Source organism: Coregonus clupeaformis, unplaced genomic scaffold, assembly GCF_020615455.1.
Source record: "Coregonus clupeaformis isolate EN_2021a unplaced genomic scaffold, ASM2061545v1 scaf1018, whole genome shotgun sequence".
Classification (NCBI taxonomy): Eukaryota; Metazoa; Chordata; class Actinopteri; order Salmoniformes; family Salmonidae; genus Coregonus; species Coregonus clupeaformis.
This window is the reverse complement of record NW_025534472.1, coordinates 76,950-149,038: the sequence shown is the minus strand read 5'-3', so window position 1 is coordinate 149,038 and position 72,089 is coordinate 76,950. Positions and strand designations below refer to the sequence as shown.

The 72,089-nt window shown below is 44.7% G+C and overlaps 1 protein-coding gene across 1 annotated transcript; it reads left to right on the top strand.

Annotated features, from left to right (window-relative positions):
* Nucleotides 1–12,924: 12,924 nt before the first annotated feature.
* LOC121564125 (WD repeat-containing protein 93-like) lies at nt 12,925–69,770 on the top strand (the record flags this gene model as incomplete). The annotated part of the gene is made up of 13 exons (XM_045217339.1): nt 12,925–13,066; nt 13,403–13,664; nt 13,816–14,050; nt 24,214–24,278; nt 26,093–26,171; nt 26,586–26,735; nt 28,254–28,440; nt 39,187–39,257; nt 56,414–56,503; nt 56,799–56,924; nt 61,854–62,079; nt 63,244–63,304; nt 69,614–69,770. Coding segments are annotated over exons 2-13 (1,708 nt in total), but the record flags the coding sequence as incomplete, so codon positions are not given.
* Between the last annotated feature and the right edge of the window lie 2,319 nt (nt 69,771–72,089).

Genomic DNA, 72,089 nt, shown 5'->3' with positions numbered 1-72,089 from the left:
GAGTAATTCAAAGTCCAGGTACAGGGGGTGACTTGGGTCTAAAATGATTTTGTGAGCCTTACGGAGGGCCCTGACCTTAAAGATCTCATCCAGGCCTGTCTGTTTGACTCCAAGTACCTTACTTGCTGTGGTAATAATCCTTCTCAGCATGTTTCTCTGACTGACAGTGGCATTGCCAAACCAACAAACAATACAAAAAGTTAAAATACTCTCAATAAAGGATTTGTAAAACAGAGTCAATATAGTACAGTCTATATTAAAAGAACCCAACTTTTTTTAGAAAGTACAGTCTCTGTTGGCTCTTTTTGTAGATCTGGTCTGTACCTGTACTGTATCTGGTCTTTATAACCATCTGCAGGTACTGCCATGTGGTGGTGAACTCTGGTGTTGTGAAGCAGAGTTGCAGGTCTTTGGAAGTAGGCCTTGACAATGTTTGTGATGGACTCTGGAACCTTGAAGAAATCGAATGCTGCCCAGAGGAGGTTGTGTGGAACTGAGCCATATGCATTGGCGCCAGTGGCGATTTTAGCATGTAAATCTTGGTGAGGCAAACAAAACAAAAAGTGGGATGCCAGCAAAGCCACAACACAACACTAGACAATACATTAATTGCACTGTAACGGTGACAAACTGAGCCCACAAACTGTTAGGGCCTCCATAAAGCTGTCTCAACAGCAGATTCCCAACACCTTACCACTGCTCCACCTGGCTATCAGCGGAGCCTTGTCTGGCAGCGAAACAGTTCATTCATCCTCATTTACTGCCTTAAAAAAAACATAGCTGATATGGCTGACTTGCCTAAACAAATGTGGTTTCTACTGACAATTGAGATGTACAAACTATGGAAAAAGGGGACGACAAGCGGATAAGAGGCAATCCGTAATTTCGATTAATCTCTACTGGATAGGTGTCCCGAAATCGGGACAGTTGTTGCTCAATACGGATAATGTGACTACAATGACTTTGTAAACAAAAGCAAATTTTCACGGACATATACATATCTTATATGGGCTGAAAGCTTAAACTATTGTTCATCTAACTGCAGTGTCCAATTTCCAGTCGGTCTTCCAGCGATAAAACACCATGCTATTGTTAGAGGATAGTGCACAACAACAACACACTTTTATTTATTTTTACATTTTAGTCATTTAGCAGACGTTCTTATCCAGAGACACTTACAGTTAGTGAGTCATTTAGCAGACGCTCTTATCCAGAGACACTTACAGTTAGTGAGTCATTTAGCAGACGCTCTTATCCAGAGCCACTTACAGTTAGTGAGTCATTTAGCAGACGCTCTTATCCAGAGCCACTTACAGTTAGTGAGTCATTTAGCAGACTCTCTTATCCAGAGCCACTTACAGTTAGTGAGTCATTTAGCAGACGCTCTTATCCAGAGCCACTTACAGTTAGTGAGTCATTTAGCAGACGCTCTTATCCAGAGCCACTTACAGTTAGTGAGTCATTTAGCAGACGCTCTTATCCAGAGCCACTTACAGTTAGTGAGTCATTTAGCAGACTCTCTTATCCAGAGCCACTTACAGTTAGTGAGTCATTTAGCAGACGCTCTTATCCAGAGCCACTTACAGTTAGTGAGTCATTTAGCAGACGCTCTTATCCAGAGCCACTTACAGTTAGTGAGTCATTTAGCAGACGCTCTTATCCAGAGACACTTACAGTTAGTGAGTCATTTAGAAGACGCTCTTATCCAGAGCCACTTACAGTTAGTGAGTCATTTAGCAGACGCTCTTATCCAGAGCCACTTACAGTTAGTGAGTCATTTAGCAGACGCTCTTATCCAGAGCCACTTACAGTTAGTGAGTCATTTAGCAGACGCTCTTATCCAGAGCCACTTACAGTTAGTGAGTCATTTAGCAGACGCTCTTATCCAGAGCCACTTACAGTTAGTGAGTCATTTAGCAGACGCTCTTATCCAGAGCCACTTACAGTTAGTGAGTCATTTAGCAGACGCTCTTATCAAGAGCCACTTACAGTTAGTGAGTCATTTAGCAGCCGCTCTTATCCAGAGCCACTTACAGTTAGTGAGTGCATACATTATTTTTTTAATTTTCATACCCCCCGTGGGAATCGAACCCACAACCATGGCGTTGCAGACGCCATGCTCTACATCCCTGCCGGCCATTCCCTCCCCTACCCTGGACGACGCTGAGCCAATTGTGCGCCGCCCCATGGGTCTCCCTGTCGCGGCCGGCTACGACAGAGCCTGGATTCGAACCAGGATCTCTAGTGGCACAGCTAGCACTGCAATGCAGTGCCCTACACCACTGCGCCCCGGGCCCCACCCCTGTCCCAAAGCACTCACAGGCGGCCCAGTCCTCACGCAGCAGTCCCTCCCAGCTGCAGTCAGAGCAGGAGATGTTCACCCCTCCGCGTCCAGACTGCAAATGAATCGCGCATGCGGGAAGCCGCCGCTGGCTGATCCCGTCCTGGCTTACATTCAGGGCGGGATGTAAATGTAGGGTGTTTCTTACCCACTTTTTGTCTCTCCCACAACGTTATTCCTCTCTCCTACAGCGTTATTCCTCTCTCCTACAGCGTCCATCACTATTACATGCACATGGCCAATGAAAGGTTCAATAGAATAAGTAATAGTAAACTGGAGTTCTTACTGAATGTGTTTAATCTTCTATAGTGCTGGAGACTCTGACTCAGATGACCTCTGATGACCTCTGGGAGCCAACACCAAAGAGTCCACATTCAAGTCCTCCAGTAGAACCTGGTTCATTCAGTGGGACCCCTGCTACTGTCTCTGGCTCCACACCCACCCCGCCCGGCCATCTAGAGGTGTGAAGGTTAGTGTCTGATGTCTCCGGCTCCACACCCACCCCGCCCCGGCCATCTAGAGGTGTGAAGGTTAGTGTCTTATGTCTCTGGCTCCACACCCACCCCACCCGGCCATCTAGAGGTGTGAAGGTTAGTGTCTTATGTCTCTGGCTCCACACCCACCCTGCCCGGCCATCTAGATGTGTGAAGGTTAGTGTTTTATGTAGGGAGGCTAATGATCCATCATGTATGACATTCCTGGGAGTGTGTAAACTTGTATTCTTTATTACCATAGCAGTTTTGGACGTGAAAATGTATCAATTTACCAATTCGGCCACTTGGAGGCCACTTGGGCAAACTCGTGAGGGACACCTGGGTGACTTCATACTAAATGTTATGTAGCTCGCTTGTTCTTGCAGGTATCAGTCTGAAACTTTGCACATACACTGTTGACCTCTTGTGGACACCATCTAAATTACCTCCAGATTCCCATCTGAATCTATGGCTTTTATTTTTCATGTCAAATATGATGCAACAAAAATAAAAATAGAAAACATATGTTTTTTTGTTTGTTTTATCTTTTACCAGATTGTGTTATGTTCTCCTACATTCATTTCACATTTCCACAAACTTCAAAGTGTTTCCTTTCAAATAGTACAAAGAATATGCATGTCCTTGCTTCAGGTCCTGACCCTAAGGCAGTTAGATTTGGGGATGTCATTTTAGGAGGAAATTGAAAAGAAGAGTCTGATCCTTAAGAGGTTTAAGACATTAATGAGCGAGCTAGGACGGATGTAGTCGATATAACTATTTGTTCAGCACTTTTGAAATGTACAGCGACAGAATTCAGAACATGGGCCGTTCTTACAGTGTTCTCCCTGTACACCAAGTCAGAACCGTAGGATAAATAAAGGGGCCATATAAGCAGACAATGAAAGCTCTTACAATATCCGATGATGACATTTCTCTAAAACAGGCTATAGGCTACATGTGCACCACCAAGTCAGAACAGTAGGTGAAATTAAGAGGGGAAAATAGACCAAATTATTAGGGTGAGGCACATGGGCTACTAACAGCTTACTACACAACATACACTTAGTATTACTTCCTTAGCTACAGTATACATATCTCCCTGGCATATTACATCATTTATGCAGCAGAATACAATACATTTTTGGACTCACCTTGTTGTGCTGTGCTCACTTGAACAGGAAGGTGGCGCGGCGGTCCTTCGTGGGCAAATTTTGTCATCAAAGTCTGGCATTCCCTGGATTTATGTTGCTTTCAAGACAACTGGGAACTCTGATAAAAACAAGGTCTAATCATGATGACGTCATTGATCTTCAGGTCGTAGCTCTAGAAAGAGGCTTGAGTTCCGGATTTACAATTCCGAGTTGGATGACCGTTCAAAACGTATTTTCCCAGTCGGAGCTCGTTTTTTTCCTGAGTTCCCAGTTGTCTTGAACTCACTGAAGTCAAGTTTTCGCAGTTCCAAGTTAACAGTTGTTTTGAGCACGGGACAAATCATGCTTCATTGACAGCATGGCCAATGTTGAATGTTTATCATTTTAAACTTGGAAAAGAGACCCTTAATCCCAGATTTGGGACCACACAGCCACTCCACTGAATAGCAGGCTAGTGATTGTGTTGCAATGCTTGCAGTTAGCCACTGTCACTGACTCCTTCCAAACCACTCATTGTTGAATTTGCGATTTCCAACTTGTTGTGTAATGTTTATGTCCAATGGCCGATGAGCACCGATACATTTTATCTATAATTTCTCTTCATTATTTCTCTTCATATGACAAGGATTAAAAAGGATTTGCCAGTAGATTGTCGACTTGATTTAGCTAAGACTTTGAAAGTATGACGTTGACATGATCAGTCCAATCAAAGCTACTGTAGATATAATGTGATTTGAAGTCATTTTATCTGTGGCCACTGACCTTGAGCCTTCTTGGATGGGCGCTTCTAATGTAACTCTATGGCAGCACCCAAGGGGCTTGAATTTTCGAGTTCTACCATTAGACTTGGCGGTGACGTACTGTCCCCACGAGTGACAGAACACTAAGCTAATCATGGCGCAACTAGAGAACATTACCAACGCCTACGCTCCATATTTTCCGCTGGCTGCCCCTCCACCACTGAAAGAGCTGGGCTGAACCCCCTCCATGTTGGAGCTGCTTTACTGGCTGCCCGTCCACCACTGAAAGAGCTGGGCTGAACCCCCTCCATGTTGGAGCTGCCTTTTACTCCAGGAAGCAGAAAAGAGACCATGTTTGTATGTCACTTTATTAACTCAATGATTTATTTATTTTTTACATTGTTTGCAAACTGATATGTGACACGTATTCATGCTCTGCCCCACCTGCCCTGAATGACGGGTCGCCACTGATTGGCGAGGTCAAGGAATATGACGTGGAGATCTCTCCTCTCCCTTGGCAGACTGGATTTGGTGCCAGCTTCCCACTGGGCACAGACGTCAGTTCAACGTCTAGTTTTGATTTACATTGTTAAATAGCCATCAATAGCCGGCCTCCACCCAGTACCCTGCCCTGAACATTAGTCACTGTCACTAGCCAGCTAACACCTGGTTACTCAACCCTGCACCTTAGAGGCTGCTGCCCTTTGTACATAGACAAGGAATCACTGGTCACTTTAATAATGGAACACTGGTCACTTTAATAATGTTTACAAACTGCTTTACTCATTTCATATGTAAATACTGTATTCTATTCTACTGTATTGTAGTCAATGCCACTCCGACATTGCTCTTCCTAATATTTATATATTTCTTAAATCCATTCTTTTAGAATTCGTCATTTAGCAGACGCTCTTATCCAGAGCGACTTACAAATTGGTGCATTCACCTTATGATAGCCAGTGGGACAACCACTTTACCATTTTTTTTTTGGGGGGGTGGGGTAAGGGGGGGTAGAAGGATTACTTTATCCTATCCCAGGTATTCTTTAAAGAGGTGGGGTTTCAAGTGTCTCCGGAAGGTGGTGAGTGACTCCGCTGTCCTGGCGTCGTGAGGGAGCTTGTTCCACCATTGGGGTGCCAGAGCAGCGAACAGTTTTGACTGGGCTGAGTGCGAACTGTGCTTCTGCAGAGGTAGGGGGGCCAGCAGGCCAGAGGTGGATGAACGCAATACCCTCGTTTGGGTGTAGGGACTGATCAGAGCCTGAAGGTACGGAGGTGCCGTTCTCCTCACAGCTCCGTAGGCAAGCACCATGGTCTTGTAGCAGATGCAAGCTTCAACTGGAAGCCAGTGGAGTGTGCGGAGGAGCGGGGTGACGTGAGAGAACTTGGGAAGGTTGAACACCAGACGGGCTGCGGCATTCTGGATGAGTTGTAGGGGTTTAATGGCACAGGCATGGAGCCCAGCCAACAGCGAGTTGCAGTAATCCAGACGGGAGATGACAAGTGCCTGGATTAAGACCTGTGCCACTTCCTGTGTAAGGCAGGGACGTACTCTCCGAATGTTGTAGAGCATGAACCTACAGGATCGGGTCACCGCCTTGATGTTAGCGGAGAACGACAGGGTGTTGTCCAGGGTCACGCCAAGGCTCTTTGCACTCTGGGAGGAGGACACAATGGAGTTGTCAACCATGATGGCGAGATCATGGAACGGCAGTCCTTCCCCGGGAGGAAGAGCAGCTCCGTCTTGCCGAGGTTCAGCTTGAGGTGGTGATCCGTCATCCACACTGATATGTCTGCCAGACATGCAGAGATGCGATTCGCCACCTGGTTATCAGAAGGGGGAAAGGAGAAGATTAGTTGTGTGTCGTCTGCGTAGCAATGATAGGAGAGGCCATGTGAGGATATGACAGAGCCAAGTGACTTGGTGTATAGCGAGAATAGGAGAGGGCCTAGAACTGAGCCCTGGGGGACACCAGTGGTGAGAGCATGTGGTGCGGAGACAGATTCTCGCCACGCCATTTGGTAGGAGCGACCTGTCAGGTAGGACGCAATCCAGGAGTGAGCTGCGCCGGAGATGCCCAAATCGGAGAGGGTGGAGAGGAGGATCTGATGGTTCACAGTATCAAAGGCAGCAGACAGGTCTAGAAAGACAAGAGCGGAGGAGAGAGAGTTAGCTTTAGCAGTGCGGAGAGCCTCCGTGACACAGAGAAGAGCAGTCTCAGTTGAATGACCAGTCTTCAAACCTGACTGGTTTGGATCAAGAAGGTTATTCTGAGAGAGATAGCAAGAGAGTTGGCTCAAGAGTTTTGGAGAGAAAAGAAAGAAGGGAGACTGGTCTGTAGTTGTTGACATCGGAGGGATCGAGTGTAGGTTTTTTGAGAAGGGGTGCAACTCTCGCTGTCTTGAAGACGGAAGGGACATAGCCAGCGGTCAAGGATGAGTTGATGAGCGAGGTGAGGTAAGGGAGAAGGTCTCGGGAAATGGTCTGGAGAAGAGAGGAGGGGATAGGGTCAAGCGGGCAGGTTGTTGGGCGGCCGGCCGTCACAAGTCGCAAGATTTCATCTGGAGAGAGAGGGGAGAAAGAAGTCAAAGCATAGGGTAGGGCGGTGTGAGCAGGACCAGCAGTGTCATTTGACTTAACAAACGAGGATCGGATGTCGTCAACCTTCTTTTCAAAATGGTTGACGAAGTCATCCACAGAGAGGGAGGAGGGGGGAGGGGGAGGAGGATTCAGCAGGGAGGAGAAGGTGGCAAAGAGCTTCCTAGGGTTAGAGGCAGATGCTTGGAATTTAGAGTGGACTATCGAGTGCTCTGATGGGGCGTGGAATGGATAGGGGAACCAATGAAATGCCTTGACGGCGTGTGAATGCCCTGTTTATAAAGTTCCCAGCTGCGCCTGAATCGACTAGCGCCTTTCACTGGGGAACTACCATGTGATCGGGAAAGTAGATAGGTAGGGTACAGTGCGCAGCAGAGGGCTCTGAACAAGTGTGAGTGTTCGATACCTGGGGTGATGCATGAGTGCCCTGCCTGCCGCCTCCAGGCCCAAAAGAACGTTGACTACGACGTGTGGTGTACTGTCCCTTCGTGACACCAGAGTGGCACTGTCGCTGTCCTCCTCCACTCTCTCGGCTGGCAGCTCCACCCAGCTCCATCCGCTCGGGATCCGAGTCGTCCGGGGTGGAAACGGGCAGACCCCTACCAGGACGTCCTCTGGCTGCCAGCAGGTTGTCCAACCGAATGGCCATGTCCACCAGTTTATTGAAGGACAACATGGTGTCCCGGCAGGCTAGCTCCCGTCGGACGTCCTCCCGCAGATGGCACCAGAATTGGTCGATCAGGGCCCGCTCGTTCCACCCGGACCCCGCTGCCAGCGTCCGAAACTCCAAGGCGAAGTCCTGTGCGGTCCTCGTCCCCTGCCTCAGGTGGACCAGTCGCTCACCCGCCTCTCGACCCTCGGGCGGGTGATCGAAGACTCCCTGTAGTCCTCCAACGCTGCTCCTCCTTCGTTCCACACCGCGTTGGCCCACTCCAGGGCTTTCCCACAGAGGCAGGAAACGAGGACGGACACCTTCTCCCGCTCCGATGGTTCCGGCCTGATACTGGCGAAGTAAAGCTCCAATTGGAGGAGGAATCCCTGGCACAGCGCCGTCGTCCCATCAAACGCCCGTGGTCAAACGCTCCCTCCGGGTGCTGGGGTGTAGGTGGCTGGATCCGGTTGACCAGCTGGTCTCGACAGATTGGGTTCTCTCCTCTCCAGGTGTTGGACTACCTGAAGAACCAGATCCATCGCTTCCCCCAAGCTGGCCAGCATCGTGGAATGCTCCTGGACCCTTGCCACGACTCCAGGCATGCGCTCTTCTCCCGCTGACTCCATAGCGGGTGGGTGATTCTGTGATGAGGTGGTGTTGAAGGAGTCAGGTGCAGGAGGGTAAATCACAGAATAACAGGCTTTAATCCATAAAAATACAGGTTTACGCAGATATCATTTTACATTTTAGTAATTTAGCAGACGCTCTTATCCAGAGCAACTTACAGTTAGTGAGTGCATACATTTTTCATACTGGCCCCCCCGTGGGAAACAAACCCACAACCCTGGCGTTGCAAGCACCATGCTCTACCAACTGAGCTACAGGACAGATCTGCGTCAAACACACTCCAGGGCACAAAACAGGCGCACTGGAAAATACAAGGCACACGGGAAAACTCCCATCGATACAAAATACACGAGCTCCACCGAGCTTCACTAACCTCCACAAACAAACAATCACCCACAAGGACAAGGGGCCAGAGGGAACACTTATACACAGACTAATGAGGGGATTAGAACCAGGTGTGTGTGATTGACAAGACAATTGTGATGATGATTGGGGCGGCAGCAGTTAGTACTCCGGTGACGACGAACGCCGAAGCCTACCCGAACAAGGAGGGGAGGCAGCCTCGGCCGAAGTCGTGACACACTCACTCAACTTGGTATGGTAACTGCTTGGCATCCGACCGTAAGGTGCTACAGAGGGTAGTGTGTATGGCCCAGTACATCACTGGGGCTGATCTTCCTGCCATCCAGGACCTCTATACCAGGCGGTGTCAGAGGAAGGCCCTAAAAATTGTCAAAGACTCCAGCCACCCTAGTCATAGACTGTTCTCTCTGCTACCGCATGGCAAGCGGTACCGGAGCCCCAAGTCCCAAGTCTAGGTCCAAAAGGCTTCTCAACAGCTTCTACCCCCAAGCCATAAGACTCCTGAACAGCTAATCATGGCTACCTGGACTACCCACCCCCTCTTTTACGCTGCTGCTACTCTGTTTATTATCTATGCATAGTCACTTTAATAACTCTACCCGCATGTACGTATTACCTCAATTACCTCGACTAACCGGTGCCCCCGCACATTGACTCTGTACAGGTATCCCCTGGATATAGCCTCCCTACTGTTATTTTATTTTACTGCTGCTCTTTAATTATTTACTATTTTAATTTTTTTACTTATCAATTTTTTTACTTAACACTTTTTTTTATTTTCTTAAAACTACATTGTTGGTTAAGGGCTTGTAAGTAAGCATTTCACTGTAAGGTCTACACCTGTTGTATTCGGCGCATGTGGCAAATAAAATGTTATTTTATTTTATTTGAATGTGCGAAGTTTCAAATTACACATTTTTTGTTTCTACAATATCTACAGACATGCACCCTGAGAACTACAGACCTGCACCCTGAGAACTACAGACCTGCACCATGAGAACTACAGACCTGCACCATGATAACTACAGACCTGCACCATGAGAACTACAGACCTGCACCATGAGAACTACAGACCTGCACCCTGAGAACTACAGACCTGCACCATGATAACTACAGACCTGCACCCTGAGAACTACAGACCTGCACCCTGAGAACTACAGACCTGCACCCTGAGAACTACAGACCTGCACCATGAGAACTACAGACCTGCACCATGAGAACTACAGACCTGCACCCTGAGAACTACAGACCTGCACCATGATAACTACAGACCTGCACCCTGAGAACTACAGACCTGCACCATGAGAACTACAGACCTGCACCCTGAGAACTACAGACCTGCACCCTGAGAACTACAGACCTGCACCCTGAGAACTACAGACCTGCACCCTGAGAACTACAGACCTGCACCATGAGAACTACAGACCTGCACCCTGAGAACTACAGACCTGCACCATGATAACTACAGACCTGCACCATGATAACTACAGACCTGCACCCTGAGAACTACAGACCTGCACCATGAGAACTACAGACCTGCACCATGAGAACTACAGACCTGCACCCTGAGAACTACAGACCTGCACCCTGAGAACTACAGACCTGCACCCTGAGAACTACAGACCTGCACCCTGAGAACTACAGACCTGCACCATGAGAACTACAGACCTGCACCATGAGAACTACAGACCTGCACCATGAGAACTACAGACCTGCACCCTGAGAACTACAGACCTGCACCATGAGAACTACAGACCTGCACCATGATAACGAGATTGCAGCTTGTAAGATGACGTATGTGTGAGTTTTTTTTAACCTTGGTTCGTGTTGCCAACTTGCACCAAATTTCCAGAAGATGCTCAGGAAGACGAACGCTGCTTCAGATAAGTTACTCAACCAATAAAGACAGGGTTGGACTGTGATTTGTACATTTTCTTCACAAGCAAAAGATAATAAATTCAATGATAATACTACAATGATAATACTACAATGATAATACTACAATGATAATACTACAAAGATAATACTACAATGATAATACTACAATGATAATACTACAATGATAATACTACAATGATAATACTACAATGTGGCTCTTTAGCTAGAACCCAATATTTGGTTGGTCCGGACAGGACTAAGTAACAATCTGATTCACAAGTTGGGAAATCAAATTACAGCAGTTGAAGGACAATTTCAGTATTTAGGACACTAATCTGTATTTATCATATAAATGCCATGTTATAGAAGGGTAAAGACATGTTTATATATTATATATATATATATATATATATATATATAAATGTCCATATCATTTCCTGGTATCTAGGGTCCAGTGGAGGCTGCTGAGGGGAGGATGGCTCATAATAATGGCTGGAATGGAGTATAATGGATGGAATGAAGTGAATGTAATTGTATCAAACACATGAAAACCATGTTTTTGATACCATTCCATTTACTCCATTCCAGCAATTATTGACAACAGACTTTCAGCACGCTTATAGGGAAGGACATTCAACAAGCACAGCACTTACACAAATGACTGATGATTGGCTGAGAGAAATTGATACAACAGTAGCTAAGATGGGGAGAAGTATGTCCATAATTAAGCGCTGCTCTGCCTTCTCTTAACAACACTATCAACAAGGCAGGTCCTACAGGCCCTAGTTTTGTCGCACCTGGACTACTGTTCAGTAGTGTGGTCAGGTGCCACAAAGAGGGACTTGGGAAAATTGCAGTTGGCTCAGAACAGGGCAGCACGGCTGGCCCTTAAAAGTACACGGAGCGCTAACATTAATGACATGCATGTCAGTCTCTCCTGGCTCAGAGTGGAAGAGAGATTGACTTCATCACTGCTTGTTTTTGTAAGAGGTGTTGACAAGCTGAATGTGCGAGCTGTCTGTTTGGAATACTGGCACTCAGCTCGGACACCCATGCATACCCCACTAGACATGCCACCAGAGGTCTCTTCACAGTCCCCAAGTCCAGAACAGACTATGGGAGGCGCACAGTACTACATAGAGCCATGACTACATGGAACTCTATTCCACATCAGGTAACTGACGCAAGCAGTAGAATCAGATTTAAAAAACTGGTAAAAATACACCTTATGCAACAGCGGGGACTGTGAAGAGACACACACACAGGTACAGACACATGCATACACACACATTGTGATATTGTTGTATGGTGGTATTAAACATTTTGTATTGTAGATAGGTAGTGGTGTAATAATTTTTTATGATGTACTGTTTTATATTTTGTTTTATATGTAATGTAAGTGTTTTAATATGTTTGGACCCCAGGAAGAGTAGCTGCTGCCTTGGCAGGAACTAATGGGGATCCATAATAAACCCCCAGGAAGAGTAGCTGCTGCCTTGGCAGGAACTAATGGGGATCCATAATAAACCCCAGGAAGAGTAGCTGCTGCCTTGGCAGGAACTAATGGGGATCCATAATAAATACAAATACAGCAGTTGGAGAGCAGGAGATTCCAGCTCAATGCACTATACTTGTACGTCTCCGGTTAACTTGAATAAAGAGGGACTTGTGTTTTAAACAACAGAGACCCAGAGGAAACATCTGTGGTACTACAGTAGAATAAGTCAACATTCCTTTGATAAAAACTATTATTGCTTGTGAAATTGCCTTAACCACAGTAGTGTATTGCCTATTGGTGCAAACAAGATCATATTTTTGAATGAAATCGTTATACAATAGAACATTGCCATTATCGTCCATTAAATGTTGATTCGACCAGATCTTTCATGCACATTGTTAGATATTTGACTCAAAGGGTTGCAAGTAGCAGAGGGAAGGGGAGGAGCAGAGGGAAGGGGAGGAGCAGAGGGAAGGGGAGGAGCAGAGGAAGGGGAGGAGCAGAGGGAAGGGGAGGAGCAGAGGGAAGGGGAGGAGCAGAGGGAAGGGACCACTCGAGAGGCTTTGTTGTCATGACGACGCTACACAACTCACCGGAAGACAATGTGTGTGAAGGGTCAGTGCTATACGGGATCCTTGTCAATTTCAACTTCAAAGTGGTGGGGACGTCCCAAGGATCAAAGTTAGCAGGGATCATATGTCAACGACGGGATTTTGCTTTGGGTAGCCAACTTCTGACGTGAAAGGTAATAGTAACTTCAAAGTGAGCAATGAAGCCAAATGTCATTTTCTTTTGTGTCTACAGTATATTAACTAGCTAGTAGTTCTGTGTCTCTTGTCAGAAGAGTTTTGAGAGAAGTCTGTGTGCAAAGCTTCACAATGTTTGTTTCTAATGCCAGTGATGCTAACGCGTAACGTTAGCTAATAAGCAGACAAACGACACTAGCTAGCAACTCCAATCAGTGTTGTTCAGGCGGAAAACTCTTGATTGGTTGGTTGATTGAGCAAAAAGGGTATGATGACATCAGTATTTAACCTTCCCTGGTATTGATGACGTTACAACATATCAGATTTCTCAGCAGGATGCCAGTGTACATCAGAAAAGGGCCTGCTGATATCCCCGAGCCCTCCGACAGCAGCCAGGGTGATGATGAGGAGGAGTTGTTTCTGAGGGACCCGGATCAACTCCAGGACCAGCTCCCCCAGCCGTTCAGAATGATAGACAAGGTCCTAGACAGACTGGTAGACAGGGCATGGGACTTCATCTCACAGAGAGAAACGGTCAGGATCGCAGAGCAAGCTAAGAACACTATACCCATTATGGAGGTCTCAGGGGACGTAAAGGTACTAACCCATATATTTTCTCATCTATCTTCTTTTAGCCTTATAAAACTGTGCTGTTCTGTAGTTGAAATGATGAAAGTTGATGCATAAAACCCAGTCTAAATGTGTCCACTACATGATAGTCCAACACATGTCCTGTGTTTGTTCCCAGCTCCCTGTGAGGACCAACTGTGTGGCCTGCTCTGAGGACGGCAGGTACATCTTCCTGGGTCACCCCCACGGCCTGTCTGTTATGGCTCAGCCCCAGCCCCAGGATACCACCACCTCCTCCTCTTCCTCTCCCTACTGTGTGCCAGTATGGCAGGAGGATCGGGTAGAGATCACCTCTCTTCACATCACCTGTCTGGGGGAGATGGTCTACCTGCTGGCATCCCTGGATGATATGGGTAACACCACAGAGTTACACTATTATATCATAGATCTAACACCACAGAGTTACACTATTATATCATAGATCTAACACCACAGAGTTACACTATTATATCATAGATCTAACACCACAGAGTTACACTATTATATCATAGATCTAACACCACAGAGTTACACTATTATATCATAGATCTAACACCACAGAGTTACACTATTATATCATAGATCTAACACCACAGAGTTACACTATTATATCATAGATCTAACACCACAGAGTTACACTATTATATCATAGATCTAACACCACAGAGTTACACTATTATATCATAGATCTAACACCACAGAGTTACACTATTATATCATAGATTTCTCAAATGACTGCCTCGCCTGGTTCACCAACTACTTCTCAGATAGACTTCAGTGTGTCAAATCGGAGGGCCTGTTGTCTGGACCTATGGCAGTCTCTATGGGGGTGCCACAGGGTTCAATTCTTGGGCCGACACTTTTCTCCGTGTATATCAATGATGTCGCTCTTGCTGCTGGTGACTCTCAGATCCACCTCTACGCAGACGACACCATTTTGTATACATCTGGCCCTTCATTGGACACTGTTAACAAACCTCCAAACGAGCTTCAATGCCATACAACAATCCTTCAGTAGCCTTCAACTGCTCTTAAACACTAGTAAAACTAAATGCATGCTTTTCAATCGAACGCTGCTAGCACCCGCCCACCCGACTAGAATCACCACTCTCGACGGGTCTGACCTAGAGTATGTGGACAACTACAAATATCTAGGTGTCTGGTTAGACTGTAAACTCAACTTCCAGACTCACATAAAGAATCTCCAATCCAAAGTTAAATCTAGAATCGGCTTCCTATTTCGCAACAAAGCCTCCTTCACTCATGCTGCCAAACATGCCCTCGTAAAACTGACTATCCTACCGATCCTTGACTTCGGCGATGTCATTTATAAAATAGCCTCCAACACTCTACTCAGCAAATTGGATGTAGTCTATCACAGTGCCATCCGTTTTGTCTCCAAAGCCCCATACACTACCCACCACTGTGACCTGTACGCTCTTGTTGGCTGGTCCTCACTACATGTTCGCTGCCAAACCCACTGGCTCCAGGCCATCTATAAATCACTGCTAGGCAGATCCCCGCCTTATCTTAGCTCATTGGTCACCATAGCAGCACCCACCCGTAGTCTGCGCTCCAGCAGGTATATCTCACTGGTCATTCCCAAAGCCAACACCTCCTTTGGCCGCCATTCCTTCCAGTTCTCTGCTGCCAATGACTGGAACGAATTGCAAAAATCTCTGAAGCTGGAGACTCTTATCTCCCTCAATAACTTTAAGCATCAGTTGTCAGAGCAGCTTACCGATCACTGCACCTGTACACAGCCCATCTGAAATTAGCCCACCCAACTACCTCATCCCTATATTGCTATTTAATTTGCTCTTTTGCACCCCCAGTATCTCTATTTGCACATCATCTCTTGCACATCTAGCATTCCAGTGTTAATACTATTGTAATTATTCTGCACTATAGCCTATTTATTGCCTTACCTCCATAACTTGCTACATTTGCACACACTGTATATATATTTTCTGTTGTATTTCTGACTTTATGTTTTTTTTTTACCCCATATGTAACTCTGTGTTGTTTTTGTTGCACTACTTTGCTTTGTCTTGGCCAGGTCGCAGTTGTAAATGAGAACCTGTTCTCAACTGGCTTACCTGGTTAAATAAAGGTGAAAAAAAACAAAAACAAAAACAAAAAAAATTAGATCTAACACCACAGAGTTACACTATTATATCATAGATCTAACACCACAGAGTTACACTATTATATCATAGATCTAACACCACAGAGTTACACTATTATATCATAGATCTAACACCACAGAGTTACACTATTATATCATAGATCTAACACCACAGAGTTACACTATTATATCATAGATCTAACACCACAGAGTTACACTATTATATCATAGATCTAACACCACAGAGTTACACTATTATATCATAGATCTAACACTACAGAGTTACACTATTATATCATAGATCTAACACCACAGAGTTACACTATTATATCATAGATCTAACACCACAGAGTTACACTATTATATCATAGATCTAACACCACAGAGTTACACTATTATATCATAGATCTAACACCACAGAGTTGCACTATTATATCATAGATCTAACACCACAGAGTTACACTATTATATCATAGATCTAACACCACAGAATTACACTATTATATATGGGTAACACCACAGAGTTACACTATTATATCATAGATCTAACACCACAGAATTACACTATTATATCATAGATCTAACACCACAGAGTTACACTATTATATCATAGATCTAACACCACAGAGTTACACTATTATATCATAGATCTAACACCACAGAGTTACACTATTATATCATAGATCTAACACCACAGAGTTACACTATTATATCATAGATCTAACACCACAGAATTACACTATTATATATGGGTAACACCACAGAGTTACACTATTATATCATAGATCTAACACCACATAATTACACTATTATATCATAGATCTAACACCACAGAGTTACACTATTATATCATAGATCTAACACCACAGAATTACACTATTATATCATAGATCTAACACCACAGAATTACACTATTATATCATAGATCTAACACCACAGAGTTACACTATTATATCATAGATCTAACACCACAGAATTACACTATTATATCATAGATCTAACACCACAGAGTTACACTATTATATCATAGATCTAACACCACAGAGTTACACTATTATATCATAGATCTAACACCACAGAATTACACTATTATATAATATGTCTATGGGTAACACCACAGAATTACACTATTATATCATAGATCTAACACCACAGAGTTACACTATTATATCATAGATCTAACACCACAGAATTAAACAAACACTATTATATAATATGTCTATGGGTAACACCACAGAATTACACTATTATATCATAGATCTAACACCACAGAGTTACACTATTATATATGGGTAACACCACAGAATTACACTATTATATCATAGATCTAACACCACAGAATTAAACAAACACTATTATATATGGGTAACACCACAGAGTTACACTATTATATCATAGATCTAACACCACAGAGTTACACTATTATATCATAGATCTAACACCACAGAATTAAACAAACACTATTATATATGGGTAACACCACAGAATTACACTATTATATCATAGATCTAACACCACAGAATTAAACAAACGCTATTATATATGGGTAACACCACATAATTAAACAGAACACTATTATATATGGGTAACACCACATAATTACACTATTATATCATAGATCTAACACCACAGAATTAAACAAACACTATTATATATGGGTAACACCACATAATTACACTATTATATCATAGATCTAACACCACATAATTAAACAAACGCTATTATATAATATGTCTATGGGTAACATCACAGAATTAAACAGAACACTATTTTATCATAAGTCTATGGGTAACACCACATAATTACACTATTATATCATAGAGAATGTCTATGGGTAACACCACAGAATTAAACAGAACACTATTTGTGACCGACCGACTCGATTCGGTCTTATGTAGCAACATTTGAAATGGTGTTTTTTACATTGGATAAAAGTAGAGACTCAGAGCTACAAAATGGTATATCATACACTACAGTTGAGGAACAATGGGAAAGTAATTCTGCTTTGAAAGTTGATAAACTTTTGAGAAAATGGCCTTGAATGTTTTGGTACACCTACTGGAGAGCTCTTCTTTGTCTACATCCATTCAGTATCGTTCACACCCTCTAAAGCCTTAACCCCCTTAGCCCCCTCTGTCTAGAACAGGGGTGTCAAACTCATTTTAGCTCAGGGGCCACATGGAGGAAAATCTATTCCCATGTGGGCCGGACCGGAAAAATCATGGTATATATAACTTAAAAACAACAACTTCAGATTGTTTTCTTTGTTTTAATACGATCAACATACAACATAAAGCTGGAGCCTGAGGACAGTGTGTCCAAAATAGTACAAGCACAACATCACTATTAATCATAAAACACCTCAAGTTATTTGAAAGTTCTGAGGACAAAGAACACACAAACACACAATGCCTCAGTGATTCACAGAAGTATATCACAGATCACAGAACTATATCAGGGTGTCATTTCTCAGGCAGAAATGTAGATAAAAATTATGAAATCCTGTTCCCCAAACAAGTGCAAGAACCACAGAGTCAAGAATAGGTTAAATATACAAATAAAATAAAATAAATTAAAAACAATAGCACATCAACATAAAAACATATAAACATAAATCTGAAAGCGTTGCTCAAACTCCCGTAACAGTCCCGTTATTTTATCTTTGAACCGCTTCATGTCTGCCACATGTTGGGTCGCGCACACATTTTTCAGACAGGGGAAGTGAGCTGCATCACCACCGGCAAGTTGCGTCTCCCACAATGACAGCTTCAACTTGAAAGAACGTATGCTGTCATAATACTGCGTGACAACTTTGTTGCGCCCTTGCAGCTGTTTGTTCAAGTTATTCAGGTGCTCTGTAACATCCACCATAAATGCAAGGTCCTGCATCCATTCTGCGGAATGAAATTCTAACACTGGTTTGCCCTTTTCTTCCATGAACTGTTCAATTTCTTCTCGTAAATCAAAGAAACGCCTCAGCACAGCACCTCGGCTTAACCAGCTTACCTCAGTGTGGTATGGCAGGCCATAGATGTGGTCTTTCTCTCTGAGAAGGCTGTCAAACTGACGGTGATTCAGGCTTCTGGATCGGATGAAATTAACAGTTTGGATGACCACCTTCATGACGTTATCCATCTTTAATGACTTGCAACACAAAGCCTCCTGGTGCAAAATACAGTGAAAAGTCAAAAATCACGTCCTCCATTTGCAGATTGCACTTTCTCTCTGAACTTTGTCACAACGCCTGCTTTTTTCCCGATCATTGAGGGCGCACCATCTGTAGCCAGGCTGACAGCGCGGGACCAGTCCACTCCGACCCTGTCCAGCGCGCCCGACGAGTGCGGTAAAAATATCAGCTGCTGTCGTTGTATCTGTCATCGGCACCAACTCCACGAACTCCTCGGTGACGGTCAATGTGTCATCAACTCCGCGGATGAAAAAATGGCCAGTTGTGCAACATCTGTAATGTCCGTGCTTTCATCAATTGCAACCGAAAAGGCAATAAATGACTTTACTTTTTGCTTCAACTGGCTGTCCAAATCCACTGAAAGATCGGAAATCCTGTCTGCAACTGTGTTTCTTGTCAGGCTGATATTTGCAAAAGCCTGCCGCTTTTCAGGGCACACAATCTCTGCTGCCTTCATCATGCATGTTTTTACAAATTCACCCCTCACTAAATGGTTTTGAAGCCACTGCGATTTCATTAGCAATGAGGTAGCTAGCTTTCACTGCAGCGTCACTGATGTCTCGGCTGTGAGTAAACACAGACTGCTGTTTCTTCAGACCCGCCAACAGTTCATTCACCTTCTCTCATCTCCGCTGTCCTTGAAAGTTGTCATATTTGTCGGCATGAAGACTCACATAGTGGCGACGAAGGTTATATTCTTTCAGCACTGCAACATGCTCTGAACACACCAAACATACATCTTTCCCATTCAATTCCGTGATTAAATAGGATGACCATTTTTCTTGGATCACTCTGCACTCTGCGTCCACTTTTCTATTTTTTGACAGAGACATATTGGGGCAATGAGGGTGCCAAAGCACATAATGTTAAAAGTAGAAGCCGTAATAAATATCGCGGGCAAAACAAAGTAGCTCATTGGCTGCACGTGCTTGACCTACTTGCTCTGCCCCGGTATAAACAGTTTGCTTGCTTAACACAATTGCTATTGCGCCATCCAGTGGACGCAATTGTAACAGCAGTTTATTTTATTGAAAAATTGCAGCGCATTTTTATACTTAAAAAAAAAAAAAAAAAATTCTTATTTTTTTTTCTAAATCATCTCGCGGGCCGGATTAAACCCGTTTGCGGGCCTGATCCGGCCCGCGGGCCGTACGTTTGACACCCCTGGTCTAGAAAGACAGAGCGAATTTACCAGCTACGTCTATCGACAGTTGTCGCAATGACATCATGAACATTCTATTGAAATGGTTACTTGCATAGTGGAGTCTATTGTTTAGACATGTAGCTAGCTAGCTAAACAATGAACCAGAATCCCAACATAGTGGAGTCTATTGTTTAGACATGTAGCTAGCTAGCTAAACAATGAACCAGAATCCCAACATAGTGGAGTCTTTTGTTTAGACATGTAGCTAGCTAGCTAGCTAAACAATGAACCAGAATCCCAACATAGTGGAGTCTTTTGTTTAGACATGTAGCTAGCTAGCTAGCTAAACAATGAACCAGAATCCCAACATAGTGGAGTCTTTTGTTTAGACATGTAGCTAGCTAGCTAGCTAAACAATGAACCAGAATCCCAACATAGTGGAGTCTTTTGTTTAGACATGTAGCTAGCTAGCTAGCTAAACAATGAACCAGAATCCCAACATAGTGGAGTCTTTTGTTTAGACATGTAGCTAGCTAGCTAAACAATGAACCAGAATCCCAACATAGTGGAGTATTTTGTTTAGACATGTAGCTAGCTAGCTAGCTAAACAATGAACCAGAATCCCAACATAGTGGAGTCTTTTGTTTAGACATGTAGCTAGCTAGCTAGCTAAACAATGAACCAGAATCCCAACATAGTGGAGTCTTTTGTTTAGACATGTAGCTAGCTAGCTAGCTAAACAATGAACCAGAATCCCAACATAGTGGAGTCTTTTGTTTAGACATGTAGCTAGCTAGCTAGCTAAACAATGAACCAGAATCCCAACATAGTGGAGTCTTTTGTTTAGACATGAAGCTAGCTAGCTAAACAATGAACCAGAATCCCAACATAGTGGAGTCTTTTGTTTAGACATGTAGCTAGCTAGCTAAACAATGAACCAGAATCCCAACATAGTGGAGTCTTTTGTTTAGACATGTAGCTAGCTAGCTAGCTAAACAATGAACCAGAATCCCAACATAGTGGAGTCTATTGTTTAGACATGTAGCTAGCTAGCTAGCTAAACAATGAACCAGAATCCCAACATAGTGGAGTCTTTTGTTTAGACATGTAGCTAGCTAGCTAAACAATGAACCAGAATCCCAACATAGTGGAGTCTATTGTTTAGACATGTAGCTAGCTAGCTAAACAATGAACCAGAATCCCAACATAGTGGAGTCTTTTGTTTAGACATGTAGCTAGCTAGCTAAACAATGAACCAGAATCCCAACATAGTGGAGTCTATTGTTTAGACATGTAGCTAGCTAGCTAAACAATGAACCAGAATCCCAACATAGTGGAGTCTTTTGTTTAGACATGTAGCTAGCTAGCTAGACAATGAACCAGAATCCCAACATAGTGGAGTCTATTGTTTAGACATGTAGCTAGCTAGCTAAACAATGAACCAGAATCCCAACATAGTGGAGTCTTTTGTTTAGACATGTAGCTAGCTAGCTAAACAATGAACCAGAATACCAACTCAGTTGGTAGAGCATGGCGTTTGCAACACCAGGGTTGTGGGTTCGATTCCCACGGGGGGCCAGTATGAAAAAAATAAAAAATAATGTATGCACTCACTAACTGTAAGTCGCTCTGGATAAGAGCGTCTGCTAAATGACTAAAATGTAAATGTAATATGTCTAGGGGTAATACCACTGATTTAAACAGAACACTATTATATCATATGTCTATGGGTAACACCACATAATTATATCATATGTCTATGGGTAACACCACACTATTATATCATATATCTATGGGTAACACCACATAATTACACTATTATATCATGTCTATGGGTAACACCACACTATTATATCATATATCTATGGGTAACACCACATAATTACACTATTATATCATGTCTATGGGTAACACCACACTATTATATCATATATCTATGGGTAACACCACATAATTACACTATTATATCATGTCTATGGGTAACACCACACTATTATATCATATATCTATGGGTAACACCACATAATTACACTATTATATCATATATCTATGGGTAACACCACACTATTATATCATGTCTATGGGTAACACCACACTATTATATCATATATCTATGGGTAACACCACACTATTATATCATATATCTATGGGTAACACCACACTATTATATCATATATCTATGGGTAACACCACATAATTACACTATTATATCATGTCTATGGGTAACACCACATAATTACACTATTATATCATATATCTATGGGTAACACCACACTATTATATCATATATCTATGGGTAACACCACATAATTACACTATTATATCATGTCTATGGGTAACACCACACTATTATATCATATGTCTATGGGTAACACCACACTATTATATAATGTCTATGGGTAACACCACACTATTATATCATATGTCTATGGGTAACACCACATAATTACACTATTATATCATGTCTATGGGTAACACCACACTATTATATCATATATCTATGGGTAACACCACACTATTATATAATATATCTATGGGTAACACCACACTATTATATCATATATCTATGGGTAACACCACATAATTATATCATATATCTATGGGTAACACCACATAATTATATCATATGTCTATGGGTAACACCACACTATTATATAATGTCTATGGGTAACACCACACTATTATATAATGTCTATGGGTAACACCACACTATTATATCATATGTCTATGGGTAACACCACACTATTATATCATATATCTATGGGTAACACCACATAATTACACTATTATATCATGTCTATGGGTAACACCACATAATTACACTATTATATCATGTCTATGGGTAACACCACATAATTACACTATTATATCATGTCTATGGGTAACACCACATAATTACACTATTATATCATGTCTATGGGTAACACCACACTATTATATCATGTCTATGGGTAACACCACATAATTACACTATTATATCATGTCTATGGGTAACACCACATAATTACACTATTATATCATGTCTATGGGTAACACCACATAATTACACTATTATATCATGTCTATGGGTAACACCACATAATTACACTATTATATCATGTCTATGGGTAACACCCACATAATTACACTATTATATCATGTCTATGGGTAACACCACATAATTACACTATTATATCATGTCTATGGGTAACACCACATAATTACACTATTATATCATGTCTATGGGTAACACCACATAATTACACTATTATATCATGTCTATGGGTAACACCACATAATTACACTATTATATCATGTCTATGGGTAACACCAACTCATATAAGCTGACTGTCATGTTGTATGCTGTTAACGTTTGACGCCCAGTGATGGAAATGAACACTATTAAAACTGTGAACACTATGAACACTATTAACACTATTAACACTATTAACACTATTAACACTATTAACACTATTAAAACTATGTACACTATGAACACTATTCTAGTTCTTCTTTCTATCTCTCCCTCCTCCTTCTCTTCTCTTCTCCTCTCCCTCCTCCTCCTCCTCCTCCTCCTCCACCACCTCATCCTCCTCCACCTCCTCACCTCCCCCTCCACCACCTCATCCTCCTCCACCTCCTCACCTCCCCCTCCACCACCTCCTCCTCCACAACCTCCTCTCCCTCCCCCTGCGCTTCCTCACCCTCCCCTCCCTCCTCCTCCAACTCCTCACCTCCTCCTCCACTATCTCCTTCTCCTCACCCTCCCCTCCCTCCTCCAACTCCTCACCTCCTCCTCCACTATCTCCTTCTCCTCCTCCTCCTCTCCTCCTCCTCTACCTCTTCCTTTTACACATCCTCCTCCTCACCCCTCCCCTCCCTCCTCCTCCAACTCCTCACCTCCTCCTCCACTATCTCCTTCTCCTCCTCCTCCTCTCCTCCTCCTCCACCTCTTCCTTTTACACATCCTCCTCCTCACCGTCCTCTACCACCTCCTCACCCCCTTCTCCACCTCCTCCCTCCTCCTCCTTCTCCTCCCCCTCCACCTCCTCTCCCCATCCTCCTCCTCCTCCACCTCCTCCTCCTCATCTGACTGTAGGTGTTGCCAGACTCTTTGCTTATTACTCAGAAACCCTCCATCTGATAAAAGTCATGAATGAAACAGTAAGTATTGTTGCTTTGCATCTCTGAGGTCTATATTATTTCCATTGGCTCATTCATCCCTCCTCCTCCTCTGTCCTGGAACTATTCCCCAGGTCCTTGCTGGAAATCACAATGTGTTCTCAGTCAGCTTACCTTGTAAAATAATGGTTAAGTGAAAAAGATATATATATTTAATGACCATTTTGATTCAGTTTTGTTTTTATCCCAATATGTTATTGTTAGGAATTCCGTTAGTCAGTTTTCCAATATAACATCCCACCATTAGGGGGCAGCATTCAGAAGCCAGGTACTTTGAGCACCAGCAAGGCTAGTTAAGTGAGTGATTGCTCACAGGCGTGAGTGAGGTTTAGTGCTATCCGGAATCCTTGGACTAGCGCTGTGGAAGTCATTACATTTTGTCAGCCGGTAACTGTCATGCAAATAACTGCCGGTCTTACGGTAATTTACTGTTAATTAACATAAACACATTGAGGTGCACCTTTTCAGAAAAGCCTAATAAATCCATGTAATATACACCATCACAATAAATCCATAATTTATTTTAGACAGGTCTAAGGAAACATTATGATATGAAGAAAATGTATTTCAGAAGAACAGAATAGCATTTTAATGTTTTTCTGCCATACGTAATATGCGGTAGGCTATTGGACTATTGTAAACAGCTCATGAATAGGCATAGCCATGAGCTCTAATATGCATATTGGTGTTCTACATTTGACATCTTAAATCCTCTGAATGAATCATCACCTTAGAAAGCGCTGTCCATTTAGTTGTGTTTGCCTTTGGAACAACATTCAAAGACCATGTTCTCCTCTCAGTTTCAATCTGCTGTTGAACTTCTTTCTTCAAATTAATCGATCACAGTGAGGTCAAACAATGTAGCCTAATTGAATTTTTAAAGTATGATACTGTTTTGATGATAAGGGTTTGATGCGATTTTCGATTGCATTTGCATTGATGTCAGAGTGATTAGAGGGACAATAGAGTGCTGAGTACCAGGCCATTAGCGACCTGACTGTCATTAGCAAGTTGGGTTCTACCAAAGCATCAGCGCCATTCCAGTGTAGAGCTCATAGGAGGAGATTTCGGTGACTCAACGGTCATGTGGAATGTGACTGTGGTCATGACTCATGACTGCCGGTGTGGCCGTAATACAGTCACCACAACAGCCCTACTTGGGACGTCCCTACCCTAAATCTCAACCCTTACCCTTACCTAACCATTTGACATTTAAACGGGGGTGGCTGGTAGCCTAGAGGTGAAGAGCGTTGGGACAGTAACTACATTTAAACGGGGGTGGCTGGTAGCATAGAGGTGAAGAGCGTTGGGACAGTAACTACATTTAAACGGGGGTGGCTGGTAGCATAGAGGTGAAGAGCGTTGGGACAGTAACTACATTTAAACGGGGGTGGCTGGTAGCCTAGAGGTGAAGAGCGTTGGGACAGTAACTACATTTAAACGGGGGTGGCTGGTAGCCTAGAGGTGGGACAGTAACCGAAACATTGCTAGTTCGAACACCCAAGCTGAAAAAAATCTGTCGAAGTGCCATTGAGCAAGGCACTTAACCCTAATTGCTCCTGTAAGCCACTCTGGATAAGAGCGTCTGCTAAATTACGTAAATGTTAACTTCAATGGGGTAGGGAAGTCCCAAGGATTCCGGATAGCAAGGTTGGAGTGGTTGGAGGGTGATTGCAGAGTCCTTGGTGGAAGGCCATAGACATGCTTGTCCATAGTTTGGCTAGCTGGTTTCATCTCAGTTATCATTAGATTATATCATGTAACTATATCTTATCATTAACCTTTGATGTGACCAGGATGACCTCAACCAGAGAAGTGTCTGTGTGAAGTTTGAACTGTCCAGAGGAGGAGACTATGGAGCTGCTACCATCAGCTGTAAGGTTTATTACACAACACAGATCAAGGTCACATCTCATCACTGCATAATGCTGAACACGTCATCCTGAATATTAAACTGACCTAAATGTCAGTGGTTCACTTTAACAATGAATCAATGTGTTGTCTGTCTGTGGTATGAGCCTAAACAATATTGTTTCTAGTGGAGGTTAGCTACAAGTCAAGTGTCCTGGCACCTGGCTTCACATCAGTTCAAAAGATTGACGAGTGACGGAAGTGACCGCCTGGGATCTGTGTGGGAGAGCCGGGCGGATCAGCTCAATCAGATCGCCCAACTGAAATGAGAGGATTGCAAAACAAAAGGACCTTTTCATCTGTTTAGTCCAGTCCTAAGTCTGCATGCATGTAGAATATTTCATTCAATCCTCATATTATTTTCATTTCTCCCACCAGGTCATGGTTGTCAGTGTTTAGAGGTGTACAGCTTCCCTAAAGACTCCTGGCTGAAAGAGCTGTCCCAGCATGCACCTGGAGTAGGAGATACAGGGAAACTGTCTCCTGTCGCCATGCTGATGAAGATCAAACCACCTAAACCTCCCACAGGTACTTCTCATGACATTCTGTCGTACCAAACTTTAACAGGTCCTTCTCATGACATTCTGTCGTACCAAACTTTAACAGGTCCTTCTCATGACATTCTGTCGTACCAAACATTAACAGATCACGGTAGAGTCGTTCCAGGTCATTTCAGCAAGCCATGACACCCACCATCTCAGATTGTTCTGAAATCCTTTCTGTTGTTAGAAACAGATAAGATTAGCATTCCTGAAACATTATTTTGTTGAAAAATAATGATCTCTGAGAAATTAAGCTAATTGATTGCACCCAAATTGGCCATTTTAATTTATAGGATTCATGTAATATTCAATAAATATAGTACCTAACATCCAATTTGGACCAAACCTTTTTTCTAACAATGAGTAAGCTATGAGGAATCCAAAGAAATTGTCAAAAGCCATCCACAGACCCCCACACCCCACGCCAATCCCACCCCAACAACGAATATATAGTATCAGTTCTCTATGTATGAAAATGTATGCACTCACTAACTGTAAGTCGTCTGCTAAATGACTAAAATGTAAATGTATGTCTGACAAGTAGTATGGAGCTGCTGCTTGGAGTATTGTTTCTTCGTCCTATATAATATATTGTCAGTGAATTTTGTGTGTTTTCTTTTTTTGTGTGTGAAAAATGTGTCATTGTAAATGTTAGATTTATGTCCCATCCTACATCTTAATATTACCAGGTTCTGACTTTTTAAAGACCCCCTCAATATTAAAGGGATAATTCACCCAAATTACAAAATGACATATTGGTTTCCAAGCAGTCTATGGACAAGGTATGACGGCAACCCTTGCGTTGGTTTTGTTTACCTGGCCACTGTTTCAAATGCTAACTTTTTTAGCATTTGTGGCACAAATTCCATGCAAGTCAACGGTACCTATATTAGCATTTTCACACTTCATATCCAAATAATCGAAGTAAGATAATACAGTTACACAATCAATTTTTTATACTTTAGGATGATTTGAACATGAAGCGTGAAAATGCTATTATAAGTACCATTGACTTGCATTGAATTTGTGCCACAAATGCTAAGAAGTTAGCATTTGAAACTGTGATAAGGTGGTGTTGAAGGAGTCAGGCGCAGGAGGGTAAATCACAGAATAACAGGCTTTAATCCGCAAAAATACAGGGTTACGCAGAAATGCGTCAAACACACTCCAGGGCACAAAACAGGCGCACTGGAAAATACAAGGCACACGGGAAAATTCTCCCGTCGAACAAAATACACGAGCTCCACCGAGCTTCACTAACCTCCACAAACAAACAATCACCCACAAGGACAAGGGGCCAGAGGGAACACTTATACACGGACTAATGAGGGGATTAGAACCAGGTGTGTGTGATTGACAAGACAAGACAATTGTGATGATGATTGGGGCGGCAGTGGATAGTACTCCGGTGACGACGAACGCCGAATCCTGCCCGAACAAGGAGGGGAGGCATTGTATCAACATGAGAATAACAGGAAGACATTGTATCTGTCGTATTTGACAGGATCTACCATGAAGAGTCCATTTGAGGTGTTGCAGAAGACCGAGGACGGCAATGTGATTGGCTCAGGACAGAACCACCTGATCAGCAGTCGCCAATGGGAGGACCAGGACGCTGTGTTTAAGTCTGTATACAGGAAGTACATGGTTACTAACCCCAGCAACACTACATACCCAGAAGACAGACCCAGGTAAACACTACAGTTGGATGGGAGTGGTTGGTCTTAATATCCTCAGATTGTAATGATGACAGACCCAGGTAAACACTACAGTTGGATGGGAGTGGTTGGTCTTAATATCCTCAGATTGTAATGATGACAGACCCAGGTAAACACTACAGTTGGATGGGAGTGGTTGGTCTTAATATCCTCAGATTGTAATGATGACAGACCCAGGTAAACACTACAGTTGAATGAGAGTGGTTGGTCTTAATATCCTCAGATTGTAATGATGACAGACCCAGGTAAACACTACAGTTGGATGGGAGTGGTTGGTCTTAATATCCTCAGATTGTAATGATGACAGACCCAGGTAAACACTACAGTTGAATGAGAGTGGTTGGTCTTAATATCCTCAGATTGTAATGATGACAGACCCAGGTAAACACTACAGTTGGATGGGAGTGGTTGGTCTTAATATCCTCAGATTGTAATGATGACAGACCCAGGTAAACACTACAGTTGAATGAGAGTGGTTGGTCTTAATATCCTCAGATTGTAATGATGACAGACCCAGGTAAACACTACAGTTGAATGAGAGTGGTTGGTCTTAATATCCTCAGATTGTAATGATGACAGACCCAGGTAAACACTACAGTTGAATGAGAGTGGTTGGTCTTAATATCCTCAGATTGTAATGATGACAGACAATAAGACCTGATGGGGCTCTGGGTCCTCAGTCTGAATCAGACTTTACCCAGACAGCTACTGATGACCTGATAGGGCCCTGGGTCCTCAGTCTGAATCAGACTTTACCCAGACAGCTACTGATGACCTGATAGGGCCCTGGGTCCTCAGTCTGAATCAGACTTTACCCAGACAGCTACTGATGACCTGATAGGGCTCTGGGTCCTCAGTCTGAATCAGACTTTACCCAGACAGCTACTGATGACCTGATAGGGCCCTGGGTCCTCAGTCTGAATCAGACTTTACCCAGACAGCTACTGATGACCTGATAGGGCCCTGGGTCCTCAGTCTGAATCAGACTTTACCCAGACAGCTACTGATGACCTGATAGGGCTCTGGGTCCTCAGTCTGAATCAGACTTTACCCAGACAGCTACTGATGACCTGATAGGGCCCTGGGTCCTCAGTCTGAATCAGACTTTACCCAGACAGCTACTGATGACCTGATAGGGCCCTGGGTCCTCAGTCTGAATCAGACTTTACCCAGACAGCTACTGATGACCTGATAGGGCCCTGGGTCCTCAGTCTGAATCAGACTTTACCCAGACAGCTACTGATGACCTGATAGGGCTCTGGGTCCTCAGTCTGAATCAGACTTTACCCAGACAGCTACTGATGACCTGATAGGGCTCTGGGTCCTCAGTCTGAATCAGACTTTACCCAGACAGCTACTGATGACCTGATAGGGCCCTGGGTCCTCAGTCTGAATCAGACTTTACCCAGACAGCTACTGATGACCTGATGGGGCCCTGGGTCCTCAGTCTGAATCAGACTTTACCCAGACAGCTACTGATGACCTGATAGGGCTCTGGGTCCTCAGTCTGAATCAGACTTTACCCAGACAGCTACTGATGACCTGATAGGGCTCTGGGTCCTCAGTCTGAATCAGACTTTACCCAGACAGCTACTGATGACCTGATAGGGCTCTGGGTCCTCAGTCTGAATCAGACTTTACCCAGACAGCTACTGATGACCTGATGGGGCTCTGGGTCCTCAGTCTGAATCAGACTTTACCCAGACAGCTACTGATGACCTGATAGGGCTCTGGGTCCTCAGTCTGAATCAGACTTTACCCAGACAGCTACTGATGACCTGATAGGGCTCTGGGTCCTCAGTCTGAATCAGACTTTACCCAGACAGCTACTGATGACCTGATAGGGCTCTGGGTCCTCAGTCTGAATCAGACTTTACCCAGACAGCTACTGATGACCTGATAGGGCCCTGGGTCCTCAGTCTGAATCAGACTTTACCCAGACAGCTACTGATGACCTGATAGGGCTCTGGGTCCTCAGTCTGAATCAGACTTTACCCAGACAGCTACTGATGACCTGATAGGGCTCTGGGTCCTCAGTCTGAATCAGACTTTACCCAGACAGCTACTGATGACCTGATGGGGCTCTGGGTCCTCAGTCTGAATCAGACTTTACCCAGACAGCTACTGATGACCTGATAGGGCTCTGGGTCCTCAGTCTGAATCAGACTTTACCCAGACAGCTACTGATGACCTGATGGGGCTCTGGGTCCTCAGTCTGAATCAGACTTTACCCAGACAGCTACTGATGACCTGATGGGGCCCTGGGTCCTCAGTCTGAATCAGACTTTACCCAGACAGCTACTGATGACCTGATAGGGCCCTGGGTCCTCAGTCTGAATCAGACTTTACCCAGACAGCTACTGATGACCTGATGGGGCTCTGGGTCCTCAGTCTGAATCAGACTTTACCCAGACAGCTACTGATGACCTGATAGGGCTCTGGGTCCTCAGTCTGAATCAGACTTTACCCAGACAGCTACTGATGACCTGATAGGGCTCTGGGTCCTCAGTCTGAATCAGACTTTACCCAGACAGCTACTGATGACCTGATGGGGCCCTGGGTCCTCAGTCTGAATCAGACTTTACCCAGACAGCTACTGATGACCTGATAGGGCTCTGGGTCCTCAGTCTGAATCAGACTTTACCCAGACAGCTACTGATGACCTGATAGGGCTCTGGGTCCTCAGTCTGAATCAGACTTTACCCAGACAGCTACTGATGACCTGATAGGACCCTGGGTCCTCAGTCTGAATCAGACTTTACCCAGACAGCTACTGATGACCTGATAGGGCTCTGGGTCCTCAGTCTGAATCAGACTTTACCCAGACAGCTACTGATGACCTGATAGGGCTCTGGGTCCTCAGTCTGAATCAGACTTTACCCAGACAGCTACTGATGACCTGATGGGGCTCTGGGTCCTCAGTCTGAATCAGACTTTACCCAGACAGCTACTGATGACCTGATAGGGCTCTGGGTCCTCAGTCTGAATCAGACTTTACCCAGACAGCTACTGATGACCTGATGGGGCTCTGGGTCCTCAGTCTGAATCAGACTTTACCCAGACAGCTACTGATGACCTGATGGGGCCCTGGGTCCTCAGTCTGAATCAGACTTTACCCAGACAGCTACTGATGACCTGATAGGGCCCTGGGTCCTCAGTCTGAATCAGACTTTACCCAGACAGCTACTGATGACCTGATGGGGCTCTGGGTCCTCAGTCTGAATCAGACTTTACCCAGACAGCTACTGATGACCTGATAGGGCCCTGGGTCCTCAGTCTGAATCAGACTTTACCCAGACAGCTACTGATGACCTGATGGGGCCCTGGGTCCTCAGTCTGAATCAGACTTTACCCAGACAGCTACTGTTGACCTGATGGGGCCCTGGGTCCTCAGTCTGAATCAGACTTTACCCAGACAGCTACTGATGGCCTGATAGGGCTCTGGGTCCTCAGTCTGAATCAGACTTTACCCAGACAGCTACTGATGACCTGATAGGGCTCTGGGTCCTCAGTCTGAATCAGACTTTACCCAGACAGCTACTGATGACCTGATAGGGCTCTGGGTCCTCAGTCTGAATCAGACTTTACCCAGACAGCTACTGATGACCTGATAGGGCCCTGGGTCCTCAGTCTGAATCAGACTTTACCCAGACAGCTACTGATGACCTGATAGGGCCCTGGGTCCTCAGTCTGAATCAGACTTTACCCAGACAGCTACTGATGACCTGATAGGGCCCTGGGTCCTCAGTCTGAATCAGACTTTACCCAGACAGCTACTGATGACCTGATAGGGGTCCTCAGTCTGAATCAGACTTTACCCAGACAGCTACTGATGACCTGATGGGGCTCTGGGTCCTCAGTCTGAATCAGACTTTACCCAGACTCGTATCAGTGTGGTGTCCAGGGGGGGTCTAGTCCTAACCAGCCTCTTGTGTTTCCAGCCTCTCGTATCAGTGTGGTGTCCAGGGGGGGTCTAACCCTAACCAGCCTCTCGTATCAGTGTGGTGTCCAGGGGGGGTCTAACCCTAACCAGCCTCTCGTATCAGTGTGGTGTCCAGGGGGGGTCTAACCCTAACCAGCCTCTTGTGTTTCCAGCCTCTCGTATCAGTGTGGTGTCCAGGGGGGTCTAACCCTAACCAGCCTCTCGTATCAGTGTGGTGTCCAGGGGGGGTCTAACCCTAACCAGCCTCCCTTATCTGTGTGGTGTCCAGGGGGTTGGGAAAAAGAGAAAAAGAGAAGCTTCTGTTTCACAAAGGGCTGATAAGGAGATTGTTGATTGCTAATGAGGGGATTCGATTAATCTGGCCTGGGCTGCCGGGTAAACTTGTTTTGCACCTGGTGAAAGTTGATTGCATTGGTTTTGGAACCGGGCTGCCTCCCGGGCTTCAGCCAGGTGCCCCGCTCTGTCCGACGCGAAGTCGGATCAAAACATAAGTGACGTAATTAAGCATGTGGAGTAATTAATAGGATTCTGTGTTTTCACACGCAAAAGTGATTGCTTTTGGTAAAAACACCTTATCTGCCTTCCCACTGAAAACTAGTTATAAAATTCTTTTTTTTATATACTTTGTTTATTGAATTTTCAGTACCAGCATTTAGTAAATAATTGCACTTGAAAGTTATTTGGTATGAATATGGAACAACAATTTGAAGACAACGATACAGCAAAACATGGAGAGACAGACATGAAAGAAAAAATAGACATTAAGTACATAAATAAGATAAAACACAAAAAAAAAAAAAAAAAAAAAAAAGGAAGAATATCTGTTTTGATCCAGTTGTTATAGGTCAGCTAGCACAGTTATTACCGTCCTTAACATCCGAGATGTCGTATATGCACATACCAGGCTTCTTACATCACCAATATATAAATATACATCACTCTGGAACTGCAGGGAAATGTATTCTTTTGACATAAGAAAAGAAGGGAGCCCACTTTGCATAAAATTTGTCTACAGACCCATTGAGTGTCTGTTTTATTTTCTCCAACTTTATGCAATTCAAAATAGATTTAATCCAAAGAGCATGAGAAGGGGCTGCAGAGGATTTCCATCTAAGTAAAATTAATCGTCTCGCTAACAACGTGACAAAGGCAATTACATCCTTATTCATTTTGGTCAATTGTATTGTGGGTAAGGAAACTCCAAATAATGCAATGAGAGGGTCTGGCTCGATCTGTGTGCCGCTTAATTCTGAGAGTGTGTTAAAGATGTCTTTCCAGAAACCAACCAGAGATGGGCAGCACCAAAACATGTGCACATGATTAGCAGGGGACTGGTTACATCGAACACAATTAGGGTTCACATCCTTGTAAATTTTTGATAGTCTTGCTTTTGGTCCAGTGGGCCCTATGAATGAGTTTGCATTGGATGAGGCCGTGTCGAGCGCAAATAGAAGAGCTATGTACCCTTTTGAGTGCCTCTTCCCATAGTTCATCAGATATTTCCCTCACCCAGTTCCTCCTCCCAAGAGGATTTGATATTGTTTAATGAGATGGCTTGTAGTGAGCAAATTTGACTATAGATTATTGACATTGTGCCTTTCTGATTAGGAAGAGGGGTGAGAAATGTGTCGAACTGTGTTCCACTAGAAAGGTTGGGGAATCCTGGATCTATGCTGCGGATGTAACTCCGGACTTGTAAGAATCTAAAAAAATGATGTCTGGGGAGACCAAATTTAGCTGATAGTTGTTGAAACGTACTAAATGTATTGTTAGTATACAGATCTCTGAATCTTTTAATACCGAGATTAGACCATGTTGAGAAAGCACCATCAATCATAGATGGGGGAAAAGCTGGGTTTGAGGCTACCGGAGCCAAGGAAGAGGTTGTTTGAAACCCAAAGTGGCGCCTAAATTGATTCCAGATCTTCAATGTTGTTTTGACACATGTATTGTTGGTGAAGGAGGAGTAAGGGCCTGTAATAGAGGAGTGAGCGAGGGAAGACAGTGATGCCGGTGTAGACGAGGCAGCCTCCATCTCCAGCCAAGTTGGGGGTGGGAATATTACTCTGCTCTGCAACCAGTACTGAATGATCCTAAGGTTAGCGGCCCAATAATAGAATCTGAAATCTGGTAGAGCTAGACCGCCGTCTGGTTTGGGCCTCTGCAAGAGCTGTTTTCGCATCCTAGGAGGCTTTTTGTCCCATATAAAGGGTAGAATTAGGCCGTCGATCTTTTTGAAAAATGTATTGGGTAGAAATATTGGAAGGCACTGATAGAGGTATAAGAATTTAGGGAGAGTATTCATTTTAATAGAGTTAATTCTAGCAACTAAGGAGAGGTGTAGCAAAGACCACCGTTCCAAATCGTCCTTAGTACGGGTTAAGAGAGGAGCAAAGTTGGCTTGAAAAAGGTTTTCAAACCTAATTGTGACATGTACCCCGAGATAAATAAAACTGCTGTGTGCTATTTTAAATGGCAAGTTATGTAAAGGGGATTTTTTTGCAGCCATGTTAAGTGGCATCAATTCACTTTTACTGAGATTTAGTTTATACCCTGATATGTGACCGAAGGATGCGAAAGTGGCAAGGGCAGCAGGGACAGAGACAGAAAGATTGGATGTGTATATTAATAAATCATCTGCATATAAAGACAGTTTGTGTTCGTGCCCGTATCTGACTATGCCTTTGATGAGGGGGTTGGAGCGAAGTGCTATTGCAAGTGGCTCTATGGCGAGGGCAAACAGTAAGGGACTTAAAGGGCAACCCTGACGTGTCGATCTTTGCAGAGGGAAGCGATCTGATTGAGTGTTATTAGTCCTGACAGAGGCTTGGGGGGATGAGTACAGAAGTTTTATCCAGGTCATGAATTTGGAGCCAAAGCCAAATTTATTTAGAGTGTAAAAAGGTATTTCCATTCCACCCGATCAAACGCTTTCTCCGCGTCCAGGGATATAATGGCTTCAGAGGTATTGTTGACAGAAGGATTGTATATAATATTAAATAATCTTCGGAGATTGAAGAATGAGTGTCTATTTTTTATAAATCCTGTTTGATCCGGAGAGATAATTGATGGGAGGACTGTTTCTAGCCGCGTTGCCAGAATTTTGGCTAGAATTTTATAGTCCACATTTAGCAGGCTAATTGGACGGTATGATGCACAGTCAAGAGGGTCTTTGTTTTTTTTTAAGAATAACACAAATGGTTGCTTGAGTGAGAGTATGTGGGAGAGCACCATTTACAAATGCATCATTGTACATTTCAATTAGAATAGGGGCTATTTTGGTGATAAACTTTTTATAAAACTCTGTCGGGTAGCCATCAGGCCCTGGGCTTCTCCCAGATTGAAGGGATTTGACAGCGTTAGACAGTTCTTCAACAGTGATCGGCTGCTCTAATTTTTTACCAAATCCCGGCCGACCGAAGGCACAGATAGTGAGTGGAAGAAATTATCCAATTCCAGTGTATCCGCTTTACTTTCAGAGGTATATAGAGACTGGTAAAATCTCTTGAACTCCTCATTGATCCCCCCAGGATCTAATGATATCCCAGATGATGTACGAATTTTTGTAATCTGAGATGATGATGATTGTTGACGTAACTTGTGAGCTAATAATTTACTGGCTTTCTCTCCTTGTTCATAGTAAGTGCTCCTAGACTTGACAAGCATTTCAGTAACCTGGTCTGTTAATAGTGTGTCAAATTCTGCTTGCAGAGTTAAACGTTCCTTATAAATATCTGGGGATGGTGAAACGGCATAAATGTCATCTAATTGGGCAATACAGCGTGTTAGCATAGATAACCTATTCCTTTTCAATTTGTTCTCATGTGCGGTGTAGGAGATAATTTCACCTCTGATATAAGCTTTCAAAGTTTCCCAGAGAGTAGACGCAGAGATGTTTGGGGTTCTATTTGTAATCATGAAAAAGTCGATTTGACTCAAAACAAAGTTGACAAAGTGTTCATTACTGAGCAGTTGGGTTTTTAGTCGCCAAGGCGGTCGCTGATTGTCAACATTTTGAAAAGCTACTTCCATAGTAACAGGGGCGTGGTCAGATACAACAATTGGGTTATATGAACATGAAGTTATGGAGTGGAGGAGCCGGTCATCAACAAGGAAGTAGTCTATGCGCGTAAAAGTGTGGTGGACCGATGAGAAAAAAGAGTATGCTTTCCCAGCTGGATTAACCATTCTCCAAGGATCTGAGACTGCGAATTCAGACATAAAGGTTCGAACAACTCTAGCTGAGGTTGATAGGGTGGTAGGTTTAGTGGAGGATCGATCCAATTGTGGGTCTAACCAACAGTTAAAGTCACCTCCCTAAAATCAACATATGGGTGGACATATCTGGGAGTGTAGAGAAAACCGATTTGAAAAAATCACCGTTGTCCCAATTAGGAGCATAGATATTAACAAGAAGAACCTTTGTATTGAGCAGCCTACCACTGACAATTATATATCTACCATGGGGATCTGCGATCACCTTAGAACATGTAAAAGGTACCGATCTGTGAAGTAAAATAGCCACCCCTCTCGCCTTACTCTGAAATGAGGAATGGAACACCTGACCCACCCATCTGCACCTAAGACTTGAGTGTTGTGATACCTTCAGATGAGTTTCTTGGAGAAAGATGATGTGAGCTTTCAAATGATGAAGATGGTGTAGTACCTTACTACGTTTAACTGGGTTATTTATGCCCCTGCAGTTCCAAGTAAGAAAATTAAAGCCATTCCCTCCAGCAGTATGGGCTACACTAGGCTGAGTCATATCTTAAGAGAGAGAGAGGATGTGTAAAGGACAAGGTACAATGTAAACTGAAGATCTTAGTTGAACCTAAAAGCGCAAATGTAAAAAACAAAGACAAACGAAGAGGCACAAAAACATATACAAACTATATACATGAACAAACCCTTCCCTCACACCCGCCCCTTGCCGAAGCATCTCCCCAAATGAGATGCAAGCAAAACCCTAAATACGAAGAAAGTTTAGAGCTAAGCATGATAACTCTTACTCTGTGCTACCTAAGATTAGTGACCATTTAACTAGAGTAAGCCAAACATGAATAGAATGGTCCCCAATAGAGTCTAAGGAAAACTATCCTCGATTAAGAGAGGTTTAACCTCGACGCAGATGGTAAATAATCAGACTGAAACAGCCATGCAGACCCCCAGATATTGGCATTAGAGGCGGCAAACCTGGGCTGGAAATAAAAAGATAAAGAAGAGAGTGACATTCATATGTCGATGAACCCAGCAGAGATGGCTTCGTTAGTCACCCATTCGGCCTGCTAACTAGCCTGCTAGGAAGACCAGCTAGCCAACAATTTGTTACAAACCATGCGGTACAACAGCCGCTTTCACGTTCTTGTTGATGAAATCTGCCGCTATAGCCGGGTCCTCGAATCTGTGCATGGAACCGTCCGGTAAAGTCAGTCTCAAAACCGCAGGGTAGATGAGGCCGAACTTCACGCCCGGGCAGGTGTGTAGTTGGCGTTTCACAGCTCCAAAGCTAGCCCGCCTCTTAGCCACAGCTGTTGTGTAGTCCGCAAATATCGAGACTCTTTTACCCTTATGTAGAAGAGGGGATGCTTCTCCCGATCTTCTCAGTATGTCGCTATGGACGTGAAAGAAATGCACCCTGATGACAAATGGTCGTGGGGGTTCTCCATCCCTGGGTCGGCTACGCAGAGTGCGGTGAGCCCGGTCTAGCAATGGCTTCTCCTCTAGCCCGAGCAGCTCCTGAAGTAGCTGGGCCATGTACTCCGTGGGTCTTGGGCCCTCCACTCCCTCCGGTATTCCCAGTAGACGAATGTTGTTCCTCCGCATTCTACTTTCCATATCTTCGCATCTATTATCGAGGAATGCCACCCTAGTTGTCAATGAGCCGACGCTAGCCTCTAGCTCGCTAATGCGAGTGCCGTGGTCTGTAGCCCCTCGCTCCAAATCCGATAAAGTCACCCCATGTGCGTCGAGCTTATTCTGTATACTCTCGATAGATTTTTTAAGCTCGTCTTTGATCGTTGATATCTCTGACCTGAGGTTGGTAGAGAGACAGTCAATTTTTCCGAAAATGTCGGCTTTGAGGGTGCCTATCACGGATTGTAGCATCTCCACAGTCAGTGTTTCCGTGGGGCCGGCATTGGTAGCGTTCGGTGGCGGGGTGAGTCGGGAGAAGTTGCAGGCTTGTTGCGGCCTGCTCTTGCAGACTCTGTTTTTGGTCGGGTTGATGTCATTACGAATTTAAATTTATTAAACTTGAACTGAGTTGTTTATGGGTCTCTTCAGACGCCTGGGCAAACAGAAATGTATGCAGTTTTGCAAAGTTAAATATATAAATTTGGTCACTAACTCAGGAGCGATAGGGAGACGCGTGCTACATCCTTGGCTTCCAACAGCGCCCCCCACTAGTTATAAAATTCAAACATATATCTTATACAAAAGAGATGTTGTATGTCTCGGGATGATGCACCATGCTGCCTTGTTGACAACATGACCGAGCGACGCAGATTACTGTTGGATTTGAGAAGGGCTCTCCTCCCTCACAGCTTTTCCAGTTCACGTCACGGGGCATAGACCGGTGCCCCGCGGCTCAGCATAATAGAATCCGCCCATTGCTAGCTTTTGGACTTCAATCACTCGTGAGTTCATGTTGACATAGCCTTTAGACTTGGACATGAAAGGTGCACTAGTGTTGTAACCGTGGAGATGACATGTTAGTGTTGTAACCGTGGAGATAACGTGTTAGTGTTGTAACCATGGAGATGCTGTGTTGTTTTAAGCTGTGTGACCAGTCATTTCCTGTTTCCTGGAGGTGTGTTTCCTGTCCTGGAAGGAGTTAAGCCTCAGACAGGTGGGTTAAGACAATTGACCAAATATGTATTTTCATTACATTTGAATATCATGAATCTGTTTTTAAATCTTTTATTGATGCCATGGGTTCTGTATTTAAGTATTTAATTAATGCCATGGGTTCTGCTGTATTTAAATATTTAATTGATGCCATGGGTTCTGTATTTAAATCTTTAATTAATGCCATGGGTTCTATATTTAAGTCTTTAATTGATGCCATGGGTTCTGTATTTAAATCTTTAATTAATGCCATGGGTTCTATATTTAAGTCTTTAATTGATGCCATGGATTCTGTATTTAAATCTGTAATTGATGCCATGGGTTCTGTATTTAAATCTTTAATTGATGCCATGGGTTCTGTATTTAAATCTTTAATTAATGCCATGGGTTCTGTATTTAAATCTTTAATTAATGCCATGGGTTCTATATTTAAGTGTTTAATTGATGCCATGGGTTCTATATTTAAGTATTTAATTGATGCCATGGGTTCTATATTTAAGTATTTAATTGATGCCATGGGTTCTATATTTAAGTATTTAATTAATGCCATGGGTTCTATATTTAAGTATTTAATTAATGCCATGGGTTCTATATTTAAGTATTTAATTAATGCCATGGGTTCTGATGCAGATTGAGATTGACAACCCATAAAATATACATTTTATCAACTCTTAAATCAGATGTATTTATCTTACTCTCTTCTTAGGAGCCCTAACCCTAACCCTTCTATTTGTAATAAAATATATCCCCTTTATCAAATCAAAATCAGATGTATCTTACATCAGCAGATGTCACAAAGTGCTATACAGAAACCCAGCATTAAAACCCCAAACAGCAAGCAATGCAGATGTAGAAGCACGGTGGCTAGGACAAACTCCCTAGAAAGGCAGGAACCTAGGAAGAAACCTAGAGAGGAACCAGGCTCTGAGGGGTGGCCAGTCCTCTTCTGGCTGTACTGGGTAGAGAGGAACCAGGCTCTGAGGGGTGGCCAGTCCTCTACTGGCTGTACTGGGTAGAGAGGAACCAGGCTCTGAGGGGTGGCCAGTCCTCTTCTGGCTGTACTGGGTAGAGAGGAACCAGGCCACTTCTGGCTGTACTGGGTAGAGAGGAACCAGGCTCTGAGGGGTGGCCAGTCCTCTTCTGGCTGTACTGGGTAGAGAGGAACCAGGCTCTGAGGGGTGACCAGTCCTCTACTGGCTGTACTGGGTAGAGAGGAACCAGGCTCTGAGGGGTGGCCAGTCGTCTTCTGGCTGTGCAGGGTGGATATTATAAGAGTACATGGCCATTAAGGCCAAGTGATCACATTTCTTGGTTCTAGTGAAGATTCTAGCAGCCGTGTTTAGCACTAACTGAAGTTTATTTAGTGCTTTAGCCGGAGAGTAGAGCATTGCAGTAGTCTAATCTAGAAGTGGCAAAAGCATGGATTAGCTGCATCATTTTTTGGACTAAAAGTTTCTGATTTTTGCAATGTTACGAAGATGGAAAAAAGCTGCCCTTGAAATATTCTTGATATGTTCGTCAAAAGAGAGATCAGGGTCCAGAGTAACGCCGAGGGTCCTTCACAGTTTTGAGACGACTGTACAACCATCAGGATTAATTGTCAGATCCAACAGCAGATCTCTTTGTTTCTTGGGACCTAGAACTAACTGTCAGATCCAACAGCAGATCTCTCTGTTTCTTGGGACCTAGAACTAACTGTCAGATCCAACAGCAGATCTCTCTGTTTCTTGGGACCTATAACTAACTGTCAGATCCAACAGCAGATCTCTTTGTTTCTTGGGACCTAGAACTAACTGTCAGATCCAACAGCAGATCTCTCTGTTTCTTGGGACCTGGAACTAACTGTCAGATCCAACAGCAGATCTCTTTGTTTCTTGGGACCTATAACTAACTGTCAGATCCAACAGCAGATCTCTTTGTTTCTTGGGACCTAGAACTAACTGTCAGATCCAACAGCAGATCTCTCTGTTTCTTGGGACCTGGAACTAACTGTCAGATCCAACAGCAGATCTCTTTGTTTCTTGGGACCTAGAACTAACTGTCAGATCCAACAGCAGATCTCTTGGTTTCTTGGGACCTAGAACTAGAATCTCTGTTTTGTCCAAGTTTAAAAGTAAAACATTTGCCGCCATCCACTTCCTTATGTCTGAAACACAGGCTTCCAGGGTAGGCAATTTTGGGGCTTCACCATGTTTCATCGAAATGTACAGCTGTGTGTCGTCCGCATAGCAGTGAAAGTTTACATTGTGTTTCCGAATGACATCACCAAGAGGTAGAATACAGTGGGGAAAAAAAGTATTTAGTCAGCCACCAATTGTGCAAGTTCTCCCACTTAAAAAGATGAGAGAGGCCTGTAATTTTTCATCATAGGTACACGTCAACTATGACAGACAAAATGAGAAAAAATAATCCAGAAAATCACATTGTAGGATTTTTAATGAATTTATTTGCAAATTATGGTGGAAAATAAGTATTTGGTCAATAACAAAAGTTTCTCAATACTTTGTTATATACCCTTTGTTGGCAATGACACAGGTCAAACGTTTTCTGTAGGTCTTCACAAGGTTTTCACACACTGTTGCTGGCCCAATTTTGGCCCATTCCTCCATGCAGATCTCCTCTAGAGCAGTGATGTTTTGGGGCTGTCGCTGGGCAACACGGACTTTCAACTCCCTCCAAAGATTTTCTATGGGGTTGAGATCTGGAGACTGGCTAGGCCACTCCAGGACCTTGAAATGCTTCTTACGAAGCCACTCCTTCGTTGCCCGGGCGGTGTGTTTGGGATCGTTGTCATGCTGAAAGACCCAGCCACGTTTCATCTTCAATGCCCTTGCTGATGGAAGGAGGTTTTCACTTAAAAATTCACAATACATGGCCCCATTCATTCTTTCCTTTACACGGATCAGTCGTCCTGGTCCCTTTGCAGAAAAACAGCCCCAAAGCATGATGTTTCCACGCCCATGCTTCACAGTAGGTATGGTGTTCTTTGGATGCAACTCAGCATTCTTTGTCCTCCAAACACGACGAGTTGAGTTTTTACCAAAAAGTTCTATTTTGGTTTCATCTGACCATATGACATTCTCCCAATCCTCTTCTGGATCATCCAAATGCACTCTAGCACACTTCAGACGGGCCTGGACATGTACTGGCTTAAGCAGGGGGACACGTCTGGCGCAGCAGGATTTGAGTCCCTGGCGGCGTAGTGTGTTACTGATGGTAGGCTTTGTTACTTTTGTCCCAGCTCTCTGCAGGTCATTCACTAGGTCCCCCTGTGTGGTTCTGGGATTTTTGCTCACCGTTCTTGAGATCATTTTGACCCCACAAGGTGAGATCTTGCGTGGAGCCTCAGATCGAGGGAGATTATCAGTGGTCTTGTATGTCTTCCATTTCCTAATAATTGCTCCCACAGTTGATTTCTTCAAACCAAGCTGCTTACCTATTGCAGATTCAGTCTTCCCAGCCTGTTGCAGGTCTACAATTTTGTTTCTGGTGTCCTTTGACAGCTCTTTGGTCTTGGCCATAGTGGAGTTTGGAATGTGACTGTTTGAGGTTGTGGACAGGTGTCTTTTATACTGATAACAAGTTCAAACAGGTGCCATTAATACAGGTAACGAGTGGAGGACAGAGGAGCCTCTTAAAGAAGAAGTTACAGGTCTGTGAGAGCCAGAAATCTTGCTTGTTTGTAGGTGACCAAATACTTATTTTCCACCATCATTTGCAAATAAATTCATAAAAAATCCTACAATGTGATTTTCTGGATTTTGTTTTCTAAATTTGTCTGTCATAGTTGACGTGTACCTATGATGAAAATTACAGGCCTCTCTCATCTTTTTAAGTGGGAGAACTTGCACAATTGGTGGCTGACTAAATACTTTTTTTCCCCACTGTATATAGTGAAAACAACAGTGGTCCTAAAACGGAACCTTGAGGAACGCCGAAACTTACCATTGATTTGTCAGAGGACAAACCATCCACAGAGACGAACTGATATCTTTCAGACAGATAATATCTAAACCAGGCAAGAACTTGTCCGTGTCGACCAATTAGGGTTTCCAATCTCTCCAAAAGAATGTGGTGATCGATGGTGTCAAAAGCAGCACTAAGGTCTAGGAGCACGAGGACAGATTAAAAGGTAATTTACCACCTCCACGAGTGCAGTCTCAGTGCTATGATGGGGTCTAAAGCCAGACTGGAGGCAGTCTCAGTGCTATGATGGGGTCTAAAGCCAGACTGGAGGCAGTCTCAGTGCTATGATGGGGTCTAAAGCCAGACTGGAGGCAGTCTCAGTGCTATGATGGGGTCTAAAGCCAGACTGGAGGCAGTCTCAGTGCTATGATGGGGTCTAAAGCCAGACTGGAGGCAGTCTCAGTGCTATGATGGGGTCTAAAGCCAGACTGGAGGCAGTCTCAGTGCTATGATGGGGTCTCAAAAGCCAGACTGGAGGCAGTCTCAGTGCTATGATGGGGTCTAAAGCCAGACTGGAGGCAGTCTCAGTGCTATGATGGGGTCTAAAGCCAGACTGGAGGCAGTCTCAGTGCTATGATGGGGTCTAAAGCCAGACTGGAGGCAGTCTCAGTGCTATGATGGGGTCTAAAGCCAGACTGGAGGCAGTCTCAGTGCTATGATGGGGTCTAAAGCCAGACTGGAGGCAGTCTCAGTGCTATGATGGGGTCTAAAGCCAGACTGGAGGCAGTCTCAGTGCTATGATGGGGTCTAAAGCCAGACTGGAGGCAGTCTCAGTGCTATGATGGGGTCTAAAGCCAGACTGGAGGCAGTCTCAGTGCTATGATGGGGTCTAAAGCCAGACTGGAGGCAGTCTCAGTGCTATGATGGGGTCTAAAGCCAGACTGGAGGCAGTCTCAGTGCTATGATGGGGTCTAAAGCCAGACTGGAGGCAGTCTCAGTGCTATGATGGGGTCCAAAGCCAGACTGGAGGCAGTCTCAGTGCTATGATGGGGTCTAAAGCCAGACTGGAGGCAGTCTCAGTGCTATGATGGGGTCTAAAGCCAGACTGGAGGCAGTCTCAGTGCTATGATGGGGTCTAAAGCCAGACTGGAGGCAGTGAGTTGCTAAGCAACAGCTTTTTAAATTTTCTTTGAGAGGAATTGGAGATTCGATATAGGCCAATAGTTTTTTTATATTTTCCGGGTCAAGGTTTGGCTTTTTCAAGAGAGGCTTTATTACTGCCACTTTTAGTGAGTTTGGTTCACATCCAGTGGATAGGGAGACATTTATTATGTTCAACATAGGAGGGCCAAGCACAGGAAGTAGCTCTTTCAGTAGTTTAGTTGGAATAGGGTCCAGTATGCAGCTTGAAGGTTTAGAGGCCATGAGTATTTTCATGAAAAGACTTAAGTGTCTCTATTGATCCGAGGTCCTGGCAGTTCTGTGCAGACTCAGGACAACTGAGCTTTGGAGAAATACGCAGATTCCATGTCCCACTGTCTGTCTCTCTCCCCCTGTCTGTCTCTCTCTCCCCCTGTCTGTCTCTCTCTCCCCCTGTCTGTCTCTCTCCCCCTGTCTGTCTCTCTCTCCCCCTGTCTGTCTCTCTCTCCCCCTGTCTCTCTCTCTCCCCCTGTCTGTCTCTCTCTCCCCCTGTCTCTCTCCCCCTGTCTGTCTCTCTCTCCCCCTGTCTGTCTCTCTCCCCCTGTCTGTCTCTCTCCCCCTGTCTGTCTCTCTCTCCCCCTGTCTGTCTCTCTCTCCCCCTGTCTGTCTCTCTCTCCCCGTCTGTCTCTCTCTCCCCCTGTCTGTCTCTCTCTCCCCCTGTCTGTCTCTCTCCCCCTGTCTGTCTCTCTCTCCCCCTGTCTCTCTCTCCCCCTGTCTCTCTCCTCCCCCTGTCTGTCTCTCTCTCCCCCTGTCTGTCTCTCTCTCCCCCTGTCTGTCTCTCTCTCCCCCTGTCTGTCTCTCTCTCCCCCTGTCTGTCTCTCTCCCCCTGTCTGTTTCTCTCTCCCCCTGTCTGTCTCTCTCTCCCCCCTGTCTGTCTCTCTCCCCTGTCTGTTTCTCTCTCCCCCCTGTCTCTCTCTCCCCCTGTCTCTCTCTCCCCTGTCTGTTTCTCTCTCCCCCTGTCTGTCTCTCTCCCCCTGTCTGTTTCTCTCTCCCCCTGTCTGTTTCTCTCTCCCCCTGTCTCTCTCTCCCCCTGTCTCTCTCTCCCCCTGTCTGTTTCTCTCTCCCCCTGTCTGTCTCTCTCCCCCTGTCTGTTTCTCTCTCCCCCTGTCTGTCTCTCTCTCCCCCTGTCTGTCTCTCTCCCCCTGTCTGTTTCTCTCTCCCCCTGTCTCTCTCTCCCCCTGTCTCTCTCTCCCCCTGTCTGTTTCTCTCTCCCCCTGTCTGTCTCTCTCCCCCTGTCTGTTTCTCTCTCCCCCTGTCTGTCTCTCTCTCCCCCTGTCTGTCTCTCTCCCCTGTCTGTTTCTCTCTCCCCCTGTCTCTCTCTCTCTCCCCCTGTCTGTCTCTCTCCCCCTGTCTGTCTCTCTCCCCTGTCTGTCTCTCTCTCCCCCCTGTCTGTCTCTCTCTCTCCCCTGTCTGTCTCTCTCTCCCCTGTCTCTCTCTCCCCCTGTCTGTCTCTCTCTCCCCCTGTCTCTCTCTCCCCTGTCTCTCTCCCCCTGTCTGTCTCTCTCCTCCTGTCTGTCTCTCTCTCCCCCTGTCTCTCTCTCCCCCTGTCTGTCTCTCTCTGTCTGTCTCTCTCTCCCCCTGTCTGTCTCTCTCCCCCTGTCTGTCTCTCTCCCCCTGTCTCTCTCTCCCCCTGTCTCTCTCCCCCTGTCTGTCTCTCTCTCCCCCTGTCTGTCTCTCTCTCCCCTGTCTGTCTCTCTCCCCCTGTCTGTCTCTCTCTCCCCCTGTCTGTCTCTCTCTCCCGTGTCTGTCTCTCTCTCCCCCTGTCTCTCTCTCCCCTGTCTGTCTCTCTCTCCCCCTGTCTGTCTCTCTCCCCTGTCTCTCTCTCTCTCTCCCCCTGTCTGTCTCTCTCTCCCCCTGTCTGTCTCTCTCTCCCCCTGTCTGTCTCTCTCTCCCCCTGTCTGTCTCTCTCTCCCCCTGTCTGTCTCTCTCTCCCCCTGTCTGTCTCTCTCCCCCTGTCTGTCTCTCTCTCCCCCCTGTCTGTCTCTCTCTCCCCCTGTCTGTCTCTCTCCCCTGTCTCTCTCTCCCCCTGACTGTCTCTCTCTCCCCCTGTCTGTCTCTCTCTCCCCTGTCTGTCTCTCTCTCCCCCTGTCTGTCTCTCTCTCCCCCTGTCTGTCTCTCTCCCCCCGTCTGTCTCTCTCTCCCCCTGTCTGTCTCTCTCTCCCCCTGTCTGTCTCTCTCCCCCTGTCTCTCTCTCCCCCTGTCTGTCTCTCTCTCCCCCTGTCTGTCTCTCTCTCCCCCTGTCTGTCTCTCTCTCCCCCTGTCTGTCTCTCTCTCCCCCTGTCTGTCTCTCTCTCCCCCTGTCTGTCTCTCTCTCCCCCTGTCTGTCTCTCTCTCCCCCTGTCTGTCTCTCTCTCCCCCTGACTGTCTCTCTCTCCCCTGTCTGTCTCTCTCTCCCCCCTGTCTGTCTCTCTCTCCCCTGTCTGTCTCTCTCTCCCCCTGTCTGTCTCTCTCTCCCCCTGTCTCTCTCTCCCCCTGTCTGTCTCTCTCTCCCCTGTCTGTCTCTCTCTCCCCCTGTCTGTCTCTCTCTCCCCTGTCTGTCTCTCTCCCCCCTGTCTGTCTCTCTCTCCCCCTGTCTGTCTCTCTCCCCCCTGTCTGTCTCTCTCTCCCCCTGTCTGTCTCTCTCTCCCCCTGTCTGTCTCTCTCTCCCCCTGACTGTCTCTCTCTCTCCCCCTGTCTGTCTCTCTCTCCCCCTGTCTGTCTCTCTCTCCCCCTGTCTGTCTCTCTCTCCCCCTGTCTCTCTCTCCCCCTGTCTGTCTCTCTCCCCCTGTCTGTCTCTCTCTCCCCCTGTCTGTCTCTCTCTCCCCCTGTCTGTCTCTCTCCCCCTGTCTCTCTCTCCCCTGTCTCTCTCTCTCCCCTGTCTCTCTCTCCCCCTGTCTGTCTCTCTCTCCCCCTGTCTGTCTCTCTCCCCCTGTCTGTCTCTCTCTCCCCCTGACTGTCTCTCTCCCCCCCTGTCTGTCTCTCTCTCCCCCTGTCTGTCTCTCTCTCCCCCTGTCTGTCTCTCTCTCCCCCTGTCTGTCTCTCTCTCTCCCCTGTCTCTCTCTCTCCCCCTGTCTGTCTCTCTCTCCCCCTGTCTGTCTCTCTCTCCCCTGTCTCTCTCTCTCCCCCTGTCTGTCTCTCTCCCCCCTGTCTGTCTCTCTCTCCCCCTGTCTGTCTCTCTCTCCCCCTGTCTGTCTCTCTCCCCCTGTCTGTGTCTCTCTCTCCCCAGTCTGTCTCTCTCCCCTGTCTCTCTCTCCCCCTGTCTGTCTCTCTCTCCCCCTGTCTCTCTCTCCCCCTGTCTGTCTCTCTCTCCCCCTGTCTGTCTCTCTCTCCCCCTGTCTGTCTCTCTCTCCCCCTGTCTGTCTCTCTCTCCCCCTGTCTGTCTCTCTCCCCCTGTCTCTCTCTCTCCCCTGACTGTCTCTCTCTCCCCCTGTCTGTCTCTCTCTCCCCCTGTCTGTCTCTCTCTCCCCCCTGTCTGTCTCTCTCTCCCCCTGTCTGTCTCTCTCTCCCCCTGTCTGTCTCTCTCCCCCTGTCTGTCTCTCTCTCCCCCTGACTGTCTCTCTCTCCCCCTGTCTGTCTCTCTCTCCCCCTGTCTGTCTCTCTCTCCCCCTGTCTGTCTCTCTCTCCCCCTGTCTCTCTCTCCCCCTGTCTGTCTCTCTCCCCCTGTCTGTCTCTCTCTCCCCCTGTCTGTCTCTCTCTCCCCTGTCTGTCTCTCTCCCCCTGTCTCTCTCTCCCCCCTGTCTGTCTCTCTCTCCCCCTGTCTGTCTCTCTCTCCCCTGTCTGTCTCTCTCCCCTGTCTCTCTCTCCCCCTGTCTGTCTCTCTCTCTCCCTGTCTGTCTCTCTCTCCCCCTGTCTGTCTCTCTCTCCCCCCTGTCTGTCTCTCTCTCCACCTGTCTGTCTCTCTCCCCCTGTCTGTCTCTCTCTCCCCCTGTCTGCCTCTCTCTCCCCCTGTCTGTCTCTCTCTCCCCCTGTCTGTCTCTCTCTCCCCCTGTCTGTCTCTCTCTCCCCCTGTCTCTCTCCCCCTGTCTGTCTCTCTCTCCCCCTGACTGTCTCTCTCTCCCCCTGTCTGTCTCTCTCTCCCCCTGTCTGTCTCTCTCTCCCCCTGTCTGTCTCTCTCTCCCCCTGTCTCTCTCTCCCCCTGTCTGTCTCTCTCCCCCTGTCTGTCTCTCTCTCCCCCTGTCTGTCTCTCTCTGTGACGACCCTCCCACTCTGTCTGCCGTATTCTCTCTTTGTTCTTGTTTCCTTGTTAGGATGCCGGTGGGCGGAGTTGGGAGGGTCGTCAGCTACATGGGAAACACCTGGGCCGGGTTGTCCCAGGATAAATGGACCTCTTCTACATTCATTAGGGAGACTCTCTCCAGGCAGATACTTTGATTTTGGTTGTGATATTTTTGTGGCCTTTTTTGGGTTGTTTGCTTTGGCACTTATCAACACTTTTCTATATTACATTTATGCAAGCAAACACTCACTTACACTACTGATTACTGATTACACACCCCATTGTTATTTCAGTTAGTTACTTTAATTAATAAATATATACTTTGAGTACTCCTTGTCTCCACGTGTCTCCCTTTTGTTACGAACTTGAGCCGGTTCGTGACAAGTGGGGGCTCGTCTGGGATTTTGAACTGGTTGTGTTTGGGAGAACGTGGAGTTAATGTCCAATGCTGTAGGGTTTTTCTTTGTAAATTTTGTTAGTTTGTTTGAGTTTGATAGGCCAGTATTGGTTGCCTTTGGGTTTTGTACTGCGTTGGAGAGAGTACATTGGTTAGTTTCAGTCCCTGCCCAGCCTGGAAACTCTTGCTCTACTCGCTGTTGGGACATCGGTCTGAGGTGAGTACAATCGGCTGTGTACCTCAGTGGGAGATTGGGTAGGGTAGTGACATTTGCTACCCGGAGCTATAGCTTTTTCCCCGGATAGGCTTAGTGACGTGTTTTGTTTGGGATACGTTGGGCATGGTTAAATGTTTGTTATTTTTGTGTGGTGTCAGTGGACTGAGCAGTTGTCTCGGGGCACATCCGTGGCTTGGGGAAATCTACCAGCGTGCTGGGGGTTTAATTCCTTGCCAGCGGGCTACAGTGCGTAATTACCCACCGCGAATCTGCACGAAGACTAGGGTTGAGTTATTGTAGGTTGGGGAAGCTCCATATCCCAGCTCTCTTCTGTGGTGCTCGGTGTGATTGTCATTTCTCTTGTGTCTGGTGTGCTCAGCAGAGGGTTGAGCAAGATTATTATGATCTATATATATATTTTTTTTCCCTGATTATGGCGTCTAATGTAGATGAGTTCATTCGCTTTCCATCAGAAGAACTGTTAGAATTATGTACTAAAGAACAGCTGTTGAAGGTTGCTGAACACTACAAGGTTGAAATTAGTGATAAACGCCTAAAAAATTCTATTAGGTTAATATTGAAGGCCAATTTGATGGAGAGTGGTATTCTGGATGTTACCACTGGGGCAGCCTCTGCTGAGGACACGTTGTCTCCCCGATATGTTACAATGACCGCTCCATCGGTTAGTCATGGTGGTCTTCTTTTTGAACAGCAGAAAGAACTGCTTCTGTTACAGCTAGAGCATGAACAAGCTAAAATGGAGCATGATCGTGTAAAATATGAAAGGGAATTGGAATTTAAACAGGATATGGAGCGTGCTAAAATCAAGCTGCAACAAGAGCGACTAGAGTTGGTTAGGGAAGGAAAGCTCTCAGGGGAGAGTTTGCTCTGGGAAGATGACCCAGAGTTACCTAGGGGTCGTTCCTCTTTTGGTCGTAATCCAGACACATTTGATATTGTTGGGAATTTACGGTTGTTGCCCCAGTTTAATGAAAAGGACCCGGAGACATTCTTTTCGTTGTTTGAGCGTGTTGCTGACGCTAGGAGTTGGCCTGATTCTGATCGCACTTTGATGTTGCAGTGTGTGCTGACTGGTAAAGCGCAAGAAGCATATTCAGCTCTTAGTGTAGCAGACAGTGTTAGTTATGAGAAGGTTAAAACGGCTGTGTTACAGAGTTATGAATTGGTCCCTGAGGCTTACCGCCAACGATTTAGAACTTTAAAAGGGATGATCAGCAGACTCATGTTGAGTTTTGCGCAATATTATCTTCACAGTTCAATCGCTGGTGTTCCGCCTCTGCAGTTATGACTTTCCAAGGGCTGTGTGATCTGATTATGTTAGAACAATTTAAGGACACAATCCCTGATCGTATAGCGACATGTACATTAACGAACGAAAATAAAGACTGTCGCTGAAGCTGCGGTTTTGGCAGATGAATATGTGTTGACTCACACACTTTTTTTGCAGAACCCCGTATTCGGAGTGAGTGGGGGTGTTTGCAGAGAGTTGGGCCTCGCTCGCCGAGATACTTCGGTTCCCGGGCAGAGTTTCATTCAACTGGGGTTGAGCCTGATACCCGTGGTAAAACTGACTTTGGTCAAGAGTGTCACTACTGTCGAGAATTAGGTCATTGGAAGAATGAATGTCCGATTCTTAGGTCTAGGGGTAAATTCAGTACAGGTGCTTATGGTAAATCGAGGCCTATAGCGTTAGCAGCGCCTGTTCCACATCAGTTCACTCCTGACGCATTGTCTCATGCTCAGAGCCATGTGAAGGGCTATATTGATCCCGACTATTTACCTTTTTTGTTACGGAGGGTTTTGTGTCTATGGTAGGAAGTAAGAACCTAGTGCCAGTAAAGATCCTAAGAGATACAGGTGCCTCTGAATCATTTGTGTTGGAATCTGTGTTACCCTTCTCTGCGGAGACTGATTCGGGAATAGTGTTCTAATTAGGGGAATAGGTTTGAACACTCTGTCAGTTCCATTGCATAAACTGATGTTGGATTGTGGACTGGTGAAAGGTGAGGTTGTTGTGGGGGTGCGTCCTTCATTGCCTATTGAGGGTGTTGACGTGATCCTTGGAAATAACTTGGCTGGGGAGCGTGTGTGGCCTATCGTGTTTCCATCTTTAGCGGTTTCTAATAAGCCTTCAATTGTAGGGATTCCTGATGAGAGTGCGCAGAATTTCCCAGAGGTGTTTTCTGCGTGTGCAGTGACGCGTTCTATGATCCCTGATGACTTGGTTACGGAACTGGCTAACGAGAATACCATAAAGAAGTCTGTTACTGTTTTCCCTGTTATCCCGTTATCCGTATCCCGCTCCGATTTAATCGAGGCGCAACGGGCTGACCCTACATTAGAAGAGTTGCGGGACCAGATTGTGCCTGTAGAACAGTTGGGAGATGTCGCACAGGGCTATTTTCTCCAAGAGGAGGTCCTGATGAGGAAGTGGATGTCTCATGGTAGTTGTTTTCTGGGGAGGCGATTAGTCAGGTTGTGGTACCAGTTAGGCTTCGTGAGTTGGTGCTGACAACTTCTCAAACGACGTTGCTGGGCATATGGGTGTGAGAAAAACCTACAATCACATATTACGAAATTTTTTTTGGCCAAGATTAAAGAGGGATGTTTCTGATTTCATCAAAACTTGTCACACCTGTCAATTAACTGGTAAACCTAATCAAGCTATTAAGCCGGTACCACTGTTCCCTATTCCTGTACTCAGTAAACCTTTTGAGTATTTGATTATTGATTGTGTTGGTCCTCTGCCTCGTTCTAGAAAGGGTAGTAATTATTTGTTGACTGTGATGTGTCAGACCACTGGGTTTCCTGTTGCCTACCCTCTCCGGTCTATCACGACTAAGGCTGTGTTAAAAGCTTTGACTCAGTTTCTCTCACTGTTTGGAATCCCTAAGGTCATTCAAAGTGATCAAGGATCTAATTTCACCTCTAATCTCTTTGGACAGGTTCTCCAACAACTCCATATTAAACACAACTTGTCTAGCGCTTATCATGCCCAAAGTCAAGGAGCACTGGAACGTTTCCATCAAATACTTAAGTCTTTGTTGAGAGCTTATTGTACTGAGATGGATAAGGATTGGGAGGAGGGGTTGCCTTGGTTACTGTTAGCTGCTAGGGAGGTTTCACAGGAGAGCACGGGTTTTAGCCCAAATGACCTAGTGTTTGGACATCGGGTGCGTGGGCTTTTATCTGTTCTCCAGGATGACTGGAAGTCTCCCGAGCCTCCTCAGTCCCTGTTATCATATGTGGGTGATTTTCGGCGACGCTTGTATGCCGCTGGGGAAATGGCTAAAGAGGAGCTATCATCTTCACAGGACAGGATGAAGAGCATATATGATCGCCGAGCTGAGCCTCATCACTTTAGTCCAGGTGATCAGGTTCTGGCTCTGCTGCCAATTGTTGGTTCTCCTTTTCAAGCCAAGTTTCAAGGTTCATATACAGTGGTGCGCCAGTACACTGAGCAAAATTATCTAGTTGCCACTCCAGAACGGAGGAAAGCACACCAACTGTGCCATGTAAATTTGTTAAAACCCTATTATGCACGTTCCTCTGAGACTGAACAGGGGGAGTCTACAGAGGACGGTAAGGCTGTTCTTTTGGCTGATACTGTTTATTCCCTGAGTTCTGGTCATGCTAGGTCTGTGCAGGAGCAGGAAGATGTTTCTGGTCCCGACGATTGCATACTGCAGGGTAGATTGAAAAATTCAGAGACACTGGAGATTGTAGATAGCCTTCTTACTCATCTACCTGTTGATGAGCGGAAGAGAGGGTTGGTTTGATTCGGAGATTTCCAGGGTTGTTTTCGGATACACCTACACGTACAAACTTAATAGAACATGATATTGACATTGGAGATGCTGACCCCATTCGTCAACGGTTCTATAGAGTTTCTTCAGAGAAACTGCGTTGTCTGGATGCTGAGGTCAGGTACATGCTGGAGAGTAAAATAGCAGATCCTTCTTTCTCCAGTTGGGCTTCTCCCTGTATCTTGGGCAGTAAATCGGATGGAACAAATAGATTTTGTACGGACTACCGTAAGGTAAACGATGTCACTGGGCCGGATTCATTTCCTCTTCCTCGGATGGAGGACTGCGTTGGTCAAGTCGGCGCAGCTACGTTTGTGAGCAAATTTGACCTGTTAAAGGGGTATTGGCAGGTGCCACTGATGAGTAGGGCACGTGAAATCTCTGCCTTTATTACACCTGTTGGTCTGTACTCGTATTCGGTTATGAGTTTCGGACTGCGTAATGCGCCTGCCACTTTTCAGCGATTTATGAACAGGGTTGTCTCTGGTCTGGCCGGTTGCGCTGTTTATCTGGACGATGTAGTGATATATGCAGATGCTTGGGAGGAGCATCTGTCCCGTATTCAGGCCTTGTTCGGACGTCTGGCTGCGGGTCGCCTCACGATGAATTTGGCTGAATGTGAGTTTGCTCAGGCGACTGTGGTATACCTTGGAAAGGTGGTTGGGCAGGGTGACGTGCGCCCTGTTCATGAATATTGATGTGACCGACCATTGTTTGATTTTGTCATGTTCTATCTTTCCTGTTTGTCCCCTCCTAGTCTTGTGTTCTTCTTTCCTCTTAAAGGTTGCTTCCTGTGTAAAGGTTGCTGAGGGCTGGAGAGGAGGATGATGGGTGGGGCAAGTGGAGGTGTGAACATGTACAATTTGTCAGGTTGGGACGCAGGGGCTGGTATGTTGGTCCGGGGGTCCTTGTTGGTCCCCGGTCTTATGGGGGGTGTGACGACCCTCCCACTCTGTCTGCCGTATTCTCTCTTTGTTCTTGTTTCCTTGTTAGGATGCCGGTGGGCGGAGTTGGGAGGGTCGTCAGCTACATGGGAAACACCTGGGCCGGGTTGTCCCAGGATAAATGGACCTCTTCTACATTCATTAGGGAGACTCTCTCCAGGCAGATACTTTGATTTTGGTTGTGATATTTTTTGTGGCCTTTTTTGGGTTGTTTGCTTTGGCACTTATCAACACTTTTCTATATTACATTTATGCAAGCAAACACTCACTTACACTACTGATTACTGATTACACACCCCATTGTTATTTCAGTTAGTTACTTTAATTAATAAATATATACTTTGAGTACTCCTTGTCTCCACGTGTCTCCCTTTTGTTACGAACTTGAGCCGGTTCGTGACACTCTCCCCCTGTCTGTCTCTCTCCCCCTGTCTCTCTCTCCCCCTGTCTGTCTCTCTCTCCCCCTGTCTGTCTCTCTCTCCCCCTGTCTGTCTCTCTCCCCCTGTCTCTCTCTCCCCCTGTCTGTCTCTCTCTCTCCCTGTCTGTCTCTCTCTCCCCCTGTCTGTCTCTCTCTCCCCCTGTCTGTCTCTCTCTCCCCCTGTCTGTCTCTCTCCCCCTGTCTGTCTCTCTCTCCCCCTGTCTGCCTCTCTCTCCCCCTGTCTGTCTCTCTCTCCCCCTGTCTGTCTCTCTCTCCCCCTGTCTGTCTCTCTCTCCCCCTGTCTGTCTCTCTCTTCCCCTGTCTGTCTCTCTCTCCCCCTGTCTGTCTCTCTCTCCCCCTGTCTGTCTCTCTCTCCCCCTGTCTGTCTCTCTCTCCCCCTGTCTGTCTTTCTCTCCCCCTGTCTGTCTCTCTCTCCCCCTGTCTCTCTCTCCCCCTGTCTGTCTCTCTCTCCCCCTGTCTCTCTCTCCCCCTGTCTGTCTCTCTCCCCCTGTCTGTCTCTCTCTCCCCTGTCTGTCTCTCTCTCCCCCTGTCTGTCTCTCTCTCCCCCTGTCTGTCTCTCGCCCCCCTGTCTGTCTCTCTCTCCCCTGTCTGTCTCTCTCTCCCCTGTCTGTCTCTCTCTCCCCCTGTCTGTCTCTCTCTCCCCCTGTCTGTCTCTCTCCCCCTGTCTGTCTCTCTCTCCCCCTGTCTGTCTCTCTCTCCCCCTGTCTGTCTCTCTCTCCCCCCTGTCTGTCTCTCTCCCCCTGTCTGTCTCTCTCTCCCCCTGTCTGTCTCTCTCTCCCCCTGTCTGTCTCTCTCTCCCCCTGTCTGTCTCTCTCTCCCCCTGTCTGTCTCTCTCTCCCCCTGTCTGTCTCTCTCCCCCCCTGTCTGTCTCTCTCCCCCTGTCTGTCTCTCCCCCTGTCTGTCTCTCTCTCCCCCTGTCTGTCTCTCCCCCTGTCTGTCTCTCTCTCCCCCTGTCTGTCTCTCTCTCCCCCTGTCTGTCTCTCTCCCCCCTGTCTGTCTCTCTCTCCCCCTGTCTGTCTCTCTCTCCCCCTGTCTGTCTCTCTCTCCCCCTGTCTGTCTCTCTCTCCCCCTGTCTGTCTCTCTCTCCCCCTGTCTGTCTCTCTCTCCCCCTGTCTGTCTCTCTCTCCCCCTGTCTGTCTCTCTCTCCCCCCTGTCTGTCTCTCTCCCCCCTGTCTCTCTCTCTCCCCTGTCTGTCTCTCTCCCCTGTCTGTCTCTCTCTCCCCCTGTCTGTCTCTCTCTCCCCCTGTCTGTCTCTCTCTCCCCCTGTCTGTCTCTCTCTCCCCTGTCTGTCTCTCTCCCCCTGTCTGTCTCTCTCTCCCCCTGTCTGTCTCTCTCTCTCCCTGTCTGTCTGTCTCTCCCCTGTCTCTCTCTCCCCCTGTCTGTCTGTCTCTCCCCTGTCTCTCTCTCCCCCTGTCTCTCTCTCCCCCTGTCTCTCTCTCCCCCTGTCTGTCTCTCTCTCCCCCTGTCTGTCTCTCTCTCTCCCCCTGTCTGTCTCTCTCTCCCCTGTCTGTCTCTCTCTCCCCCTGCCTGTCTCTCTCCCCCTGACTGTCTCTCTCTCCCCCCTGACTGTCTCTCTCTCCCCCTGTCTGTCTCTCTCTCCCCCCTGTCTGTCTCTCTCTCCCCCTGTCTGTCTCTCTCCCCCTGTCTGTCTCTCTCTCCCCCTGTCTGTCTCTCTCTCCCCTGTCTGTCTCTCTCTCCCCCCTGTCTGTCTCTCTCTCCCCCTGCCTGTCTCTCTCCCCCTGACTGTCTCTCTCTCCCCCCTGACTGTCTCTCTCTCCCCCCTGACTGTCTCTCTCTCTCTCCCCTGTCTGTCTCTCTCTCCCCCTGTCTGTCTCTCTCTCCCCCTGTCTCTCTCTCCCCCTGTCTCTCTCTCCCCCTGTCTCTCTCTCCCCCCTGTCTGTCTCTCTCTCCCCCCTGTCTGTCTCTCTCTCCCCCTGTCTGTCTCTCTCTCCCCCTGTCTGTCTCTCTCTCTCCCCCTGTCTGTCTCTCTCCCCCTGTCTGTCTCTCTCCCCCTGCCTGTCTCTCTCTCCAGGAGGAGTGTCTGTAGCTGTGTGTCTGTGGTGGAGTGGCAGCCACAATCTGCTGCAGTACTTACTGTGGAAAGCTCCCAAAGACAAACCAGGTAGGTTGATTAGGTTGGGGGTTCTTTAGTCACGCGTACTATGAGATTACAATAGGATCTGTGTTGATGTTAAATAAGATCCTGGGTCTGTATTCAAGTGTCTGATCTAGGATCAGTTTGACCATTTAGATGATTCCATGGACAGAGGGGACCTGATCCCAGATCAGCACTCCCACTCTGAGGCTTTATGAATACAGGCCCTTCTAGTGTATGTCAGTATATTACCTGAGTGTTCTGGGTGTAGGAACGGTTCATGGCCAGCAGTGTTGCAGCTCATCATGTCTCTCTGTTCCAGACCCGGAGCCTGATGCCTTGTGGCCCAACGCCCAGGAGATCCTGTGTTCTGCTGTTAGCAGCTGTACTAGACACATAACTCTGGGCCTGGTTACTGAACTGGTCACTGTCTGGGACAGACACTTAGGTCAGTTCACTGTCCACACTGGTTCTGGGGCCTCAATGTTACCCTAAATATCGCACGCACAATAATATTGAGATTGATAAAGTTTCCAGTTATAAATCAGACGTGTCGTAAAACTGTGCACGTGAACAAGCATTATAACTCCGCCTGGAAAACGCCTCCATTCACCTTTTATAGTGACAATAACACTCTAATTTGCTGTATACTTTAGAAGTATTGGAATTAGGCCAAGACAGTTTCTAAGGAAATATCAATGCAGATGTCTTTGGAGGGGTTGGCAGAATGTTTTCTTTTGCTGTGACATTTGCTGTAGATTATCTGTCCGTTTCTGAAAGACAAAAACAATTGCACATTGTTGTGGACCTGTAAACAGATCGTTTGAATTCAAGAATGTTTTGCATTTACTTTTTCCCAAACCTAAATAGGCTATGCTGTACTGCCCGCAAATTCTGAAACATTGAAAAAAATGAAAACTACAGTACAGCGCTAGCCTACCTGTTCAACTGTTAAATTCTACTGTATGTTATAAACCGCGCTCCCTTTCGGATGCAAAAACATTTAGTTATAATATCTAATAGGCCCAAGGAGAGATGTGCATGGTCATCTGTTGTATGGCTACTTGGGGAATATCAACCATCACGGCCAGAAAAGGTGCGGAATTCATTCTGAAAATGGTTATGATATATGATATAAACTCAGCAAAAAAAATAAACGTCCTCTCACTGTCAACTGCGTTTATTTTCAGCAAACTTAACGTGTAAATATTTGTATGAACATAACAAGATTCAACAACTGAGACATAAACTGAACAAGTTCCACAGACATGTGACTAACATAAATGACCAAATGGGGGGTCAAAATCAAAAGTAACCAGCTGCATTAAGTACTGCAGTGCATCTCCTCCTCATGGACTGCACCAGATTTGCCAGTTCTTGCTGGGAGATGTTACCCCACTCTTCCACCAAGACACCTGCAAGTTCCTGGACATTTCTGGGGGGAATGGCCCTAGCCCTCACCCTCCGATCCAACAGGTCCCAGACGTGCCCAGATTGAGATCCTTGATGCCATCCTGTACCTGTCCCGCAGGTGTGATGTTCGGATGTACCGATCCTGTGCAGGTGTTGTTTCACGTGATCTGCCACTGCGAGGACGATCAGCTGTCCGTCCTGTCTCCCTGTAGTGTTGTCTTAGGCATCTCACAGTACGGACATTGCAATATATAACCCTGGACCCATCTGCAGTCCTCATGCCTCCTTGCAGCATGCCGAAGGCACGTTCACACAGATGAGCAGGGACCCTGGGTATCTTTCTTTTGGTGTTTTTCAGTCAGTAGAAAGGCCTCTTTAGTGTCCTAAGTTTTCATAACTGTGACCTTAATTGCCTACTGTCAGTAAGCTGTTAGTGTCTTAACGACCGTTCCACAGGTGCATGTTCATTAAAGTCATTAAGGTGTCGAGGCTGACGTTTGGCAACTCGAACCTTCAGCTCCCTCCACAGATTTTCTATGGGATTAAGGTCTGGAGACTGGCTAGGCCACTCCAGGACCTTAATGTGCTTCTTCTTGAGCCACTCCTTTGTTGCCTTGGCCGTGTGTTTTGGGTCATTGTCATGCTGGAATACCCATCCACGACCCATTTTCAATGCCCTGGCTGAGGGAAGGAGGTTCTCACCCAAGATTTGACGGTACATGGCCCCGTCCATTGTCCCTTTGATGCGGTGAAGTTGTCCTGTCCCCTTAGCAGAAAAACACCCCCAAAGCATAATGTTTCCACCTCCATGTTTGACGGTGGGGATGGTGTTCTTGGGATCATAGGCAGCATTCCTCCTCCTCCAAACACGGCGAGTTGAGTTGATGCTCCATTTTGGTCTCATCTGAACATAACACTTTCACCCAGTTCTCCTCTGAATCATTCAGATGTTCATTGGCAAACTTCAGACGGGCATGTATATGTGCTTTCTTGAGCAGGTGGACCTTGCGGGCGCTGCAGGATTTCAGTCCTTCACGGCGTAGTGTGTTACCAATTGTTTTCTTGGTGACTATGGTCCCAGCTGCCATTTTTTTATTGGTACATTTTTTGGGGGAAGCCTGGCTTCCCTTGGCATCCATGAATACACACCACTGGTTGTTAATAATAGTACAAATGCAGGGCTATCGATACACTTTGCTACTCATTCATTGCAGCTGCAGCGAGAGTGGAAGTAGAGAGAAGCACGTTTTATGTTTTGTAATAGAGTTGAATAAAAACAGTGCTGACAGGTCTGAATAAAAACAGTGTTGACAGTACTGAATAAAAACAGTGTTGACAGTACTAAATAAAAACAGTGTTGACAGTACTGAATAAAAACAGTGTTGACAGGTCTGAATAAAAACAGTGCTGACAGGTCTGAATAAAAACAGTGTTGACAGTACTGAATAAAAACAGTGTTGACAGTACTAAATAAAAACAGTGTTGACAGTACTGAATAAAAACAGTGCTGACAGGTCTGAATAAAAACAGTGCTGACAGTACTGAATAAAAACAGTGTTGACAGTACTGAATAAAAACAGTGTTGACAGGTCTGAATAAAAACAGTGCTGACAGTACTGAATAAAAACAGTGTTGACAGTACTGAATAAAAACAGTGTTGACAGAACTAAATAAAAACAGTGTTGACAGGTCTGAATAAAAACAGTGCTGACAGTACTGAATAAAAACAGTGTTTACAGGTCTGAATAAAAACAGTGTTGACAGTACTGAATAAAAACAGTGTTGACAGGTCTGAATAAAAACAGTGCTGACAGTACTGAATAAAAACAGTGTTGACAGGTCTGAATAAAAACAGTGCTGACAGTACTGAATAAAAACAGTGTTGACAGTACTGAATAAAAACAGTGTTGACAGGTCTGAATAAAAACAGTGCTGACAGTACTGAATAAAAACAGTGTTGACAGTACTGAATAAAAACAGTGTTGACAGTACTAAATAAAAACAGTGTTGACAGGTCTGAATAAAAACAGTGCTGACAGTACTGAATAAAAACAGTGTTGAAAGTACTGAATAAAAACAGTGTTGACAGTACTGAATAAAAACAGTGTTGACAGGTCTGAATAAAAACAGTGTTGACAGTACTGAATAAAAACAGTGTTGACAGTACTGAATAAAAACAGTGTTGACAGGTCTGAATAAAAACAGTGCTGACAGTACTGAATAAAAACAGTGTTGACAGTACTGAATAAAAACAGTGTTGACAGTACTGAATAAAAACAGTGTTGACAGTACTGAATAAAAACAGTGTTGACAGGTCTGAATAAAAACAGTGTTGACAGGTCTGAATAAAAACAGTGTTGACAGGTCTGAATAAAAACAGTGTTGACAGTACTGAATAAAAACAGTGTTGACAGGTCTGAATAAAAACAGTGCTGACAGTACTGAATAAAAACAGTGTTGACAGTACTGAATAAAAACAGTGTTGACAGTACTGAATAAAAACAGTGTTGACAGGTCTGAATAAAAACAGTGTTGACAGGTCTGAATAAAAACAGTGCTGACAGTACTGAATAAAAACTTAAACATGAATTCACTCATAAAAACAGCAGCTCTGTGCTGTATTCTTTCTTTGGTCATGGTTTTAAAAGTTATGAAATCTTACGTAGGCGAGTATCAAACTTTGCTGTGGCCGGGGGTCGTAGAAGCTGTAGACTCAGTGATTTGAACTATCCGATTGGCCAGCAGCACTCAATTTAGCCACAGATCTCCCGGTCTTCCGGATAGGCGGAGATTGTCTTTTCAGACAAATTAAAGGGTTACAAATGGGAACAATTAGCCTACCCAGTGCACAGGGCTTCTGAATCAAATGCACCTACCGCCAACAGGGCTTTTGAATCAAATGCACCTACCACCAACAGGGCTTCTGAATCAAATGCACCTACCACCAACAGGGCTTCTGAATCAAATGCACCTACCGCCAACAGGGCTTCTGAATCAAATGCACCTACCGCCAACAGGGCTTCTGAATCAAATGCACCTACCGCCAACAGGGCTTCTGAATCAAATGCACCTACCGCCAACAGGGCTTCTGAATCAAATGCACCTACCGCCAACAGGGCTTCTGAATCAAATGCACCTACCGCCAACAGGGCTTCTGAATCAAATGCACCTACCGCCAACAGGGCTTCTGAATCAAATGCACCTACCGCCAACAGGGCTTCTGAATCAAATGCACCTACCACCAACAGGGCTTCTGAATCAAATGCACCTACCGCCAACAGCACAACACCAATAAAACAAAAAGGAGTGCAAGTCTTTATCATTGGCTTTTCGACACAAACGTTTGGTGATCGACTAGTAATGCCTTGAAGATCCACCAGTCGATTGACCGGTTGGTGATCCACTAGTAATGCCTTGAAGATCCACCAGTCGATTGACCGGTTGGTGATCCACTAGTAATGCCTTGAAGATCCACCAGTCGATTGACCGGTTGGTGATCCACTAGTAATGCCTTGAAGATCCACCAGTCGATTGACCGGTTGGTGATCCACTAGTAATGCCTTGAAGATCCACCAGTCGATTGACCGGTTGGTGACCACTGGTCTAAAGTTTGCCTGAGGATAAGCACATTCTCACATCAAGGTCAGATTTGATAAATGCCAACTTTTGCCTGAACTGGCGAATGCATGTTTTGGGGTATATCTTTATGCATATGCAACATTTGTAAATGAGGCCACTGGTGAAAAGCACACAACACCATAATATTTCTAAGTAAATGTTTTCTTATTTCTTTGTTTTGTTTACCTCGGTTGTTAAGTTGCCGTTTCATATGCACAGACCCTCGAGCCTATTTCTTATCTGTATAAGAACCTAGAAGAGCTGCGCTGTAGGTATTTATTTCCTAAATGGATGAAATGAATATGACTGTGCAGTAAGGCTCTTATCTCTCTCCTCCATTGTGTAGGTCTTCCTCTGTCTGTTGTCTCATTGGCAGCAGACAGTGTGTTCAGCAGCATTATGTTTGTGGATGACTGGCCTCGTACTGCTGCTGAGGATGGCCTACACAGCCAGGGTGCTACCCACACCAGCACACAGGTCCATATACTGGTCACCTGGAAGAGTGGAGCAGGTCATCTAGTCTACGCAGGAAGAGGACTGAACTCTCATGATGTCACACAACTAGCAGAAAGGTTTACAGGATTCTATTCTATTCTACACAATCTATCAGAAGGTTAATTTGAGTAACCCATACCAAGTTACATTACATAAACATTGATAGAAACATGATATAGAGCTCCATAACTTCCTGTCTTCCATCTGTCAGACCATCAGCTCCAGGGTGTTCCCCTCCCTCCATAACTTCCTGTCTTCTATCTGTCAGACCATCAGCTCCAGGGTGTTTCCCCTCCCTCCATAACTTCCTGTCTCTCCTGTCTCCTATCTGTCAGACCATCAGCTCCAGGGTGTTCCCCTCCCTCCATAACTTCCTGTCTTCTATCTGTCAGACCATCAGCTCCAGGGTGTTTCCCCTCCCTCCATAACTTCCTGTCTCTCCTGTCTCCTATCTGTCAGACCATCAGATCCAGGGTGTTTCCCCTCCCTCCATAACTTCCTGTCTCTCCTGTCTTCTATCTGTCAGACCATCAGCTCCAGGGTGTTTCCCCTCCCTCCATAACTTCCTGTCTCTCCTGTCTCCTATCTGTCAGACCATCAGCTCCAGGGTGTTCCCCTCCCTCCATAACTTCCTGTCTCTCCTGTCTCCTATCTGTCAGACCATCAGCTCCAGGGTGTTCCCCTCCCTCCATAACTTCCTGTCTCTCCTGTCTTCTATCTGTCAGACCATCAGCTCCAGGGTGTTTCCCCTCCCTCCATAACTTCCTGTCTCCTATCTGTCAGACCATCAGCTCCAGGCTGTTTCCCCTCCCTCCATAACTTCCTGTCTCTCCTGTCTCCTATCTGTCAGACCATCAGCTCCAGGGTGTTTCCCCTCCCTCCATAACTTCCTGTCTCTCCTGTCTCCTATCTGTCAGACCATCAGCTCCAGGCTGTTTCCCCTCCCTCCATAACTTACTGTCTCTCCTGTCTTCTATCTGTCAGACCATCAGCTCCAGGGTGTTTCCCCTCCCTCCATAACTTCCTGTCTCTCCTGTCTCCTATCTGTCAGACCATCAGCTCCAGGGTGTTTCCCCTCCCTCCATAACTTCCTGTCTTCTATCTGTCAGACCATCAGCTCCAGGGTGTTCCCCTCCCTCCATAACTTCCTGTCTCTCCTGTCTCCTATCTGTCAGACCATCAGCTCCAGGGTGTTCCCCTCCCTCCATAACTTCCTGTCTCTCCTGTCTCCTATCTGTCAGACCATCAGATCCAGGCTGTCTCCCCGTGGTGACTGCTACTGTTCCGTTCCTCCAGCGCCTGGTAAACCAGCTTCATTACGTTGACTCTCTCAGGCCACCATGTCCATCTCCCTCTCATCAGATGGAGTGATTTAGAAGATTCCAGTGATGCTGGACTAGTGTGTTTCTCTGTGTCACTATCCTCTATCTACAGTGAGGGAAAAAAGGATTTCATCCCCTGCTGATTTTGTACGTTTGCCCACTGACAAAGAAATGATCAGTCTATAATTTTAATGGTAGGTTTATTTGAACAGTGAGAGACAGAATAACAACAAAAAAATCCAGAAAAACGCATGTCAAAAATGTTATAAATTGATTTGCATTTTAATGAGGGAAGTAAGTATTTGACAGCTCTGCAAAACATGACTTAGTACTTGGTGGCAAAACCCTTGTTGGCAATCACAGAGGTCAGACGTTTCTTGTAGTTGGCCACCAGGTTTGCACACATCTCAGGAGGGATTTTGTCCCATTCCTCTTTGCAGATCTTCTCCAAGTCATTAAGGTGTCGAGGCTGACGTTTGGCAACTCGAACCTTCAGCTCCCTCCACAGATTTTCTATGGGGTTAAGGTCTGGAGACTGGCTAGGCCACTCCAGGACCTTAATGTGCTGCTTCTTGAGCCACTCCTTTGTTGCCTTGGCCGTGTGTTTTGGGTCATTGTCATGCTGGAATACCCATCCACGACCCATTTTCAATGCTCTGGCTGAGGGAAGGAGGTTCTCACCCAAGATTTGACGGTACATGGCCCCGTCCATCGTCCCTTTGATGCGGTGAAGTTGTCCTGTCCCCTTAGCAGAAAAACACCCCCAAAGCATAATGTTTCCACCTCCATGTTTGACGGTGGGGATGGTGTTCTTGGGGTCATAGGCAGCATTCCTCCTCCTCCAAACACGGTGAGTTGAGTTGATGCCAAAGAGCTCGATTTTGGTCTCATCTGACCACAACACTTTCACCCAGTTCTCCTCTGAATCATTCAGATGTTCATTGGCAAACTTCAGACGGCCCTGTATATGTGCTTTCTTGAGCAGGGGGACCTTGCGGGCGCTGCAGGATTTCAGTCCTTCACGGCGTAGTGTGTTACCAATTGTTTTCTTGGTGACTATGGTCCCAGCTGTCACGATCGTCGGGAACAGAGGACCAAGGCGCAGCGTGGAAGGTGAACATACTTATTTATTTAATGATACACGAACAAAACGATAACGTGACATCCTTGGTTACAATAAACACACCAACACGGAACAAGATCCCACCAACACTGTGGGAAAACCACCTGACTAAATATGGTTCCCAATCAGAGACAACCAGCAACAGCTGACACTCGTTGCCTCTGATTGAGAACCACTCTGGCCAACATAGATATACAAAAACTAGACTAGACACAACGAGCACAAAACATAAACTCTACACACCCTGGCTCAACTTAAAAGAGTCCCTAGAGCCAGGGCGTGACACCAGCTGCCTTGAGATCATTGACAAGATCCTCCTGTGTAGTTCTGGGCTGATTCCTCACCGTTCTCATGATCATTGCAACTACACGAGGTGAGATCTTGCATGGAGCCCCAGGCCGAGGGAGATTGACAGTTCTTTTGTCACCTTCTCACCAAGCTGCTTGGCGATGGTCTTGTAGCCCATTCCAGCCTTGTGTAGGTCTACAATCTTGTGCCTGACATCCTTGGAGAGCTCTTTGGTCTTGGCCATGGTGGAGAGTTTGGAATCTAATTGATTGATTGCTTCTGTGGACAGGTGTCTTTTATACAGGTAACATACTGAGATTAGGAGCACTCCCTTTAAGAGTGTGCTCCTAATCTCAGCTTGTTACCTGTATAAAAGACACCTGGGAGCCAGAAATCTTTCTGATTGAGAGGGGGTCAAATACTTATTTCCCTCATTAAAATGCAAATCAATTTATAACATTTTTGACATGCGTTTTTCTGGATTTTTTTGTTGTTATTCTGTCTCTCACTGTTCAAATAAACCTACCATTAAAATTATAGACTGATCGTTTCTTTGTCAGTGGGCAAACTTAGAAAATCAGCAGGGGATCAAATAATTGTTTCCCCTCACTGTATCTTAGTTATCTTACTACTCCTATCTTAGTTGTCTTATCTTTCTACTCCTATCTTAGTTACCTTACTACTCCTATCTTAGTCATCTTATCTTACTACTCCTATCTTAGTTATCTTACTATTTCTATCTTAGTTATCTTACTACTCCTATCTTAGTCATCTTATCTTATCTATGTGGTCCTCTGTAGCTCAGCTGGTAGAGCACGGCGCTTGTAACGCCAAGGTAGTGGGTTCGATCCCCGGGACCACCCATACACAAAAAAAATGTATGCACGCATGACTGTAAGTCGCTTTGGATAAAAGCGTCTGCTAAATGGCATATTATTATTATTATTATATCTTACTACTTCTATCTTAGTTTTCTTACTACTCATATCTTAGTTATCTTACTACTCCTATCTTAGTCATCTTATCTTTCTACTCCTATCTTGGTTATCTTACTACTCCTATCTTAGTTATCTTACTACTCCTATCTTAGTCATCTTATCCTTCTACTCCTATCTTAGTTATATTACTACTCCTATCTTAGTTATCTTACTACTCCTATCTTAGTCATCTTATCTTACTACTTATATCTTAGTTATCTTACTACTCCTATCTTAGTCATTTTATCTTACTACTTCTATCTTAGTTATCTTACTACTCCTATCTTAGTTAACTTATCTTACTACTCCTATCTTAGTTATCTTATTACTTCTATCTTAGTTATCTTACTACTCCTATCTTAGTTATCTTACTACTCCTATCTTAGTCATTTTATCTTACTACTTCTATCTTAGTTATCTTACTACTCCTATCTTAGTCATCTTATCTTATTACTTCTATCTTAGTTATCTTACTACTCCTATCTTAGTTATCTTATTACTTCTATCTTAGTTATCTTACTACTCCTATCTTAGTTATTTAACTACTCCTATCTTAGTTATCTTATTACTCCTATCTTAGTTATCTTACTACTCCTATCTTGGTTATCTTACTACTCCTATCTTGGTTATCTTACTACTCCTATCTTGGTTATCTTACTACTCCTATCTTGGTTATCTTACTACTCCTATCTTGGTTATCTTACTACTCCTATCTTAGTTATCTTATTACTTCTATCTTAGTTATCTTACTACTCCTATCTTAGTCATTTTATCTTACTACTTCTATCTTAGTTATCTTACTACTCCTATCTTAGTTATCTTATTACTTCTATCTTAGTTATCTTACTACTCCTATCTTAGTCATTTTATCTTACTACTTCTATCTTAGTTATCTTACTACTCCTATCTTAGTTATCTTACTACTTCTATCTTAGTTATCTTACTACTTCTATCTTAGTCATCTTATCTTACTACTTCTATCTTAGTTATCTTACTACTCCTATCTTAGTCATCTTATTTTACTACTCCTATCTTAGTTATCTTGCTACTCCTATCTTAGTTATCTTACTACTCCTATCTTATTTATCTTTCTACTCCTATCTTAGTTATCTTATTACGTCTATCTTAGTTATCTTACTACTCCTATCTTAGTTACCTTACTACTCCTATCTTAGTTATCTTACTACTCCTATCTTAGTTATCTTACTACTCCTATCTTAGTTATCTTACTACTCCTATCTTAGTCATCTTATCTTACTACTTCTATCTTAGTTATCTTACTACTCCTATCTTAGTCATCTTATTTTACTACTCCTATCTTAGTTATCTTGCTACTCCTATCTTAGTTATCTTATTACTCCTATCTTAGTTATCTTACTACTCCTATCTTATTTATCTTTCTACTCCTATCTTAGTTATCTTATTACGTCTATCTTAGTTATCTTACTACTCCTATCTTAGTTACCTTACTACTCCTATCTTAGTTATCTTACTACTCCTATCTTAGTTATCGTACTACTCCTATCTTAGTTATCTTATTACTCCTATCTTAGTTATCTTACTACTCCTATCTTAGTTACCTTACTACTCCTATCTTAGTTACCTTACTACTCCTATCTTAGTTACCTTACTACTCCTATCTTAGTTATCTTACTACTTCTATCTTAGTTATCTTACTACTCCTATCTTAGTCATCTTATTTTACTACTCCTATCTTAGTTATCTTGCTACTCCTATCTTAGTTATCTTATTACTCCTATCTTAGTTATCTTACTACTCCTATCTTATTTATCTTTCTACTCCTATCTTAGTTATCTTATTACTTATATCTTAGTTATCTTACTACTCCTATCTTAGTTACCTTACTACTCCTATCTTAGTTATCTTACTACTCCTATCTTAGTTATCGTACTACTCCTATCTTAGTTATCTTATTACTCCTATCTTAGTTATCTTATTACTCCTATCTTAGTTATCTTATTACTCCTATCTTAGTTATCTTACTACTCCTATCTTAGTTACCTTACTACTCCTATCTTAGTTATCTTACTACTTCTATCTTAGTTACCTTACTACTCCTATCTTAGTTATCTTGCTACTCCTATCTTAGTTATCTTTCTACTCCTATCTTAGTTATCTTATCTTTCTACTCCTATCTTAGTTATCTTGCTACTCCTATCTTAGTTATCTTATTACTTCTGTTAGTTATCTTACTACTCCTATCTTAGTTATCTTACTACTCCTATCTTAGTTATCTTACTACTCCTATCTTAGTTATCTTATCTTTCTACTCCTTACTACTCCTATCTTAGTTATCTTATTGTTCCTATCTTAGTTGTCTTAATACTCCTATCTTAGTTATCTTACTACTCCTATCTTAGTCATCTTATCTTACTACTTCTATCTTAGTTGTCTTACTACTCCTATCTTAGTTATCTTATCTTTCTACTCCTATCTTAGTTATCTTACTACTCCTATCTTAGTTATCGTATCTTTCTACTCCTATCTTAGTTATCTTACTACTCCTATCTTAGTTATCTTACTACTCCTATCTTAGTCATCTTATCTTACTACTTCTATCTTAGTTATCTTACTACTCCTATCTTAGTCATTTTATCTTACTACTCCTATCTTAGTTATCTTATTGTTCCTATCTTAGTTGTCTTAATACTCCTATCTTAGTTATCTTACTACTCCTATCTTAGTCATCTTATCTTACTACTTCTATCTTAGTTATCTTACTACTCCTATCTTAGTCATTTTATCTTACTACTTCTATCTTAGTTATCTTACTACTCCTATCTTAGTTATCTTATTACTTCTATCTTAGTTATCTTACTACTCCTATCTTAGTTATCTTACTACTCCTATCTTAGTTATCTTCCTACTCCTATCTTAGTTATCTTATCTTTCTACTCCTATCTTAGTTATCTTGCTACTCCTATCTTAGTTATCTTATTACTTCTGTTAGTTATCTTACTACTCCTATCTTAGTTATCTTACTACTCCTATCTTAGTTATCTTATTGTTCCTATCTTAGTTGTCTTACTACTCCTATCTTAGTTATCTTACTACTCCTATCTTAGTTATCTTGCTACTCCTATCTTAGTTATCTTGCTACTCCAATCTTAGTTATCTTATCTTTCTACTCCTATCTTAGTTATCTTGCTACTCCTATCTTAGTTATCTTATTACTTCTGTTAGTTATCTTACTACTCCTATCTTAGTTATCTTACTACTCCTATCTTAGTCATCTTATCTTACTACTCCTATCTTAGTCATTTTATCTTACTACTCCTATCTTAGTTATCTTACTACTCCTATCTTAGTTATCTTATCTTTCTACTCCTTACTACTCCTATCTTAGTTATCTTATTGTTCCTATCTTAGTTGTCTTACTACTCCTATCTTAGTTATCTTACTACTCCTATCTTAGTCATCTTATCTTACTACTTCTATCTTAGTTATCTTACTACTCCTATCTTAGTCATCTTATCTTACTACTCCTATCTTAGTCATTTTATCTTACTACTCCTATCTTAGTTATCTTACTACTCCTATCTTAGTTATCTTATCTTTCTACTCCTTACTACTCCTATCTTAGTTATCTTATTGTTCCTATCTTAGTTGTCTTACTACTCCTATCTTAGTTATCTTACTACTCCTATCTTAGTTATCTTACTACTCCTATCTTAGTTATCGTATCTTTCTACTCCTATCTGATCATGTTTCCTCATGGTCCGTGGTAAACAGTCTCTGATCATGTTTCCTCATGGTCCGTGGTAAACAGTCTCTGATCATGTTTCCTCATGGTCCGTGGTAAACAGTCTCTGATCATGTTTCCTCATGGTCCGTGGTAAACAGTCTCTGATCATGTTTCCTCATGGTCCGTGGTAAACAGGCTCTGATCATGCAGAGGAATGGGAAGATCTTCCTCCAAGACGTGGTAGATGGGAGAGTAGTGTGCTGCTTCTCTCTCCCAGACACTCATCTCCTGGCCAGTCCCTGGGATCCTGTGTTTCTACTGGACCCCAGCCAGCAGGCTCTGCTCATACTAGGTACTGGAACGTCTTGCAAGACAAAACAGATAAACATTTCATTTCATACTCTGCTTAGATTTATATGGCATGGACAAATTATATTAAACCGACAAAATTGTGTTGCATGGTTCTAAAGCCTCTGTTCATAGGAGGTACTGGAACAATGGACAATACTGTATCTTGAAAGACATCTTTTATAAATATTTTATTCTAGATTATTTCTGGATTTAGTTTTATGCTAGGTTGAAGATGACAAAGTTTAAGACAACGGGATTCTAATAACCCAGAACTGTTTGCAACAATAGGACCAAACTATGCTAGATAGCAATGGCTCTGGTAGTTAGTTATGGCTCTGGTAGATAGTAGTGGCTCTGGTAGATAGTAGTGGCTCTGGTAGATAGTAGTGGCTCTGGTAGATAGTAGTGGCTCTGGTAGATAGTAGTGGCTCTGGTAGATAGTAATGGTAGATAGTAATGGCTCTGGTAGATAGTAATGGCTCTGGTAGATAGTAGTGGCTCTGGTAGATAGTAGTGGCTCTGGTAGATAGTAATGGTAGATAGTAGTGGCTCTGGTAGATAGTAGTGGCTCTGGTAGATAGTAGTGGCTCTGGTAGATAGTAATGGCTCTGGTAGATAGTAGTGGCTCTGGTAGATAGTAATGGCTCTGGTAGATAGTAGTGGCTCTGGTAGATAGTAGTGGCTCTGGTAGATAGTAGTGGCTCTGGTAGATAGTAATGGCTCTGGTAGATAGTAATGGCTCTGGTAGATAGTAGTGGCTCTGGTAGATAGTAGTGGCTCTGGTAGATAGTAGTGGCTCTGGTAGATAGTAGTGGCTCTGGTAGATAGTAGTGGCTCTGGTAGATAGTAGTGGCTCTGGTAGATAGTAGTGGCTCTGGTAGATAGTAGTGTAGTAGATAGTAGTGGCTCTGGTAGATAGTAAGTGGCTCTGGTAGATAGTAGTGGCTCTGGTAGATAGTAGTGGCTCTGGTATAGTTGGCTCTTAGATAGTAGTGGCTCTGGTAGATAGTAGTGGCTCTGGTAGATAGTAGTGGCTCTGGTAGATAGTAGTGGCTCTGGTAGATAGTAGTGGCTCTGGTAGATAGTAGTGGCTCTGGTAGATAGTAGTGGCTCTGGTAGATAGTAGTGGCTCTGGTAGATAGTAGATAGTAGTGGCTCTGGTAGATAGTAGTGGCTCTGGTAGATAGTAGTGGCTCTGGTAGATAGTAGTGGCTCTGGTAGATAGTAGTGGCTCTGGTAGATAGTAATGGCTCTGGTAGATAGTAGTGGCTCTGGTAGATAGTGTGGTAGATAGTAGTGGCTCTGTGATGGTAGATAGTAGTGGCTCTGGTAGATAGTAGGCTCTGGTAGATAGTAGTGGCTCTGGTAGATAGTAGTGGCTCTGGTAGATAGTAGTGGCTCTGGTAGATAGTAGTGGCTCTGGTAGATAGTAGTGGCTCTGGTAGATAGTAGATAGTAGTGGCTCTGGTAGATAGTAGATAGTAGTGGCTCTGGTAGATAGTAGTGGCTCTGGTAGATAGTAGTGGCTCTGGTAGATAGTAGTGGCTCTGGTAGATAGTAATGGCTCTGGTAGATAGTAGTGGCTCTGGTAGATAGTAGATAGTAATGGCTCTGGTAGATAGTAGTGGCTCTGGTAGATAGTAATGGCTCTGGTAGATAGTAGTGGCTCTATTAGATAGTAGTGGCTCTGGTAGATAGTAGTGGCTCTGGTTGTAGATAGTAGTTGCTCTGGTAGATAGTAGTGGCTCTGGTAGATAGTAGTGGCTCTGTAGATAGTAGTGGCTCTGGTAGATAGTAGTGGCTCTGGTAGATAGTAGTGGCTCTGGTAGATAGTAGTGGCTCTGGTAGATAGTAGTGGCTCTGTGAATAGTAGTGGCTCTGGTGGATAGTAGTGGCTCTGGTAGATAGTAGTGGCTCTGGTAGATAGTAGTGGCTCTGGTAGATAGTAATGGCTCTGGTAGATAGTAGTGGCTCTGGTAGATAGTAATGGCTCTGGTAGATAGTAGTGGCTCTGGTAGATAGTAGATAGTAATGGCTCTGGTAGATAGTAGTGGCTCTGGTAGATAGTAGTGGCTCTGGTAGATAGTAGTGGCTCTGGTAGATAGTAATGGCTCTGGTAGATAGTAACTCTGGTAGATAGTAGTGGCTCTGGTAGATAGTAGTGGCTCTGGTAGATAGTAGTGGCTCTGGTAGATAGTAGTGGCTCTGGTAGATAGTAGTGGCTCTGGTAGATAGTAGATAGTAGTGGCTCTGGTAGATAGTAGTGGCTCTGCAGATGGTAGTGGCTCTGTAGATAGTAGTGGCTCTGGTAGTAGATAGT